This window comes from Octopus sinensis, unplaced genomic scaffold (genome assembly GCF_006345805.1).
Source record: "Octopus sinensis unplaced genomic scaffold, ASM634580v1 Contig18913, whole genome shotgun sequence".
Taxonomy (NCBI): Eukaryota; Metazoa; Mollusca; class Cephalopoda; order Octopoda; family Octopodidae; genus Octopus; species Octopus sinensis.
This window is the reverse complement of record NW_021836130.1, coordinates 189,112-251,728: the sequence shown is the minus strand read 5'-3', so window position 1 is coordinate 251,728 and position 62,617 is coordinate 189,112. Positions and strand designations below refer to the sequence as shown.

The 62,617-nt window shown below is 34.6% G+C and overlaps 4 protein-coding genes and 2 pseudogenes across 4 annotated transcripts; 3 read left to right on the top strand and 3 right to left on the bottom strand.

The window, feature by feature from the left end:
- The first annotated feature begins 11,803 nt into the window (after positions 1-11,803).
- Positions 11,804-12,761, top strand: LOC115231864 (annotated as a pseudogene).
- A 5,498-nt stretch (positions 12,762-18,259) lies between these two features.
- LOC115231877 lies at positions 18,260-20,524 on the top strand. Its single transcript, XM_029801790.1, has one exon. It carries the CDS (start codon positions 18,260-18,262, stop codon positions 20,522-20,524), a length of 2,265 nt encoding a protein of 754 aa, XP_029657650.1.
- Positions 20,525-20,739: 215 nt separating this feature from the next.
- LOC115231876 lies at positions 20,740-21,774 on the top strand. The gene has a single exon (XM_029801789.1). It carries the CDS (start codon positions 20,740-20,742, stop codon positions 21,772-21,774), a length of 1,035 nt encoding a protein of 344 aa, XP_029657649.1.
- Positions 21,775-28,491: 6,717 nt separating this feature from the next.
- Positions 28,492-29,301, bottom strand: LOC115231875 (annotated as a pseudogene).
- Positions 29,302-34,833: 5,532 nt separating this feature from the next.
- Positions 34,834-35,870, bottom strand: LOC115231874 (transcription factor SOX-14-like). The gene is made up of 2 exons (XM_029801788.1): positions 35,801-35,870; positions 34,834-35,768 (listed from the first exon to the last, which is right to left on the bottom strand). The coding sequence occupies exon 2, from the start codon at positions 35,761-35,763 to the stop codon at positions 34,834-34,836; it is 930 nt and encodes a 309-aa protein (XP_029657648.1). The 5' UTR covers positions 35,764-35,768; positions 35,801-35,870.
- Positions 35,871-57,388: 21,518 nt separating this feature from the next.
- LOC115231873 lies at positions 57,389-58,050 on the bottom strand. Its single transcript, XM_029801787.1, has 5 exons — positions 57,925-58,050; positions 57,638-57,890; positions 57,540-57,606; positions 57,463-57,507; positions 57,389-57,413 (listed from the first exon to the last, which is right to left on the bottom strand). Exons 1-5 carry the CDS (start codon positions 57,976-57,978, stop codon positions 57,389-57,391), a joined length of 444 nt encoding a protein of 147 aa, XP_029657647.1. The 5' UTR covers positions 57,979-58,050.
- Between the last annotated feature and the right edge of the window lie 4,567 nt (positions 58,051-62,617).

The following is a 62,617-nucleotide window of genomic DNA, read 5'->3' as shown; positions in this document are numbered from 1 at the left end:
TTTTTCTCAGGATTTTGCAATATTTGAGATGAATTCATTATTCTATCTATTACATATAGTTGATGAAAAAGCCACATAAAATGCTACTTTCTCCCCCGTCTTTTATGGTAGGTATGCTTGCATTTTTGGAATATGCGTTCTGGAATTTACGCCGAATTGATGGTTTGTAATTTTGATTTTTCCCGGCTATAAAATTGTTTATGTATTCATTTTCTTTATTAAAGGAATAATTGACATATTAATTTGTCCAGAAATGTATTTTTCTAATAACGGAACACGACTGGATCTTCGTTTATTAGTACGTAGTGAAAGGGACACTGGAATAATCCCATCATTTTTTCCACATCAATTTACATTTTTTATAAGTAAAGTACAGTTTCAAATTTTTCAAAGGCAAAATTCCTCATCTCTTAAAAATTTTCAAAATTTTATTTGAATTCATTTTTGGCTCGAAATATTCGTTTATTCTACAAGTATTTTCGTTTACCCAGGAAATGAAAGCTTCTGGATACAAAAGTTAGTGAACTCAATATCACTAAGAAAATTGACAAGTGGAGAATATTGATTCCATATATTTCCCTTAAATCAATAAGAAAGATGCTGGGAGAATTTTGACGAAGAAAGTAATTCTGGGGAAATCAGAGAAGTGCTAATGAAGAACATGCAAGAAACGATGCCTATCAATCACTTGATAGATTCAAAAAATATCAATCCAACGAATGACTTCGAGAAATTACACATAAAAGACCTTTATTTTAGCCCTTTTAGTTGGAAGGGACATAAACCGGACGACACCATAATATCACATTATTTTTTTGGTTTCTGTTTTCCAGTGTTATTATTTTATTAATTCAAAAATTTTAATAAAACTTGCCAAAACGGCTCGATTTGTAGATGTTCGAAAACAAAACTCTCAATTCACAATTTCAAAAAACGATAAAGGCTTTTAGCACTATCTGATGACTACATGCTTATAAAAGTCTAAAGTACAATTAAAATGAGGAAAGTCATTTTTCTTTAACTTCCAGTTGAATGGAGCTGAATGAACTGTGAAGTACTTCCTAGTCTTTTCACTTTTAATCGTCCATCCAAAGTCTGGAATACAACTGATGCATTTGGCAACAATTTTAATGCATGTAATAAGATTGTTGATTTGAAATCCGTTATTTTTCAATGAGAATATTTAAAAATTTTATTTAAAGGGTCAGTTTCATCTACAATAAGAAAATCTTTTCATTAACTAACCAATTCTATTTTATCAATAATACGTTTCTCGGCCAAAATTTTGACATTTTTTCGACATTTTGAATCTGATTCAAATCCAAATTATTTAAAAAAATACTTAGAAAGGATTCCGTAGGTTATAAAATAGAATATTTGCTGAAATAAATTCGCCAATCTGTTTTTTCTACAGACCATTATTACGGAATGCTACGCGAATGTTGGATATATTGCAATGTAAAATTAACCAGGAATAATTGAAACATTCATGGATGATTCTCAAGACTTATAATGAGAGGATTTTGTAAATTTAAGCATGAAAATAATAATTGAACAATTAAATTGACAAAATTGTCCTAAAAACATAAATAAAGCTTTTTAAAACACCAAATGTATTTCTAATATTTTATAGCATAATAGTTTTGTTGACGTAATTACTAATAAATTATTAAAAATTTTTTTACACATGATTTGAATCACTTTTCTGTACCATTATTTAAATTTCTCCCTTGAATGTGCTTTAATACACAGTAGTGAAGTTATAATTAGTGTGTGCTTTATATTTATGAATTCTTAATAAATTAGAATTTAAAAAATTAAAATGCATTCAGCATTCAGGGTAGTAATTTCGATTTAAATTTGAATGAATGAATCTTTAATGAATTCAATATAGGATAATTGTTGAAATCAATGTTTTTCACTATTTATAAATATGAAATCAACTACTATATATTCTAAATGCAGCAAGAATTCCAAGTAAATATTATTATATTATTAAAAAATTGTAAATTAGAAGTGTACTCTTAAAAGAAACAAAACCATTTTTCATCAGGTTGCAGGAATAAGCTCTAAAGGGAAAAAGGGTAGTATCACAAATTTTGTTTAAATATTAGAATTCCTTAGTTACGGAGAAGGAAAGCTATTAAAAAAGTTAAAAAATGATAATCGAGGAGTTATGGAAACAAATTACTACAAAAACGTTTCACAAGCTCCGATTGGTAGTATACAAATCTTTTGTATACGTTCACTGCAGATTATTTTTATACTGTATATTGTAAAGAATCTGAGAATTGTAATTTAACAATAATAAATAATTAATTTTAGATTATGTTTGTCTCAAAGATCTATCAGCAAAATTTCAGAATCCTCATTAATTGATATCAAAATCGGTCAAGTCACATGGGAATCTGAGCTTCAAAGGAAAAAAAGATGAAAAAATTTCCATTTGCAGATATCATCAAATTTCGAATATGCGGAATGAGGGTTTTTTGTGTCAATACTTAAATTCTAAAGAGATGGTGCCGGTTTGATTATTACGACGTTTACGATAAGGAATATGGCCTTCAGCTTACACCCGAAACAACTCGTAATGGTGAAAAATATTTATTTATTAATAATTACAGCATTGAGTCTTTTTTTTCGCAAATGGGAGAGAATATTTAAAAATTGTAATACAAAAACTGAAAGAGCTCCTAAAAATTTTCGAAATTCAAAAAACGTGGAGATTTATCGCAACATCAATTTAATATAATTTATGAAACTGATTTCAAAGAATGCAAGGAAGATCAGATTGAAATAAAAATGATTGACTTTGCTCATGCATTGCCTTCTAATGAGTTAGACATGAACTATATAAATGGCCTCACATCCCTTATAACCTATCTCGAAGATATTGCTGAATGATCAATTTTGTTCTTTGGTTTCATTAAAAAATTCCTCAGTTTATTTAATAAATTTAAAAATCCACAATTTCTTTTTATTTAACGAAAAATATTTTTTGAGTCGTGGCCTTGCCGAAGATTCCTGAGGTTTGGAAGGCAAAAGGAGGCAAAAATACATAGAGTGAGACTCGCAGATGTTCAAACCCAAACATAAACAGATCCCGATCCGTAAGGGTTCATCGTCCAGTAGTAGACAAGACAAGACAAGTTTTATTTCCCAACAAACCCATAAATTAATGTTAGGGAAAAAGCCAAGAGCAGAACAAGAGGCTAATTAAAGTGGGTTTGATTTCATTGTATAGGGTCATTTTATGAGACACCACATGTCTCTTCTTTGCATATACCCAAAAGAAAAAAAATTACATCATAATTTTCACAAGTGATGTAACAAATCTTATATCCTTCTGACTTTAACGTCATAAGCATCTTCGATTTTTGAATTTAAGTCCAATCCAAAAGCCAATTTAATAGCAAATCTTCTGGTCTTTTCCAATTTTTTCTCAAAAATGAAACATTCATGGATGATTGTCAAGTCCAGTAGTAATCCCGTGCTGGGGATAGAAGTGCTTTGGTCCAATGAAAAAAAAAGAATAAAAATCTTTAAACTATAAAGCAAAGAATCACAACTTATTTTATTATCGAAGTAAAAGAGTTTTTTGTTCGCGAAGTAAATAATAATGTAAATCAAGTATTAACTTATACTTAAACTACAAGTTAATACTTTACGCCAACAAAAGGTAAATACGTGCTACCTGTGCTGACCTGGAAAAAACTATGTTGAAAATCCCCTTGGGAAACGAAAAAAAGATCGGATCTAATACACTATTTTATCTCCACGAGGTCAATCCGGAGACTATCACCGAACCAAATACTCCAAGAACCTCCCCCAGAAATCGATGAATCAGAATCACTATTGCCAAGAAAAAAACATGTGACTTTCGCTAGACTTTGCTGCGGACATCACCCCTGCCTTGCACGCGATTTCATGGAAAAAAACTAAAAAGAAAGCCCTACCAGGCATGTTACCTTTACTCGATCTACGTCCATCACTTGTTTTCCTGTCCTGGGCAACCGGTAATTTCGCTACCACGCACAGCGCTTCGGTATCTCTAGGAGCGACCGGTCCAGGGTGTGCGCGGCTTAATAACCGCCGGCTTCCTGCATGTCGGGCAGTTCGGGGCTACTAACTAAATTAATACTTTGAACCAAACCCCGGTTTGAGGGCACACCCGCTTTTTGGGTACTTGATGCCTCATCCCGGAGTTCGACTGTATTAGTTATTTAAAATTTATGATGATAAATAAAAATTAAACAATCTTCATATTTCTTAGAAATCTAGAACCCAATCAAAGGCTGAAATAATTTGCCTGCAATTTCGAAGAGGATGCCTGTCGAGCCGAGAGGAGACTACCGAATTCCTCCGCAATCAGCTCGCAGTGGTTTTGGAAGCAGATCCATCTGCCAGCCTCCAAAGAGGATTTCCAAAGTTCCAAATCATAAAAAAAAAAGTGTATATGGAAAACTTTCCAAAACATGTGTGCATCTTAACAAATGTGTTTATTTATGCTGATGACGTTATTATTACGTTCGAGACAGCCTTTCAAGCGATTTCGGGAATGAAACTAAAAATCTACTTAAATAAAACAGTGGATGACAGTGAATTACTTGACTCGGTACTGTTGCATTTCATCCTGCACGAAAATAGCCTCTAAATGAATTAATGAAAATTTTTCTTTAACTCTTCGGCCTGATCACTGGCAAAGCCCGGGTTGCTGCAAGTTTTGAGTAACATGGTCACCAAGAAGGAGTCGAGGCAGGTGTCGTTCCAAACTAGGGACTTGCGTCCCCTGAAAGGAAAGGTCGTCATCCCGTCGGGACGCTTATCGTCGCTCCCGGAAAGGCCGACAGACCTTAGAATGGAAGGGAAACTAGCCGACTTTAAAGGTGTGGCGAGAAATTCTACCGGCACTCTTTGTACACGACAAGGCGTGGAGCTGTTCTACGAAATTGTGGACCCGCACCGGCAATGGTGGGGCTGGCAGATGTTCAACACAAGCGTAAACAGATCCCGATCCGTAAGGATTCATTGTCCAGTGGTAATCCCGTGCTGGGGATAGGAAGTGATTTGAGCCAATGAAAAACAGAATAGAAATCTATAAACTATAGACCAAAGAATCACAAGTTATTTTATTATCCCAATATAAACACTTCGGGAGAGGTAAATGAGTTCTTTGTTTGCAAGGTAAGCAAAAATGTAAGTTAAATAAACTATAAAAATACTTTGAACCAAACCCTAGTTTTTGAAGGCACTTCCGTTTTAAATTTATGATAATGAATACAAATTAAACAATTTTCATATTTCTTAGAAAGTACTAAGCTGTACAGCAACATGTAGGACAAAGGATTATTTAATTAAAAACATGGAAAATATTCAGGGGTACATGTACTTATGTAAAGAACAGTGAAAGTTTATTTCTTTTTTCTTTGATAAATGTTGAATTATAAATAAGACGTTTTAAAGTCGTTTGAAAAAGAATGAGTTATCAAATAAGCCATCTTATAGTAAGGTTCTTGCTGCTTGATGAATCAAAATTAGTTTCTTGCTTGGTCCACTCTTAAAGATATGCATAGTATTTGAGTTTGTTACTAAGACGTGAATTATTTTATGGAAAGCAGACTTTTTTGAGTTGGAAAAAAACAATCCAGTCGCCTTTTACATAAAACAATGAATTTTTGACTAGCTAAAGTAGTCATTTAAATTAATGTTTACTTTTGAAGCGGGCCGAAGTTAAGAATAAAAATACTTCAGCCCAAAATGCTGCTTTGTCACGTTGCGATCCATTTCAGTGTATATTTGTATAGAATTGGCCGAGATGAAAAAACTAAAGACTACTTAGACTGTTGGAAATGGATATACAAAATTCACAGCGATCTCAAAGCGTATTTCTTGGCTTGAAACTCAAGACGTGAACAAGAGACAACTTAATACTACAAAAAATCCCTCTTAGTTTAATCTGTCAAAACTCCTTGCCTACCCTGAGTTAGAAAATAAGACTAGCACCTGCAAAAAACAAATAGAAAGATTTTAAATACAGTCAAAGAGAACCGAATTTCAATATCTACATCCTGTTCTTCCATGCAGAAATGAAACTAAAATATTAAATAAAACTCAAACTCCAATCCGATAAAAAAGAGCATCATATTTACAGCAAAACAATTAATCCCTTGTCACTAATTTTAAACGAGTCATTGCACTCCATCGACTCCGAATTCCAAACTTTGACCACACTATTCCGACACCCACTAACAAAACGCATTCTCCAAAACGGAATATCGTGGACACACTGAATACTCCTTCCAGAATGTTCCAGAACATTCCTCTAAAAATATAACCATAGACATCACATTGACTATTCTTAACGAATCCCTCACATCCCATTTACACACACACCCGTCATGACTTACTGAGAATAGAAAACTCCCAATCACATATAGATGGACAATTCTATCATTGTGGGGAGTGCGAACAACACATCTGGGGTGAACATCCCAAAAGTGTCCCCTTTCACATTAAACACCTTATCAAGTTATTCTCCCAAAATATACACAAAGAGTTCGATCTTTCAAAGCAGCAATGAGATAAAGAACATCCTCAATGACCACCTCAAGCAAAAATACAATCAAAGAGTCGCACATAAATGTATTGGGACGTGCTTCCATTCTAAAATAATGACCCAATGTGCAAACCTGGACAAATCCCAGACATTCACAACATTGGAATGAGAAGAATACAGACTTAGTCTATCCACAGATAAGCACACAACCAACGGCGTCGAACAAGCGTTGGGCATTTCATTAAAACTTTGTGCATTCCTGAATACACTTCCATCAGAACTGACACTCAAAATGTAAAAATAACCAAAAAATAGAAAATTTCTTTTTAGCAGGCTCTCGAATGTCCCACACCATTGAGCAGTACGAAGCCGTCATGACCACCATCCTCAGTTCGGGGAAAGGTTGATATTCCTCGTGACGTGGGGTGGGGTATCCACTGTAAGTCTGCACTTCACAAAACGCCTCCAAATCCCACAAATTATTCGAACAGTCTGGAATCAGTTATTGAGAGTAACCCTTGCTAGAACTCACAAGTCTATCCTGACTGGCACTCATTGACACAATTCCCCCACGTGGCCCTCTTATTTCGAACACATTCTCCAGGAATAAGGACTTGGGTCCGCTCTTTCCTTCAGAAAAGTGGGAAAACCGAGAACTAAATTTGAGGTATGGACACTACCTCTCCATCGCGTCCTTTATTTTCTGTACATCTGAGATAGAGAAAGTGTGACTGGCCGACTTGATGAACATGTGATGAGGCACAGGCACAACACTTCCACTCGACGACGTAGCAATAGTACTAAACATGCAACAACAGATCAACCACCTGGACAAAGTGTCAATCATCGAGGGCATGGCAGTCAGTCTGTGTTTTCTTGGAATAACTTCCTAAAACTAAACCAAAATACCAACATCTTGGACGACACCAACTTGAACTGTCCTGCAGTGTGAATCATAAGGTAATACAGTTCATTAGGATTGGTTGTGGAAGGAATGTCTCCGTCAAATTCATCCTCGGTCTCTGGGAGGAATATTAGTCACTCAACCTTCTTCATCGTCGAAATCTGGATCAGACACGTCATCTCCGAGGAAACTCAAGTCAATATTCAACTTGTCTTCGTCGTTGGGCACCAAGTCCATCAGATTGCCATACAATTCCGCCCTGAAACTACTCCGTGCGTCCAATTTGGAAATTCTCGCACGAAGTGCCTTATTATCCACAATTGTCTTCTCCAACTGCACAATCTGTCTATTAGTCTACAACAATCAGCCTTCTCGATCATGTTCTCGAGGATATTGACCAGAATCGGCTTGATATCCTCAGAATTCTGTAAGTAATCACATAGACTGGAGGACAACTCGTCGGCAGACCCAAATTCATTCTATACTCATAATTCACTCACTCCACCTTTTTGGACATGAAATGTGTTATCTTTGACTGACAATCCTTCACGTGACTGCTTATAAACTCAATCGTAGACTCCACCGAGGATATCTTTGTATCCAGCAAATCAGCCTTATCCTTCTCGTCATAATTCATAACCAACTGTTTTATGAGCAGGGAGACGTGATCTCTTCTCCCTTAATGATACAAGCCGTTTTTATATGAATTTTGTTTCTAGAAGGACTAGAATGTTCTCAAACTACCTTAACCCAACTGAACATGTCCTTTTCTATATTGTTGATTGTCACTTGATGTCCACTCATGTTGGAAATCCAATCCTCCACTGTTTTTATGTTCTTGTCGACCAATTCCTTCAATATCTTTCTCCTATCTAAGCATAAATAACACAGTCATACTCGATTTAGTCGCCTCCACACTGATTAGCCTATTCTTCCTTCTCAGACTCTCAATCTAATTAGTTAATCCACCACACTCCAACATCGGCCTGCTTCCTCTTTAGCAACGAGTCTTTCTGCTCCAACCCAATTTTTAGACTTCTGTTATCAGACAATGTTCGCTGAAACTTCCTTTCGAGTTGATTGACTTCTTTGGTATGACCCACATCCCTCTGTCGACTCCGAGTGGCTTCCTCTCTCATTTTCTTCATCATATTGACCTTAAATATATTTCACAATACACCTTTAATTTCTTCATCTCCGCCAATTCTTTCTTCAGCATTTGAAGGTCCCGCTCAGAAGTGGCAGTGATTTTGAGTTGCTGTGTCTTCTCTCGCAGTAATGACTTGTATTTCTGAACACAACTATTTAATTCTGCGATCTTCTTCTCACATTCCTCCACCCTCTCGTTAGAACGGACATCCTTCTTGTCTATTGAGTATTAAAGAGGTTGATTTACTGCTGTTTCGTCTTGATATCAAATCACGTTCTTGCTCCAAGGACTTTATTTTGCTGAGCATTGCTCCTATTTTAGTCTCGTAACAAGTCTCCATCTCTTTGCAGCGAATACGGGAGGTTTCAATCACTCGAATCAGCCTTTCTTTCGACTCAATCTCCTGTGCCAGACTGACCATTTGACTGGAATCAGAAATGCCGTCCACAGTCCCATCTCTCTCAATCAACGTGTTATCTTCCTCTCTGCTCTCCATATCCTCACTTTGTCTAATAAATTAACTAATTGGCTTATTATTTACGTATCAGAACACATTCTTGTAGATTCCTCTCTTTGTCTGCGCACTGTTTTGGATGAGTTGATTAATCTATTATTCATTTAGACCACTCACATCAGTGTCGGGTGTTTTGTCATCATGTTTGAGTGACTCCAAATCAATATTTTATTCCTTCACATTACTCAAATGAGATTACTTGAGTGACGAGTTCTCTTCTATTAGTTCTTTTATAATATCCGAACAACCATGTCCTCCCCACCACACACTACACTCAAATCACACAACTCACCTGCCAAATATTCTTCCAGCCTATTTTTATCTGAATTGATCTGAATCTCTTCAAAACGGGAATATGACGACTAATTTCTAGCTTCTGTTCACTTATTTGCTGGTGCAACTGCGAATTCTCCATTTCTAGGTCAATCAGTCTCAGTCTCATCCCATCCGAATTCTACCAGTCCACCACAAGTCCAAATACCCACAACTGGCCAACTCCTTCTGCAATTTCAATATTTGTGTCCGAAGAGTCATAATTTCCCGACTATTGAGATCTTGGTTGACTGTTGCCTTATTTTCTATATTCTTTGCTCTATTTGCATATTCGACTGTCCCAGTTGTCTCAATACAGTCACGGACAGAGGGGGAAACACACGCCAACATGACAGTCCGACTATTCCCCCCAAGCGAATCCTGCAATATTCGAGTCAGCTTTGATGTCCTATAAGGCACAAATGTCCCTGTCTTCATTTTATCAGCCAAAGCTGAGATTACGTTACCCAATGCGAACTATAGTCTTCCAAACACACCAAACCAGTCCACAATTTATAGAAATCCCCTCCTTTGCCCTCTCTCCGGTCGCACCAGTCCTTTTTAGTCGTTCTGACCCAGCAAGATCCACAAAATTAAATTTAGATGTTAGAATCTCCTTGTGTGACTCACCCTGATCCAATCAAACTAATTAATCAACTTTTTCCAACTCAATGACTTTCTCTTGGTTAATTAAAATAGAAAATATTGCATGAGAACGAGAAGATTGGTTGTTCATGTTAGTACTTCCTGTCGTTCTCTGATCACAACCCATTCTGAGTTGGTTTGTCACTTGTTCCAAGTCAGTCACCACCTTCATGGTTGCCCCCACCAAATATATTCCTCCCTGGGAATCCTCGTGGATTTTTATTTGACTTTTATTCTACGATATGACCATTTTGGACTACTTTTGTGCCAATGTCCAACAAATCTCTGATTTCCTCGTTGTAAATCTGCCAATTTGAACTGACCTGACAAACCTCGACAAATTGGATGGACAGTTTGAATTCTGACTCAGAACGTGCTTTAATCCCCGAAAATAAATGAGAAGAGCACGAGGAATTATCCCCACTTGGTCTTCCTTCAAATCCACGTTGAATGACGAGCCCATCGAGAAAGTCTTCCCAGAACCGGTCTAAAGTAGAAAGGAGTTAAAACCTGTCCATATGCGAGGATTGTGGCATTGTAGCCTTCGAAGGACCTACAATTAGATAGGGAAATACCCTTCCACTAAATTGTGGGCGATTGAGGAATAGATTTGAGATTGGTTGGATTTGACCCCAAAAACGTGGTCGAAAGTGAAATATTTATTGCCACCCAACAATATTTGGGAGGTCTCAGGTAGGACTTTAGTGTAGTAGGGATATTCCTCACATAACTCACTCCCGGTGAGAGGACGGACACTGGTGGTGATTGAAATTTATTTACCGAATGGCCACCTTAACTTTTGAATTCTCGTTCAATTTATTCATTTATTCTACTAATAATAAATATATATAAATGTATAAGATATGGAAAACACAACCACAACTTAAAACGACCGCTTGTTCATAATTTATTTATTATTTTATATAATTTATGAATATATATTTATTAATAAGTAAATAATATTTATTTAACCGATAAATTGGTTTTAATTAAACAGACATTTTTGAATATTAAAGTAGTTCTTCTAACTAATTCATCATTGCTTGGTTACTATAATTAATCAATATTTAACATTTATTTTTATAAAATGTAATTAAGATGTAGACGATTAGAATATTATAAATAATTTTAAATTAATACAAGTAATATATCACATTGTTACACAAATGGATGTGGTGTCATCAAATGTTGCGAATCCTGACAAACAACAACCGACCAAAGCTCATAAAGGTTATTTAAAAAGTTATAAAAAAACATTAGGACTTGACGAAGAAGACATCCGACTTTTAAAACTTTACGTATTTCACTAAAATATAACAAAACAGGAGATAAACACATACGACCAGCCAATAAAAGACTGCGACGATCAAATTCAGGAAAGCATCCAAAGAATCAACGAAATCTCCGGTTTTCCACCAAAAAATAACTCAAGGTGTCCGAGAAGCAGAAACCGGGTTGGCTCCTCCCCCTCTGTGGGATCTTTCTGGGGACAAACAAGTCCTTCGACGTACATTTCAGGACTAATTCTCCTTAGAAGAACAGCCATTGCAGGTGGCTCGTTGTTCCAAGATAATCGAGGGACCGAAGGACACTAAATATATAATTAATGTCAAACAATTTGCCAAATTTGTTGTCAGTTTGAGTCCACATGTTTCCCCTACGGACATTGAAGAAGGAATGAGAGTTGGGTGGGTTGTTTTAAATATAAATAAATAGGGTTGACCGCACTAAATACCAAATCCAGATCCCTCTGCCCCCCAAAATCGACCCGACTGTGACGATGATGGAGGTGGACGAAAAGCCGGACGTGACTTACAACGATGTGGGAGGTTGTAAAGAACAAATTGAAAGACTGAAGGAAGTGGTCGAAATGCCCTTATTGAATGTATGAATCACGTTTTGATGTGTAGCCTGATAAGTTTGTGACTCTTGGATTTGATCCTCCACGGGGGGTGTTGTTGTATGGTCCCCCAGGCACAGGGAAAACGTTGTGTGCCCGAGCTGTGGCCAACAGAACGGACGCCTGTTTTATAAGAGTGATTGGCTCGGAGTTGGTGCAGAAGTACGTGGGTGAGGGTGCGAGGATGATTCGGGAGATATTTGAGTTGGCCAGGACAAAAAGGCCAGTATTGTGTTTTTTGATGAGATTGATGCTGTGGGAGGTTATTTTTTGTGAGGAGGTCAGGGGCGAGATTTGATGACGGTGTGGGTGGGGACAATGAAGTGCAGAGGACAATGTTGGAGCTTATTACTCAGCTGGATGGGTTTTCTCCACGTGGAAATGTGAAAGTGCTTATGGCAACCAATCGGCCGGATACTCTTGATCCGGCACTCGTCCGTCCAGGAAGACTCGACAGGAAAATTGAGTTTGGTTTGCCTGATTTGGAGGTGTTGGTTGAATTGAATTATTTGTAGGGAAGAAAGTTTATTTTTGAGATTCATTCCCGCACGATGAGTGTAGATCGGTCGATTCGTTTTGGACTGTTGGCGAGACTGTGTCCCAACAGCACAGGTGCGGAGATTAGGAGTGTTTGTACTGAGGCCGGGATGTACGCCATTCGGGCTCGTAGGAAGATGGCTACGGAAAAGGATTTTATCGAGGCCATTAATAAAGTTATCAAGTGCAATGCAAAGTTCAGTGCGACGCCTCAATATTTATCTTACAATTAGTTTACATTAATTACTTTTTTTGGTCATTTCATTTTTGTTGTTTATTTTTTTCTAATCTGAAGATTATAGTGATTTGACTTATAATTTGCTTCGAACAAGATAATTTGAAAATAAAAAACACAAATTGAAAAATCAATCGAGTTTTATTTATAATTTGTCAGAAACCTGGAATGAAGTTAATGTTTCTATTTCTAGATCTTGTGGTTAAACTTAGTTGAGAATCTGACTCATTATTATTTTTATCATTCCACATAACTTCTTCGGACCCTCCTCAGAGAAGTCGGGATCACCTGATTAATTAGTTCTATGATTTTTGACGGTAATCTTGGTTATAATAATAACATAACTTCTTCCGGGGTCCCCAGTTTTTGAAAATTATTTTTAGAGAGTCGAAATTTTCATCACTTGACTGCAAAACGAAATATACAACTGAATCTATTAGTGAGATCCTAATAGTCCGATAGATTTTCTGAATAGGTCATTAAAATAAGAATCTTAAAAAAGATTTTTGAGGATTTTGGCAGCGGTCTTAAATATAAAAGAAAGCTCCGGACACAAAAAACGCTTTTCACAAAAGTGATGATAATTGTGTGTTTTAAAATGTTCTGTATTGAACGAAATATTACTCTTCTTAGGCAATAGTTTGCTTTATGTTTCAAATCAGCATAAAATTGAAGATTATCCTCTTCAAAATTCCGAAAAAACTATATTTATTTATCTTCTCCCTTGTAAGAAGCTTAATAAACACACGGCGAATCTTTAAAAAGACGGCCTGCACACAGAAACTAATAATTACAAGAAAAAAACAACCTTTCTAAATATTCTACAATCTTAAAATTGATGAAGCAGGATGGGTTGGACATATTTGGGATGAGGACTTAAAGAAGTTTGAGCAGCTTTTCCAATACCTGCAATAAAATAATTTATTTTCATTAGAAAATAAAAATTGGTTTTATTTTTTATTATATGTCACAGTCCGAATAAAATACGCTAGAAATTTAAAAAATTAGTCTGACATAATAAATATCTATTTTGAAGATGGAAAAACATATTTTTGAAAGAATGGGCTTAATTTGCGTTTTTTCTGTGAAGATGAAATCGAATTAAAGTGCGTTGAGGTGCAAAAATAAAAGTTAGGCGGAACATTACCACTTTGGGAGAGACCGGCTTTTTTCGAAATTAAGAAATCTCAATTATGGATTGAATAGAGAAGAAATCTCTAAGGTGATTTCGCTTTGTGCTTTCTGTCAAGTAATAACTCTTTTCAATAAATATTTTTGGTCTAAAAAATTATTGTATACGAAGCCTCCAATTACGCCAATCATTGCAAGGAGATGTAGAGACAGATACATTGCGGATTTAATTGACCTCAGAAGATATTCGACGATGAATGATGGCTGGGTATGATATGTTACTAAAATAGATTTTGGTAATTGTAAATTCTTTTTCCAAATATGTAATGCTTGAAATGTCGGTGACCAAATCTTCTGCTGAAATCGCAGATTTATTCCAAATAATTTTTTATTATGTCGGGCCTCCGCTACATAGTGATAATGGAAAGAAATTATTTTTAATAATAATTAAACATTTTGTATTTTATTCGGACTGTGATATTATATAATCGTAATAATTAATTAAATTCAACATAAAAATGCAATTTGTTGCATTTTCAAAAGCAAATCCCCTAAAAATTAAAAAATCAGAGTTTGGGGACCTTGATGGAGTGATTGAAAAAAAGGAAAAAGCATTACAATGACAACGGTCAAGTAGTGAACAAGGCGGATGGCGAAGTTTTTTTATAAGCCAGATAACTTAGTAACAAGAACAATTTATTAATCAATCATTTCATACACGTTTACGACTTATATGTAACGCAAATATATTTATTTAACAAAGTGCAAGACATTTTTTTTCTAATTTCATTCCAGAAGTGCAGGTTGATAATAAATTAAAGAAAATGTTTTCCAGATCGTGTCGACACGAGATTTAAATTATGTCTGGAGTATTTCAAACTACTTAAATCTTATTTCTTTGTTGAAATCCGGTTTGATTTACTATTTAAATATTTTAAAAATTAATCAATCATGTAATGTTATTATATAATAATTGACTATATAATGAATGTAACTTGGTTTATAATATACTAATACAAAAATATCTGATAATATTTCTCTCACAAGTAACATATTAATCAAAAAATAGTCAGCAAAAATAATAATACATTTACTTTTTTATTAGAAAAAGTGAGTAATAATCATTATTTTAATATAATCAAATTTCGAATTTTTATGAACAACTTTGTATTTACAGAAAATTATACCTTCCACTTTATCAACATCATTACTATTTTTTACTGCTTATTATGTCAGTTTTTCCAAAACAGCATCTTTTAAACAACAGAAACATTTCCAAACAAATCAACAATATGTCACAAGTAATATTACATTTGCTTCAAACACATCTAAAATAAACATTATTACATATATGATTCTTATTTACCATCGTTTATCTATCTCAGAATTTATCCTCTTGCTCAATGGCACGTGCTAAAAATTCATATGTCAAAAATAAAAAAATTGTCCTAATTTTTTGGTATATTGTCTACAATGATACAAAAAAAGAACACAAAAATAAGGTTTCATCTTTCCCTGTATATATTCCCTGTCCAAAAATCACCAAGTCCTCTCAAAAAAAAAAAAAACAAATAAGAGCATAATAATCAAACAAATTAGACATTTTTATCACGATTTGTTTGCCAAATAAAGATCCTGCTCATATTGACTTCCAGAATAGTCTTCTGGTCCTGAATATAGTTGAGTCGATCATCTAACTTGCAAATCTGTCTGAGTGCTTCCTTATAATTTTTGTCTAAAAATGCTTCTGCCTCATCCAACTCATATTCCATCAATATATTCGCCTGCATCCTTTATAACACATTTATACTCCCAGCAGTAAATACACACTCGATACTGATTCTATTCGAGCCTTTGAATATTTTTAACGACAGAAACATTTCCAAATTTTATAATGATTAAACAACAAACAAATCAACAATATGTCACAAATAATTACTTATCTATCATCGTTTATCTATATTACAGAATTTATCTTCTTGCTCTCCAAAAATTCCGAAATCGGAATCGCCCTCTTATAGAGTCATTGACTCTTTCCACTTCTCTATGAAGTCATACGCCATTCCGTCGGCGATACTCTGATCCACAACAGCAACACACTCACCAAAATAACAAAACAGTACACACCAATTAAAGGCAAGAACAAGAACGGAAACACAGCTTTTGTCGTCAATGACAATATCTTTTAGTGACGACTCCTCTTTGAAAGGCTGAACCACCTAACTGGATAATCTAACGAAGATGAGTACAGCCATTTTGAAGTCCGCCTGCCCCTTTTTTCCAGATGTCAATTTCGTCGTGAGCAACGACAATGCAGTCAAAGTTGACCTCTCTCCCGACAGAATCTTCAATTGTTTCCAGAAGTCTGGGAAGCGCCTCTCAACTCGTCTGCAGGCCCGCTCTTACCGTGAACTTTCGATTTCACGGATTTCTCTCCTGATCTCCATCTGAAGCCGGCTAATCCAGCTCTTCATAGACGTATTTTCCATAGTCTGGACAGCCGGGCTTGAACTTAATTTTATTTAACACCCGGTACGGAATCGTGGGATGTGACTGACCCTGCACTGAGTTCTGTTTGAAAAAACAACATCGTAACAGGCACGAGACAACCCCATCAATTTACATGCTTTTGTCAAAATGCGTCTTCTTTTGATCCTAATCTTATTCGAACAGTCCAATCCAGCCACTCTCATCACAGCAGGAATTTACTCAATCAGACAACACAATACCATTCTATGAATTGAACAAACCACCACTCCAAAATTGAAGTAAATCAATGTGGAATGAAGCAAACCGAGACTTTCGAGTACAACAGGCGACTGAGGATGTCCCAACATTCCAAACGTTTTTTTAACAGACTGTATATCATTGAACCCTATAAAGCAGTTTAGCTGTTTTTGGTAATAAAAAAGTATTAGATTTTGGTTTTTCTATTTTTTCTTCAATCTTACAACACAAAAATAGTGATTTACAGCTTGTATTATACAGTGCTGGTGGAAAAAAACCGGTTTTGCAGTTACTAAGTTTTTTTGGCAGATAGCATTCAATTTTCCAACTGAATTGAACTCTTTGGAGTTTATTAGATTTATAATTTTTTTGTTTATAAAAAATTTCATTAATCGTTTAAAATTTTGAAGATTTAAATTTTTGCGTGTGAATAAAAAACCGGTTTGATTTATTGAATGATATTTTATTTGTTGAATTTTAAGTTTTATAAGCAAATGTTAAATGCAATAATTAAAGGAAAGATCCTTGCTCTTTTTGAGTTAAATTGGACGATAAAAGATATCGCAAAACATCTAAATACATTAAAATCGACAATCAGAGATTTTTTCGAAAATTCAAAAAATATGGAACTGCTGATAGGATTTCTGATTCCGGACGTCATAAAAAGCTTCAGAAAACAGACATTAAAATCCTATTACATCTTATTGAGTGCGATCCGTAAAAATTTTTAACACGTTGAGAAATGAAATAAAACATTTAACTGGTAAGAGTGTCTGTAGAAAGACAATTGGAACTTATTTAAATTCAAATTTTCTCTTTGGAAGAGTATGTCAACGTAAACCGTTGCTTTCAAATAAAAACATAATAAAAAGATGTGAATTGTCAAAAATTTTTATTTGACAATGACGCATGGAAAACTATTATTTTCTCTGATGAAGCACCTTTTCAGATTTTTCATACTAAAAAAAGGCAATACTGTTATCGAAAAAAAATTTCATGTTATGAATTGAGCCATATAACACCGACAGTAAAATTTGGTGGAGGTAGTGTTATGGTTTGGGGCTGTATCTTCTATCAAGGAGTGGGCAATTTAGTTTTTGTTAATGGAACACTGAATTCCGCTAAACATATAAATGTAATAACGAATAATTTGTTTGTTTCGGCGCGAAAAATGGCACTAAATCAGTTCACTTTCCAACAAGACTTGGCTCCCTGTCATCAATCTGCGTTGACAACCAAGTTTTTGAAGAAAATAAAATTCCAATTCTTGATTGGGCTCCACAATCTCCAGACATGAACCCAATGGAACATGTTTGAAGCATGATGAAGCAAAAATATTCATTAGATCCTGCAAAAAACAAACTTGATCTCGAAGTCAAATTAATGAAAATTTGGAACGAATTGCCATCTGAAATATTTGGAAATTAATTGATAGTATGCCTAAAAGGTCATACGAGCTATTATTAATCGATGATACCACACAACATACTAACTGTTGATTTGTTAACTCTTTTTGTTAAAACCGGTTTTTATTCACATGATAAAATTCACATTTTTTAAATTTTTGCCGATTATTGAATTTTTTAAAGTAAAAAAAAATTATACATATAATCAACTTCAAGTGAAATAATTTCTTGTGGTGTCGTGTATGTCTGTTTTCACCAGTCTGCAAGCAAATCCTGAGGGCTCTCTTACAAAAGATATTAGAGATAACCAACAACTATTGGTAAGAAGCAAGTCTTCGGGGCTACATGATCCCCATGAAATTTGTGGAAACTCTCCTACCGAACATGTCTCACCCCATCTAATCCCTCTTAAATCGGTGATCGGTGAGGAACACTCTAACGACAAAGTCAAATGGATTTCTGGTGTTGTGGAGTCAGCGAAGAGACGATTTGGCAGAATTCCTCGCGGAGGATGGAGACTTATTGCCGAATGTTTCAACGTCCGCTTTCTCACTCAAAAGAGTGTCTCTGATGTGAAAAACTTACTGAATGTAAAGCCCTGCTCTAATGGCTGTGGCAGTCGAAATAATGTGGATACCTCAGATTACTTATTGCCAAAGACAGAAATCTCCATTTATGGTAAATGCAAGGAAGAGTTTAATCTCCAAATTCAGGAACTTAAATCAATCCCACGAAATGCGAGAATGCCCACAAAGAAGATTCCGTATAAATTGCTAAAGACTGATGTTCTTGTCGCAATTAATGCAGTGATTTCGAACTATATATTATCTTCTCCGCCTGCAAGCATAAATGAAATCACGGATATAATTTATGCCGGGCAATGCTCATATGAAAACATTACGAGGCAACCCCTAACAAAAAGCACATGGCTTGAGGATACGGAAAGAAAGATTTCCAAACTTAGAGAAAATCTAACTTTCGTTAATAAGTTTAATGGCCAGCAATCTAAAGACGAAAAAGAGAAGACACTGAACATTTTATGCTCGTTTGGATACAAAAAATCCAGAAAGGGAGAGCTGGCACGCGTATCTAGTCTTATTGAAGATAGAGTCAAAATTATGGAGAAAAAAATCTCAACCTATCGCTCCAGAAAGTCGTTTAGACAAGATAATTTCTGTTTTGAACTAAACAGGAGAAGATTCTATCGAAGACTGAACTGTGAAAACAAAGATTCTGATTGTCAAGTCCCAGAAGATAAGTGTCTATCTTTCTGGAAGGGCGTATGGAAGAAAGAGGAGAACCGTGCTCCTAAAGCTATTGTTGGTAAGCATATTACTGGAGCTGAACAGCTTCCAAGTGACGTGAAAACTGATTTTATCAAGAATGTTATCCAGTGTGTACCCAATTGGAAAGCCGCGGGTTGTGACGGAGTTTATGGATTTTTTATCAAAAAGTTCGAAGCTCTTCATGGCCATTTGTGCGATGAGATCCTTAAAATTGTGAACGGAGGCTATTCCCCTGCTGAGTGGTTTTACACAGGAGTAACATACCTCATTCCAAAAAATGAAAAGTGCCATTCCCCAAATGACTTAAGGCCGATTACCTGCATGCCTATATTGTACAAACTTGTCACTAAATGTGTGAATACAAAGCTTACAGACTATATCGAAGCGTTTAACCTTATCTCGGATAATCAGCTGGGAGCTAGAAGGCAATGCCAAGGCGCAAAGGAACAAGCACTAATAAACCAGTGTGTCAATAGTGAGTATGGAAATAACTTATTTGCAACGTGGATCGATGTCAGAAAGGCATTTGATTCTGTCAATCATGAATTCTTATGTCAAGTGCTTGATCAGTCTGGAATTCCGAATTGGATCACAAATTTTGTGAAAACTTTAATCAAAAATTGGAATGTCATTTTGACACTTAACAATAAGAGAATTGGAACTGTAAAATTGGAAAGAGGAATCTTACAAGGAGACTCACTCTCTCCACAACTCTTCACTCTGGTAATGGATCCGTTAAGTAGGAGCTTGAATATGAAGTTCCCGAAGGTGCGTATAGGTCAAAATGACCCGTTCACGGTTTCATATTCAACAAACCATTTGTTGTTTATTGACGACCTGAAAATAATTGCTGAGAAAGAAGACACCGTTCTAAAAATGATGGAAGATGTCGATGAATATTTTGATGCCGTTGGCCTCAAGAGGAACTCGGAAAAGTCTGCGACTAACCTGGACTATGTGAAAGATACAAAATGTCTGGATGGGTGTGCTGGGTATCGATACCTGGGAGTCTTGGAGGATAGAGGAAGTGATGTCAAGAAAATCGAGGTAATGAAAACAATTGCTCGAAACGTGAAAGAGAGAATCGAGAGTCTTGCAAAAACAAAGTTAAGTGCAGTAAACCTCTTTAAAGCGATAAACGAATATGCACTCTCTCTCTACAACTACTATATCGGATTGATCGACATTGAACCGAGTGAGTTTGATGCCATTGATTGGTAATTCGTCGCATTCTAACTACTTTACGAATCCATCTGAAGCCCGCTAATAAAGAAAGATTATATCTCGGCAGAAATGGTTTTGGAAGAGGCTTAATCTCAATTTCCAATAAGAGCGAATGCATCCTGCTCCAATTTCTCTCCGACCTTGAAAGAAAAGCCTCGTTGTGCCTCAGAAGAGCAGGAATCTTGCGGGTCTTGAGAGAAAAGAAAACACATATGACCACGATTGCAAGATTTCTCGCTCTCAAGTACAATCTGGAAGACCAATCAAAATTGGATGTAAACCTTATTAAGGAGTGCCAGAAGAAAAGACTAATGGACACCATTAAATCTAAGATGATACATTCAACGCTGTTTAAATGCATTCAGGAACCGAGTGCTGATATCGTGGAGTCCAATGTATGGCTAGCCAATGGGAACAATGGCCCAAAGGCCGAGGCACTATATTGCTTGGCCCAGGATCGCAATTTGTTTTTCGGAGAGGCAAAGCCTAATTGTAACCATTGCGGCTCGGCAAGAAAAACCGTGGATCACCTAGCTACTCGATGTAGCAGAATGCTTCACGGGTCATACATGCGAAGACACAATGAAATTGTCAGATGCATACATCTACACGTCTGTCGTCAGTACGGAATAAAGAAATGCAAGAAATTGAAAGCACACTCAGTCCAGTCGGTCGTGGAAAATAGTCGTGTTGAAATACGAGTAGACATGACGTTGCAGACCGACATTGAAGTTAAAAACAACAAGCCAGACATTTTCGTGCTTGATAAAATGAAAAATGAGATAACGATAATCGAAGTCGGGGTCACATCCCAGGACAGGTTAAAGCAAGTCGAAGTAGAGAAACTCCACAAGTATGATCTACTTGCTGGAGAATTGGCACAGATTCACAAGGCAAAAGTCACGATAGTCCCTGTCGTATTGACATGGGATGGGGTAGTGACCAAGTTCTATAAGTCCTACATGAAAAAGTTGAATATAGAGGTCCCGACTAAGGCGTACATTCAATCAGTGACAATCAAGAAAACCCTGGAGAGCATGGTCGTTGAATACAAACATGGCATGAAGGTCGACAACTACCAAATTGAGAAGGAAACGGATAGTCTTATCGCTAGAGGAGAAGAACTGGGAGTGTCAGTTGACTTGCCAGAGGAGTCTGCTTTCTTACTGCAATACGAAGAGGAGAGGTGTCAAGACATGACCGGTCAACGGAGTAGTTCCCCTAAGAGAAGAGAGAATATCAATTAATTTTTAATTTTCGTTTAATTTTTGTTTTTGTTTAAAAAAAAAAAAAAAATAATAATCAACTTCAAACTCTTTATTTCATTTGGAAAATTAATAGCTATAAGCTAAAAAAACTTAGTAACTGCAAAACCGGTTTTTTTCCACCAGCACTGTATATCATTCTCAGTACTTAAAATAAGCTTTTTTTCACAAGTTGAGTTACATAATAAAAGTAATCCGAAACTAAACTTCATGGACGGGAAGCCGACGCGATCGAGAAATAATTAGAGCGTACTATCGCGAGGGATATCCGCTTGAAAAACCATCTTGATTCGCGGGCGTCGCCTGTGAGAGCAGACATGCGGAAATAAGCTTTAAGTCAATAAAAAGAAAATGCTTAGTCAAAAAAAATAAACCCTTCAGCTATTCTTTTTCCATCGAGCAGAAAGATTCTCCTGATATTAAAATTGTGTCTAATTAAACTCCGGTACCTGAAGATATACCAAAAAGTTATTCATGTCGCTGGATTCTGTGAAAAGAATCCAGTTAAGAAGAATCGGTAACATTTTTCCCAGGAAGAGTATCAAATGAAAGTCTTTACAAGATGTGCAGTTCGCGGCCCATAAGCATTGATGTGGGGAAAAGCGGGGAAGGGCCCTTTAACACATTCTAAAAATGGATGAAAAAACACCGTGTAATATCTACTTCATAATAAAAGAGTTTACTGAATTCAGGGGAAGGCCTAAATATTAATCTAATAATTTGATTGTGTCCGAATCTGATATTTTCCAAGTAAAACAGTTGTCACAAGATCGCCTAGGTCAGGGGTCAGCAAATACTTTTGATGTTTTTATAAATTTAGACAAATTGAAGAGTCACTTTTTACCACTCTTACAATTCGAAATTCTGTTTTACAGTCAAATCTTTCTAATTTATCACCTTTATGATTTGCCACTCTTTTTTTACCAAAAATTTGAAATTCTGTTTTTTTCTTATGTTTTTCTATTTTACCATTTTTTATATTTTTACCACTTTTTTCAACCTTATTTAAAAATTCAAAAAACCCAGAAAATTCCAAAACTTTAATCATTTATTATTTTGTATATTCATATAACCAAACTTTGTGTATGAATTCAAATGAATTCAATTTACTGTTGCTAGATATAGACATAAAGTTAGACAGGAAAATATTATTGATTTTTGACAATTGTTTAAGTCATAAAATTAGTTATCACATTAAATTTATTGGAATATTGTTCTATGTTGTGAACGAAATTGATTCCCAAAGACATTCTGAATTTTTATTTATTCGCAGGTGAGACTTCTGGTTCCTTGAGTGAAAAGGCAATCAGCTTTGTTCAGGAGATTTGGTTCCGGATTTGATAGAGATAATAGAGGCTGATTCTTTTTCTATTCCCCAATACTGAATTCTATTCTATGGGTTGGGTTGGAACACCACAGGGGGACTACCTATCTCCAGTTTTATTCATCATATACCTGGAGTCTACTGAAAGCTCTCAGAACTATTTCTGGAGAATTAATGCCAATTGAAATTATATGACACAGACTTTGTGTCAGAAAAAGATCTTTAACTTGTTTATGAAAAAAATTCATAACGAATTTAAGAACTGGTCCCTGCACGTTAATGAAGAAGTTCGATTTGTCTGTTAATGTGGCAAGTGAGTTGTATTCACCCATAATGCAGAAACAACAACCCATCAATGTCATATTCTACTCATTATTGGCATGCTTATGCTGTACACTGACGGCACAGGTTTGGGGGGTGGAGTGCATCTTCGTGCGATGGATCTGGTCGAGAATGTGTCTCCGGCAGTCGATAGAATTAAATTAGCATTTCGGACTTGTCCTTCAAGCTTAGGCCCATGCTTGGGTTTTTTTATTTGGAAAATATTAGATTAGGGTTTATTTAAATGAAATTGACGATTGAATGTTAAATAATACTGTTCACAATAAAAGCAAAATTGTCGAATTTAGGATTCACAATTATATTACAAATAAAAAATGTATTGTCTTTTTTATTTGTGTTTTTGGATCTTTCTTTGATTTTTAATATGAAAGAATTAAAAATTGATTTATTTTGAAAATCCGGGTTTTAATGTTTAATTTAAATGTATTAGTAATTCATGTCGTTGTTTTGTATTGTTAATGTATTTCAAACAATTTTTCTAATACGTGAATTTTAGGTTGCTGATTAAAATGCACTAAATATTTTAGCGCATGTTTAAACAAGGCGAGTTTAATTTATATTACTTATTATGTCATTTTTGCAATTTATATTAAGTAAAAATTTCATTACTGATCGATCGAATCGAGGTTTTCTTTTGAAATTTCTATAAAATAAAAATAAATTGTTTAACTAAATCTCCAAAGAGGCTAATCCGATATTTGTTTTTATAATCTTTTTTTTATTAAATCGTTTATTCTCGAGAACACAAATGGTCACATCCATCCATAATTGTTCGATTTAATTCTTTTAATAGCCATTTTCTTACACACGTTTACATCCTGATTTTAACTGAGTCAAATTTAGTCAATTTAAATTTGATTAACTTTTTTGAAGTTTATTTACTGTCGGAACAAATTACTTGTTTTCTGACAAACATTTTATTTTTGATATCAAGTGAAAATTCAAATCACCGCCCACATAATTTTGGTTCTTATATTAAAATAAAAAAGCTCAAACATTATCTAGAAGAAATAGTTGATAAGATGCTAGCGCCTTACCAAAAGTAGCGTTAATGCCAGTTGTCAATTTAACACCACAGAAAGGTGGAATCTTCAATTATGATAAACAAATGAAATTCAGTCTCAAAAACCAAAAAAAGTGCAGATCCTGCAATACAGAAAAGTATCCAGGATGTAAATAATAAAAAACCAACTTACTTTTTGACAAACTCGAGAGAGACTCACCCCCAAAACCAGAACTAATCAGGATAATCTTTATAAATACCCTTCTCTCAGACAACGAGCACCAGCTGATTGGTTAACCAGCGTCATTAAGATGAATTTTTGAGTAATAAATAAACTAATCTTTCTGCAATTAGAAAAAACATATTCTGCCTAAATGAGTTCACAGTCTCAAAAATACCAATTTATAGTACAGAATCGAGAAAGTCCTAATAACTGTAACTCGTTAAAAAATAAGCCAATCAGGGATGGACTACTCTTAATAACGCGACCAAAAACAAACCAAAAATACTGATAAAATCTAATTCCGTTAATAACTACTAACTTGTGTATCTTGTTTTTAATATTACTCAACCAATTTGATAATCAAAAGTCATTCGAAAACACTTAGTATAATTTTAATCATTACGAAGTTTTAAAATTCGGGTACATTTTCATCCAGACACGAGTTCACTCAAAACAACAAAAATCTTAAAAATAAATAAAATCGACTAGAAGCAATATGACATTAAAACTGTGAAAGTTTCTTTTTTAAGCCCGGGTTTTTATTTATGAGAACTATCAGGTCAAAAACCACAGAAAAGCAATTTTTACTTCATGGACCAACAGAGTAGGCAATCTTGGAGACTCTTGAAATAATTCAGTTTAGTGTTTGACTAATAAAAGAAAGAGATAAAAAAACAATTTTTTTTCAAAGCAAATAACTAAAATTAAATTTTTGTGAATAATTTTTAATCAAATATTTAAAATAAAATTCCCTTATTCTTGTTGTGGTATGGAAAATTCAACAGAAGATTGCCTAAACAACTGTTTGGAGTCTGACCAGTCAAACAAAACTTCAGACAGCCAGACTAACCTCAAAATCACATCATTCAACTACAAATCACCCCTCAGTCGGGAAGATAGGCAATTAATTAATATCACATTTTAGTACTCGACATATTCTTGTAGACACACAAAACGACGGTTTATTTAATAAGATAATCTTTTAGACACAAATATGATACAAGTATGAGGGCACTAAGCATTTCTGTAGTCCCCAAAGCCCCTCTCCAGCTCAATATTCCGGGAGTTTGACCCTCTCCACATTCCTACTCCAGAAAATGGCGATCCTTTTATAGCTTCCAGCACAAACCTCAATTCGATAGAATTTCCCGCCATTTCTGACTTCCCGGAGCAGTCTCCTGAGGTGAATGTCCCTAAAAGGACTCTGGCAGACCAGCTTTTAGCACTGTATAAATCAACGACCCTTGAAATCATGGGTTTGGAGTTTTTTTGCCAAAAAATAGACAAATATGAGTCGGAGGTTGCGAAATGGCGAGAATCTGAGCTCAATTTGAAGAAAAACGTGGAATTTATGAAGAATGACTACACGGCACTGGAAGCCTCATTTCATAACCTCCACGACCGATTTGAGAAGGCTCGTGGTCTCCTGGTAGAGTCTGAGCAAGTTTGGGAGAGGGGTCTATTCGATAGGCTCGGTCAGAACTGGAGTCGACGAATGGCTTGTTGAACAAAGAAGTAGAAAAACTGACAGAAAAATATAATTTGTTGTTGGAGAAGGCGCAGAATAAGCTTGAGGAGTTAGGATGGGTGTATTATGGTTGTAGGGCTAATTCGGCTATTTGTGAAATGGGTAATCAACATAGCACTGATGTGGCTGCTGTCGAGGAAAATTATCGCAAGATTGAGATGAAGAATGCCTATTTGGTGAGTTGTCTCAATGCCAAGGTTTTCTGATTTTCAAATCTCAGGAAGCCGAGTTGGCCCAAATAAAGACAATTTTTAACCAATATATGACCTAAGTTCATTCTGTTTTAAATGCTTTTCTATAATTTGTTCATGTATCTTTAATGGAGAGTGGATAGCTTTTAAATACCCAAAGATTTAGTATAGAGTCGCGGATTTTATAATGAAATTACACAAAGAACAAAAAACTATATCAGAAGAGGGTTAGAACAAGTTTAATTTTAGTAAAATTAAAGAATGTAATTATTCGGTGTCGATTTTATTCGGACTGTGACATAATACAATGCTATTTTCATTTCCTACCAAAAATTCGAGTAGAACCAGAATAGACGTTTGATGTGAAGGATCTCTGATTTGTCTTATTTGTTTTTTAGATTTCTGCATTTTATGAAATTAAATTAATAATACAGTTTTTTTAACCAGATAAGCGCTTATTTTTTTAATAAAAGTGGCATTTCATGAATTTATCATTAATTGTTAATTAATTATCATATTTAACGGCTGTTTAAAATGATTGAATATCTGAAATAAATTTTTCATTATGAATGAAAAAAGAGAATAATTATTAATCTAACTAATTTTTTTGATTTTTGCTTTGATAAAATAGTTTGACTTGAATAAGACACAATTTCAATGGATAACTCTCAAATGCGTATTTAGTTGACTAAAATAAAACACAATTTCATTTAAGTATCTTGCTACTAATGGGAGAGTGGATAGTTTTTAAATGCCCATTCAGTTCACTTGAATGAGACAAAATTTGTCTATTTTGTTGACCAAAATGATACACAATTTCATTCAACTATCTTACTACTAATGGAAGAGGATAGCTCTCAATAAATGCCCATTTAGTTGACTAGAATAGCACACAAGTTGCCTATTTAGTTGACTTGAATGAGACACGATTTCATTTAAGTATTTTACTACTAATGGGAGAGGAGAGCTCTCAATAAATGCTTATATAGCTGACTTGATTGAGACACAATTTTATTCAACTATCTTGCTTTTCTATAATTCGTTATTCGTTCATGTATCTTTAATGGGAGAGTGGATAGCTCTCAATAAATGCCTATTCAGTTCACGTGAATGAGACAAATTTTGTCTATTCAGTTCACTTCGGACTCTCCTTCCTACTCTCGATTAGTCACAACTAATGGGAGAGGATATCTCTTATGCCTATTTAATTGACTAGAATGAGACACAATTTGTTTATTTTGTTACCGAATATACAAAAACTAATAAGGACGGTCATTGAACTCTCCCAGGTTGCTTTGATGACTGTCATCTACAACATTATAAACAATCCAAACAATAATCCCCACGAAACTGGCCATAGTTCATTCCATCTATCATATAAACACAAATAAATACACGAAGGACCAGAAAAGCGAGAACCAGATGGCCGACTGTAAACAGGAACCGGCCTCCGAGGAACCTCGAGTGGCTCAGTCCCCTCCAAACCAGGTATTTTCCCCACATATTTACAATTTTGCATATCACTGAGAATAGTCAGCACATCTGACTCTCCTTCCTCCTCTCGATTAGTCCCTCCATTGGCCACAAACTCAAGCTGAGATTGATCCCCAGGCTGATAACGCGTCCAGAACTTAATAGAATGGTCATTCGACCCAGAAACAAGCAAATGGCCGAGAGGATGCCACGACAGTGACCACACAGTACTGTCATGGGCGTCCTGCACCACCCCAATCTCCTTCTCAGTCCCCACCGACCAGTAGAAAATAGACCCATCATTCCCCCCACTCGCAAATACATCCCCATAAAGCGGATGCCACTCCAATACTACAACTCCCCCAATAAGGGTACCACTCACTTCCTTCTTGTGCCCCACAAATGACTGAATTGCCACACTCAGCTTCCTCGTATCAAATAATTTGATCGTCCTGTCCTCCGATCCCGACAGTAGTCGATTCCCGTCCACACTCCACCGGACATGAGTCACCCCTGCCTTATGCACGTGACTAAACCCTCCTATATATATTTCTACAGTGTCCTCAGACTAGTCTCAGTCCGGGGGTCCCAAAACTTGATTGGACGTTGGGAATCCCTACTTCCGGAGACGAGGAGCCCCATTTGAGGGTGCCAATCCACGGAGGACACATCCGCTCCGTGTTCTACACTCCCCTACTGAGAATACCACGGAATATCCTCTCTTCTCGACAGGATATGAAATCCCAGACCCTCACTGTCCCATCGTTGGAGGAGGAGGCGAATTTGACGTCGTTGGGGGAGAAGGACAGTGATCTGACTGACTCCTTGTGGGCCTGGAACATTTTTACGTTGTTCATGTTGGGCTGCCAGTATTTAAGGAAGCCCAGACTGTCCCCCGAGACCAGCCAGTTGTCGTTGTGACTCCACGCCATTGCCTGAATTGCCTCATCGTGGGCCTACTGCTTTAAAATATCACCAACTTGCAAAATTGTCTCGAAATTGAAAACCAGGCCATTCCAGAGGGTGAATTCTCCACTGGCCGAGCCTGTGGTCAATCTCCGGCCATCGGGAGTCCACTAGTCATATTTAGCCCACTGACCATGACAGTGTAGATTGGACACCTCTTCTTGTTGGTGGCTTGTTTGACAAATCGAGTGCACGTGACTGAGACTGCACTGGATAGAGAAGGGCAGGGCTTTCTTGTCTGGTTGTTTTATTTGTTTTTATTACTTGGAAGGCGTATAATTCGTTTGGTTGAATGCACTGCTTTCTTCGGCCAGGGAATTTTGAGATGTGTCTGTTTTGTACATAGTAGAGGGCAGAGGAGTTATAGTCGATTGTTTTACGGTATAATGACTTTCTTAAACGTTTTCCGTCGAAGGTCAGTTTTACGTTTGGCCGGGAAATGGAATCTTCTGTTATCATATTTTTGTTGTACCACTACGATTAATAAAATTGTTTTATTTATTTTTAATATATTTTATTACTTTTTAATATAATATTTACTTTTTACTAATACTTATAAAATTAAATTAACACTTTATTAAAATTTAAAATAAACAATTTTTCTTTATTTTAATGTAGTTATTTTTTACAATAAATAATATAAAGTTAAAAAATTTATATAAAAATTAAACAACTAAAATAAAATAAATATATCAATATTCATCAGATGATTCTTGTGGTGCCATCTATTATAGTCACAAAACAAGCTCACTCGAATACTACTGGGACGAACCTGAGACCTGATATACAAACTATCAACATGTGATGACTGTCCCCACCCAGTCCCATCAATATCTCTGTGTCCTGCATGATACACAGTCCCCGGAACAATCCTCCCAACTTCAACAAAGTCAACAGATTGACTGACTTAACCATTCTCACAAGCTTGGAGGGAAAATTCCCGACTTGCAAAGTTCTGAGATTCTGTCCCCTCCACTCATAGTCATCCCTCCAATCAATCACAGCAATACAGTCACGTGCTGTCACCTTCAGCCCCCTCTCCCACCTGTCCTTTGCCTCAACCACTGGAATACACATCTACACTCAATACACCACTCATTACATCATTTAGTTGTAGAATTAATGATATAAATGAAGGTCTCTTCCTTGAGACCCAAATCCGCTTAAGGATGCCTTCTAAGGGGAAAGGACAGGTGTCATTCTTAGGGAGTGTCTTCTCTTTGTGTGCCACCAACAATTCTTGGGGACTAAAGCCTTCCCAGGGGGGTGTTTTATGTGCAAATATTTCCCAAACAGTCACTCCAAATGACCACACGTCACCATCTTTGGTTATTCTAGAACATTCTAGAAGTTCTGGGGCTCGCCAGGCTGGGTTGTTGAGAGAGAAGTCACATGGGAGGTAATAATCGGTTATTTTGACCACATTTGCTGGGGAAAGAAGGACCTGGCTGGCACAGAGAGAGCCATGGATAATATTATTGATATGTAGAAAGGCCATTCCACTGGCTATTTGTCTTGAAAAGTGTAGGAGTCTGTTTATTGGGGGGAGAATGGGTTGATCATTCAGAAATTCTCTAAGGGTCCCCCCTTGGATAAATGTGGTGATTATGAGGAGTGGGGATTCGACTGTTAGGCCTATTAACTGGACTAAATTGGCATGTTCCAGACTAATGAACATATTTCTGTCCAGTTTGGAGGGTTTTGTGTCAATAGATTTGACTGCCACTCTCATTCCGGCCATAAATCCTTCATGGACAGTCGTGCTCTGTCCACTGCCGATGAGGCGTGTGTATGTTATGTCCTCATGTGGCACACAAATGACGGAATCAGCAGATGTGGATTGGTTTATTGCTTTTATTAATATTCGTGCAGAATTCTTGTTTATTCCCACTGATTTGATGAGTTTAATACTCAGTTGAGAATGTCTATTGGTATAAGAGGGTGGGTGTACTCGGAGATTTTACTTTTGAGGGGATAGTAGTGGTGGAGGAGGCCTAATTTGGCCATTGTGTATTTTAGATTAGATTTGTCAACTGATGACATCAAGTCACTGATTAGATACCACAAAATAGTGTATTTTTTTCGGATTAAGTTTTATTTTATTCTAAATTTTTTTTTTATAAATTTTTTTTTTTATTCTAAATGTTCAACAATTTTTTAATTTATTTTTATTTTTTAAATAATTTGTCCATTATTTTTTTAATAATTTTTTTGTGGTTACACTTTGTCAATAAATTATAATTTATAATTCACATGCTGGCTATTTTCATTAAGTCACATGAAAAACCATTTTTTAATTTACAGTTGAAACTTTCTTAATTTTATTCTGAGAATATTTTTTAGTTTATAAAAAAAATATTTATGATGTTTATGAAAACCCAGAAAATTGATATTAGTATATTTTAATAGTTAATAGGGTGTTCTGTTATTATAGTTGTCGGGAATGGAAAAGTGACAAAGTCCTGGTCCTCTGCGGCATTTGTCCTTGTACGACATTCTGTGTTGTTGTACTTTCTATTTAATTCAAAAAATAGCAAAACCTCATAAAATTCGTTCATTTCGGCCATTTTTTTCGGGGACGAATTTAAAAAGTCGAAATAATTTTTAGGAAAATTAGCTTTTCGAGTGTTTTGTCGTGCTTCCCAAACAAGGTTGGGTCTGTTTGTGAAATACGTGGGAATCGACCCTCCTTTAATACTCCCAGACTCCTCCACGCATTTGAGACGATTATAAATAAAATAATCCGCACTTATATTCCCAAATGTGTCCCCAAAACGATACTTTGCTGTCGGCACGTGTCCTAGGTAGCTGCCATGGCTTAGTTAGTTCACATTTACCCCGGCATTTGACTTGGAATGCAGTAAGTGGATTTATAAGTCGTTTCAGCGTTCTTCTTTGCCTCGCACATTATTTACTTGTGTTTCCATGGGTATTCCGATTTATGAAAATAGTCCATTTTTATTAATTTGATAAAAAATAAGCTTTTTTATTAAACAGGTTTGGAAAAAATTGTGTGAAATATCACAAAACTGGAAAGCCTAAACTTTCAATATGGCCGGAATATTTTAACTTCTTGTCTCAAGGAACTGGAAACCTTCAAAAATAATGCACGAATGTGTCTGGCTGTTTAGAGAAAGAAAAGAAGCTCCAAATTTCAGCTCTCAACCAACAAAGGAACTGTAATATCGTACTCGGGGGAACAGGCGAGGCTTATAGCGGATTTATTTTAACAACACTGAGCCAATTTTGTTTTTCTCTGGCTCACTGCGATTCCTGAGGAATATAATCACTTGCCGGAGTTTACAAAGGCAGTTAGCAGGCTTAAAAACAATCGACGACATCAATGCGAAGCTTCTGAAATACGGACAATCAATTCATTTTAGACCTAATTTTCATAAAATCTTATTCCTTGTCCGAAAATAGAAATTTGGAACATTAAGAATATACTCAACAATATGTTTGCCACGAACGACTTACTCCTGCTTGGCTCTGGGGTCCTAATTCCTATTCAAAAGTCGGACAAGTCCGTTGGCGCAGTAGAAAACCTCTGCCCAGTCATTCTGCTGAACTGCCTCAGGAAGATTCTCTCATTGATTGTGCTGGATTGAATCAAGGACAGATTTCTGTCTCCAAATCACAATGGTTTAATGAAGGACGTTCAACTGCAGACGTCCTGTGGAGTCACCGATTGCGGTTCACAACCCACCAAAGATATAAAAAGACATCGATATGTCAAAAGCGTCGAGATTTACTCATGAAGAGTTTAAACAAAGATGACATCAAAATGATAAGAGTATTACTGACAAAGACGAAACTTGCTGTTCGTCTTGGAACAACATCGTCCAGACCTTTCCTGGGAACCTCTCAAGGCGACTTTCTCTTGCCTCTGCTGTTTGTGATCTACTTCAAGGCTGCCTTGCGAGAGTTGAGAAGCTTATATGAGGGGCCAATCACCAAACTAATTTACGCTGATGACTTTGTGTCGACTATTGGAAATTCCACCTGGAAAACTCGGAGAATGGTTCCTAATTATGAACAAGACCGATGTCATCTTCGAATATTCAGCTTATGGAGACTGTCAAAGAAGTTTGGCTCACTGCTTGGAGACCGGGAGAACATAATGCGCAGAAAAACTCTGGCCGCTGCTGCTATAAAAACCGTCATGAAAAACTGGCTAAGAAATTGACCTCTCACTACGCTCAGAATCTACAATGCCTTTGTAAAACCCGTCTTAATGTATAATTCATCTACATGGGGCATTTCTGATACCGAACTAAGGAACAAACTGACGGCTGTTCTGCAACATGAAAAACCCTAAACAATTGCGATATCTGGACGAACTCTGCAGACAGGCCCAAATCCGCAGAAAGTGGAAAACGGTGGTTAAGCAGGTCGTATCATATGTGGCACGTGAATATGACTTATTCTGTTCTTGTTCCTATGGGAAGTGCTATAACAACAATGGCACGTGCTAAAAATTCATGTCAAAAATAAAAAAATTGTCCTAATTTTTTGGTATATGGTCTACAATGATACAAAAAAAGAACAAAACACAAAAATAAGATTCTATCTCTCCCCCCTTATATCCCCTGTCCAAAAATCACCAAGTCCTCTCAAAAAATAAAAAAACAAATAAGAGCATAATAATCAAACAAATTAGACATTTTTATCACGATTTGTTTGCCAAATAAAGATCCTGCTCATATTGACTTCCAGAATAGTCTTCTGGTCCTGAATATAGTTGAGCCGCTCATCCAACTTGGCAATCTGTCCGAGTGCTTCCTTATAGTTCTTGTCTAAAAATGCTTCTGCCTCATCCAACTCATATTCCATCATTATATTCGCCTGCATCCTTTATAACACATTTATACTCCCAGCAGTAAATACACACTCGATACTGAGCTTATTCGAGCCTTCGAATAGACCTGACTACAAAGCAGATAACTGCACGTGAGATCCTCGTCTCCACTCAGCGTCTTTAGGTGTCTTACTGAGTCCAAGGAAGCCGTAAAGTCGGGGATTTGTTTCAGGTAACTTGATGTTGAGGATCAATGATTTAAACCGAGATTTGCTTAGAGAAAAGTTTGATTCGATGTATCTGAATTTCCTGTGTAGATCTTGGAATCGTTCGAGTGCTCCTTGTGCGTCCCCTTTATTGAGTTCCATGAAGGAATCTACGTCTTCCTGGAATAAATTTGGAAATTTATTTTTTATACCACAAATTCGGCTTTTATAAAATGATCAAAATTGTCTGGATTTTTGCTGATAGTTCCATTACCGTTTTCTGACATTATTTCGAACAACTACGCACAACAACTGAAACTCAGGTTTTTAATTATGTATTTAAAAATATTAAAGATAATAAAAAACTTCAAATATTAACCATAGAAAAAAAAATAGAAAAATTATTCTGATTCTTATTGTTTTTAATATCTACTTCACCCCCCACAGTAAGCCATCACTACAAACTTGCTACAAAGCCTCTGGGAATCAGTTCTATTAGAATTTAGTATTAATCGGGCTCATAATGACAGAGTTGTTAACTTTTCTTATTAGCAGTGCTTACTGACTTTGTCCCATATATAATACTTGATATGTGGTTTAGAAATTTGATCAAATAATTTTTGTGTCTTTTTGGAAATATTCAAATATTTCTTTTTTGGGGGAATTCGAGAATTTCCCTAAGAAATTTGTATTTTTATTTAAAAAATGACGGATTCGAGAGAGTTTATTGCATTCAAATATTTCATTTTTTGTTTTAGTTAATAAAAAACGCCCAAGAATTATTTAACCCTCATAATTTCTATTTATGGACAATGAATAAGATTTTTATGGAAATTTGGTCTAAAAATGAATTGTACATAGAAAAATAAAACAAAATTGTAGTAAAACCGTTAGTAAAATCGTATAAAATAAAATAGTTTTGCTAAGCCTAGTATTGCATAGCACATTAGTGGTGAGTGTGATCCATTTGAAACTACAGAAATATTATTAAAAAAAAACTTTTCCAGAGTTATGTCGACGTTGTGGGTCATATCTTGATTGGTAAATTGAATAATCGGTTGTTTCTTGATTATTTTGTAAGGAATTTCGATAGTAGTCAAAACTGGATGCCAGCTGTATTCCATTCTCAGGGTTGATTTGAGGAATAAAATTCGACATTTGCTGATATTGGACAAATGCGTTTGGATTGTGAGGGAATTGTCCGTTTTGGAAACTAGTTCCAAAGTTGGAATATGCTTGATAGTTAAATGGATTTTGTTGAGAGTACAAATCAGTCAATGGGGGTCTCGTAAAGTTGCCATTTTCAGGGAAATAATTTTCACTGATATTCATGCTATGACTGGATATAGGATGTGACACAACTTGATGTGTCATGTCCATAGGAATAAAATGATGGTCCTTTTTTGCCAGATTTTTGTTTTTTCTACGTGGTCTGTATTTATAGTCCGGGTAGTCTCGCATGTGGATAGTTCGAAGTCTTCTGGACTCTTCGACGAAAGGTTTTTTGTCTTCCTCGGATAACATCTTCCAATTATTTCCCAATCTTTTTGAAATTTCAGAATTATGCATTTTTGGATTTTCCGAAGACATTTTTTTACGTTGAACTCTCGACCAGACCATAAACGAATTCATTGGTCTCTTGATTCTATTTTTTCCATTCGAAATTGGAGCACTTTCAACGTTCTGTTCTTGCTGGTAGTTAACAATCGAAGTTGATTGAGGATTGTTTTCAAATTTATCGGAGATTGAATTGTATTCCATTTGTGGAGCGGAGTACACTTTTTCCAAGTTATTAGAAACATTGAATTTGTAATGAGAATTATAATTTTCGTGGTATTTCTTTGATAATAAATTACCCGTTGAATCATTCTGATTGTATTCCAATTGTTGAATAGACATCAATTTATGCTGTTCCATTTACTCTATAAATTATTATGAAAATAATAAGAGCAACAAAATCTCCACACTCAAACTTTGTTTGCGAAACAATGACCATTTGTTCTCTTGAATAGTCGAAATAACGCGTTTATACGCCGCCCTGACGACGCGTATTTTATTTTTCAACAAAATATGTCTTTAAACATTCAACCGTAAAATTAAAGCTCATCCCCTTTTTTAAAATATCTCAACATCAAATATTCGGGGAATTTTTAATGTTTTTCTACACGTAAAATAATTTTTTGGGTTAAATTGGTTTTAAGTGCGGTATTGAAATATGCACTTGTGGGAACAAAAGGGAGCCATAAATATTGGATTTTAGGCAATAAATCACAGCTGAATAGAAAAACTCTTTGTTATTGAGGTTTTATTAATGGGATGACGGAAAGTGGAAACAATAGGCTGACCCAATTCAAAATCTGAATTACTTTCGTATCCAAGGCATTAAAGAATTGAAGTAAATATGCCAACAATGCAAGTATTAAGCCACAAATCGACATTCGCTTATTGACGATTAAAGATGGTAGATGATAGGAAACGCTATATAATTATTAAAATATTGAACAAGGAATGAAGACAATATCATTTATCAATTGCTGGAACATCAATCAAACCGCTTTGATTTGTGCACGTGCAAATACCCATTTTATATCCTAAAAAATATTTATTTTACCAAAAATACATTCATTTTTGATTATATAAAAATTGAGTCAATCATATTATATCACTAATAATATTAACTCATATGGTCTTAATTAAAACTTTTAATTCTTTCTTCAATAAGTAGATGTATTATATCTTTAAAAATGATTGGTCTTTCTCACTTTGAATTAAACTAGTACTTTATAGTAACTGGCAGTGGAGTGTATTTTGTCGGGGAATTGTTTTTTATAGTTGAAACACAATGGACTTCCAATTAAAATTGGCCAATTGTAAAAATATAATAAGGTAATTCATTTATTTCTCAATAGACGTGAATATTGCTGTCATAAAATCATTTTATGAAAAACAATAATTACAAGAATAAGAGAATATTGGTTTTTTCTATTATTTTACGTACATTAATTACGAAATTTTCTTTTTGATTTCCCAAAAATAATTTGAGTCTCACTTTCAATATTTAAAATCATAAATTATATTTTTTCAGTTATTTTGCCTTTTTCAAACTAGTTCCAATTATCAGGATTATTTTCTAGATTATAAAATTTATGTCAATATCCAAAGCTTTCATCAATCATAATCCGATTTATAAAAGTCGTCAACATAAACCAATAATGAATGAAAATGTAGAAAAACAAATTCCATTTAATAATTGTGGATTCTTATGTCATTATGACGATCAAGATTTTCTACCAAAGCCATCATATTGCACGTGGCATCTCTTTTGGAAGCCGATCTTATTTCTGATGTCATTTATAAAGTCAGAAGTTAGTAGTTGTCAAGTCCTGTTTTTGCCTTTACAGCAGATTACTTCTGAGTTTCCAATGGCAGGATAAATGACAAATGAGAAAACATGTCCGTGCACGTTGAATTTAACTTTTTACTGAAATTTTGATTGTCGTTCGCATTTTCTTATTTTTAGGATAAAGAATTTGAAATTGACACGAAAGAGTTAAAATATAAAAACCAACCTCATTGTTGTAAAATTTAAGAATCCCATACTTTCCTGAAACATTTGTTTATTTAAAAATATCCCAAAAGATATGACTGATTTTACCATTGGTGTATACTGTTTGCGGTATCTAAAATACATTGTTTGTGGTATCTAAAAATAGAAGTGATTGATCGCTGCATTTTTAGGGTTAGGGTCTCCTCGGTGTATCGGGAAAAGTTCTTTTAAAATACCCTGAAAAGATGTGGGATACATCCATATTTATGGTAAGGAATTTGTTACAAAATAAAAAAAGTTATCCAAATGTACAATTTGGTTAGCTGGCTTTTTCAGAAAATATCGGTCACTGTGCTTTGCGGAAACTGCTACTCAATACGGCGGCACTAAGCTGACTTTTAGGCTCAGATGTATTAACAACACAAAAATATAAGACCACCGGTGACATTAATTAGGGAAATGAATTATTCGATTGACTAAATTTTATTTATCAGCATATAACATGATCTAAAATTTCCGTTTCTAACTATCAGTGTCATATAGATGATCACATCTTCTAACAGTAAAATGAGGTGTTCGGATAGGACAGTAAAATGAGCAAAGTTGTTGAGTTCAAAAATCAAAAAAAAGACACTCCGAAGCAGTAGCAAAAGCTTTTTGTTTGAATTTCAATTGGTCATAAAAATATAAATGTCTTTTTAGAAGTATCTCACAGAACATAACATCCAACGTGATTTCCAACGTTTTATTTCTTATTTCCTTTTTCTTTTTATAGGCTAGTCCTTATGGTGGAAACCTTAAATGTCTATTTATTTAAAAAATGAAATTCTTTGATGTTAGAATATTAAACTAAATTATTTTTTGAATAATTAAATTTTTTAATTAATTTTATTATTCTATTTTGTGATGGGGATCCTGTATCACCAAAAAATAGAAAGGCAAAAGACATTTCTGCTGACACTAATTCTGATCTCAATATGTGTCTTATCGTTCATAACAAGACTCCACTCCGTCATAAAATTCGAAAGCATAATCCACGAATTCGACCCCTGGTTTAACTATCGTGCCACAAAAATGATGGTCGAGAACTCATTTTATGACTTTATAAACTGGTTTGACGAGTCAGCCTGGTATCCCCTGGGAAGAGACGTCGGCGGAACAGTTTACCCAGGCATAATGAGCACATCCGGCCTCCTCCATTGGGCACTCCACTCCCTCAGCCTCCCAGTCCACATCCGTGAAGTCTGTGTATTCCTTCCTGCCTTCTACAGTGGTCTAATGGCCATCACAGCCTATTTATTTGCCTCAGAAGTGTGGAATAAATCAGCCGGGTTGATCTCCGCCTTCATAATGAGCATAAGTAGTCCCCTTCCACTCATTTCCAGTCCCCGGATATGTCTCCCGATCAGTTGCAGGGAGTTATGACTATGAATGTATTTCAATATTTATAATCATGTTTACTCTGTATCTGTGGGCCAGGACTGTCAAGTCTGGGAGTCTTCTCTGGGCAGTTTTTACTGCTTTTTTCTACTTATATGCAGTTGGTGGAGGTTTATTGACTTGTAGGTGGCTTCCTGGGGAGGATATATTTATGTAATCAACGTCATCCCTCTCCATGTATTCATACTTGTTATATCTGGTCGATATACTAGTAAATTGTTTTGTGGTTTGGTTTATACATGTTTTATTATCAGCTTATACTACTTTTTATATTCTTGGCCTACTTATGTCTATGCAGATACCTTTTGTGGGATTCCTTCCGCTCACAACCAGCGAACATATGTCTTCTCTCAGTAATATTCGTATAATATGTCAGTGGTGTTTCTACTGCTCTGTTTGGTCGGACTTTTTAAGCATTTGGGATCACTCAGTGACTCTCGTTGGGCAGCCAAGGTGGTTTTGTTGTGTTTGGGTGTGTTTGGCCTCGTTAGTGTGTTGATGGTGGGCGTCCTTACTTATTTGGGTAGTCTTTTGGGGGTTATTAGTGAAGGGGTTATTTCCCCTTGGACTGGCCGTCTTTATTCGTTGTTTGACACTTCCTATGCGGCCATCAACATTCCAATCATTTCTTCTGTCGCTGAACATCAGATTTCTATTTGGACGAGATATTTTATTGACTTGCATTTTATTCCGACTGTTTTTCCGATTGGAATTTGGCTGGCTTTTTCTCGTTTGAGTGATCAAATGATTCTGGTTCTCACTCTGGCTGTCACTTCTGCTTATTTTTCTGGGATGATGGTCAGACTGGTGATTATTCTGACCCCAATTTCCGCGATTGTGTCATCCTTTGCCTTGGAGTCCGTTTTCCGTAGAATTTCTCGATCCCACCGAACTGAGAAAAATTCATTTTTTTCATTCTCGATGGCCACAACTTCACTTTTTGCCGCGATTGCGTTATTTGTTGTGCACAGCACGTGGATTACTGCCGTGATGTATTCGGGGACTTCGATCGTGCTGGAAGGAAGCGGACAGGACGGGTACTGGTCAGTCAACTATTGGCAGAGCCCACCACATTATCGACGACTACAGAGAGGCCTACTACTGGCTGGGAAGGAACACCCCAAAGGACTCCAAGATCATGTCCTGGTGGGATTACGGATACCAAATAACGGGGTTTTCTAACAGAACCACCATAGTGGATAATAATACGTGGAATAATACTCATATTGCCACTGTACTGCTCCCTAATCAAATTAGGTGGGCAAAGCTATGGCCTCCAATGAGTCACGGGCTGCGGAAATTGCTCGGGAATTGGACGTGGATTATGTTCTGGTGGTGTTTGGGGGATATTTGGGGTATGACTCGGACGATATCGCCAAGTTTCTGTGGATGGTCCGAATATCCGAAGGGGAGTACCCTAACGAGATCCACGTGCCCAATTGCCCGATATTTTAGGAAAATGAGTATTTTGACTCGGAGGGGAACTATAACATTGGAAAGGGCGTTTCTGAGAGGATGAAGTCTTCTTTGATGTTCCGACTTTGTTACTACCGTTTTCATAACAAGCTGGTAGTATTATACATATATTAAAGACTAATGGATATGACAAGTCGAGGAGACAGATGGTTGGGCATGTAGTCAATGAGTTGACTCACATGGAGGAGGCATTTACGAGCGAGAATTGGATTGTGAGGATATATAAAGTTAAGGATCTGCCTTCTCGTGCCAGACTTACATATAAGCCGACATTTCCAATAAGTCTACCAATGTCTAGAAAAGTAGATTTGTGTGGTTGTATTGTGTAGAATTCGAGGACCACTAAGGGGTCCATTTATGGGAGGGGGTGATTGTCTGGTTTTTTGACTTTATTTTGGGTTTAAACTAAAGTTTATTGGGATAGTTTTATTGTTATTTTTGTGCTGGTTTTGGGCGTTTTGTAGTTGCTGATTTTTGAATTAGGTGGTCTGATTAGACACAAAATATATTTAAAATTGTAGTATCTTGCTGGGAGATTTCCTAACTGAATTTAGAAAATATATTGTCACCGTCCAGATAGGTCGGGGCGCCAGATCGGTTATGTATAAAATTTTTAATAAAAACTACCTTTCGGAAGTTATTTTCTTTTTCTGTTCATTCTTTTGTTGATTTTAATATTATTTTTGCCAAAATATTGGAGTTACTGAGTTCATAAAAAACCAACATCCAGTCATTTCCGGATAATTACCGTATTGACATTGCATTTTATTTAAAAACGCTTTAACCAAGGTTAGCCAAACAATTCTCAACAATAAAGTTTATTAGAAAAATCCATTTTTAATTTTTAAAAATGTTGTAAATTTCTATTTTTATCATTAAAACTCTAAAATACAATCCGGCCTACGGCCGGATGATTCAATGTGAATATTTTTCCCTATGCGGCCTTCGGCCACGTCGAATTTGTAACAATGGCACAATTATTTCACAATTAAGTAAATATGACACGAGAAAAAACACAGAACGAACCCCATGAATATTTGGAGTTAAATTTTTTTTACTCTGCTAATATGTATCCTTTGGTCTTTGTCATCCTCTTCATTAATTATCGTTACGAGTTCTCGATCCCTATTTTTCACAATATATTTTTGTGCAGATATCTCGTCGTATAATGGGTATTTTCTATAACCCGGGTTTGCATCCCCATCATGGCGTATTAAAATTTCATCGCCACTTTCAACTTCGTCATATTTCCATTTTCTCCGCCTTTTCATTTTTTCTCCCGATTTTACAATATTTTCAAGGGCTTTGTTCCTTTTTCACGACCTCAGAATTGTTAGTTTTTTATTTGGTTTCTCCAAATCAGTTCCGAACAAGAGGTCAAAAGGCCTTTGTTTTGTTGTTTCGTGGACGGATTTATTGTAGTCTCTTGCTATTTTCTTCACGCATGTTTTATAGCATTCAAAATTTCCATTTGATGCACTCGTGGAGCCTAATTTAAATAAACAAATACACTCCTTCAATGAATTTTAACTTAAGTTCAGTGTCTTCGATACAAAAAAACGCAACTTTGAGCCATTTTTAGAAATGTAGGTGTTGTTCTCCTTGAAACTAAATTTTTTGGCATATCTCCGTATTCGTGCCCTTTCTTCCGAACTCAAGGAATCATCAAGGTGGCCTGATTCCAAATACTCCCTAATTTTTCGAGGGTGTCTCGAGTTAATTCAACTAAAACCATTGATTAATGCTAATCTTTTCAACTTTTTAGAACTTTTTTATTAATAAGATTTTATTTTTTTATTATCAATATTTTTTTGCAATGAAATGTTTTGTAGGAAAAATATTTGTTTTGTATTTAGATAATTGACCTAACCGATATGGCGCCTCGGCCGGTCTGGACGGTGACATATATTAATTAGAACTGTAATCTATTTTAGACTAAATTATCCAGGAATAGTTCTCATTTAGAAAATAATAACGACGTAAATCAGCAAAATCTACAAAGCATCTATATTTTCAGTTCAAGTTTGACAATTTTTATGTCAATTTTGATAATGCGATATTCAATTTTGACATTTTTTAGATTAATTTTGACAAATATTTTTATAAAGGACACACATAAGGACTTTTTCTAATCGGCTAAATCAAGATGAGAGTTAATAAAGAAAATTTTATTAATCAGGTTAATGGAATCCTAATCATACAATTTGCGATGATTTTTTCTGCATTTCTGTAAAAATTTCAAAATGACGTTAAAATTCACTCCTTTTCTTGCCCTTACTGGAACCATCACACGTGATTCTATATAGGATCGGTAGAATTTTTTTAATGTAAAGAGATTGAAATTTGTTTGGTACAAATGTATTTTTCTATTTGTATTACGTTGATAATTCAACAAAAATATTTTTTTCTATATTTCCGGAGAATTCCTGGAAATTGGTTCTCTTCGCAACCTCTTGTAGGTAATTAATCGCCCATCAAGTCGGTTATATAGTTGATCTGTAGGAAGCATGTAACTAGCGTCTTTAACAATCGATTGCATAAAATTCGTAGCGGATTTATTATGTCCATTCACTTGGATATATCTTTCCTTGAGAACCAAATTTGCAGAGGAGCATCAAGAAATTATTATTTCCTACCTTAATAAAGTTCTCTCAAAAATGCACGTCTATTTTTCTTGAATAAAATTGTCTATCTCTCCGCCTTCAATTGTGTACTTTCATCTTTCTTCCACTTTTAATACCATAGATTCGACACAAATTTAGATGGATACACCTTACAACTTTTACGGGCCTGTGTTATAAATAGAGCGGACTAGGTACCAAAGTTAAAATTTAATAATAGTTAGTAAATACTGTTATCATCCCAGAAACTGGAAATTTGATTGGGTAACCTTTCGACCTGAGATTACGAAAAATCTTGTAAACTTGGGCATTCAATTCGTGTCCAATTGTCGCTTTGGATGTTGAGAAGCCTTGAGCTAGGATTCCTTTCCTTGCTGGCAGGTATAGCATTCCTTTAGAGATGTTAAATCTTTCACAAATCATTTTATCCTTATATATCCTTGCTTAGTTTTCTAGGCATTGGCTTTATAAAATTTATAAAATAATTTTAAAAATTGATAATTTCAATTTTTTAACAGGTTAATTAGTTAACTAACTAAATTATCAGGTTAAATAAATTTTAAAATTATTGATTACAATTTGGAAAAACAGGCGAAAATATTTCTCCAAAAGCAAAGTTTTCCCCAAAAAGAAGGTTTCCCTGCTATTTGGTTTTCCCCAATTCGAGGACGCATTGTAATAATATATTTTTCCTCTAAAATTTTTGTTTGGCATGCCTAAGTTAGCAAAATCGTATCAAATAAAAGCTAAGGCTGTTGTAAAAGATTATCCTAAAGAATTAATGATTCTTGAGAATGGTACGCTATATTGTCGACTCTTTTGTGTAAGATAGAATGCGGGAAAAGACATTTTGTAAATTTTCATCGAGCCTCGCGAAAACATATAAATTTATTGAGCTAAGCGAAATAATAATTTTTTGTAGATAATCTGACCGAATTCCATTAAAAAACCATTTTTAACTGAGACTGTTAGAAATTTTTTTACTACATATTTATTTTAATACGATAACAATGCTTAAAAAAATAAAAACAGAAAATATTTAGGTCAGTTTTATCAAAGACGACTAGAATATTACAACCCTAGTCGATGTAAATATACAAATTTTCTGTAATTTCATCAATTCGTTAAATAATAACTTAATTTAAATGTAACAAGGTTGAAGTATTGCTGTCGTATTTTCAGAAAGATATTTAAACGATTTATATTTGAATAATTCTCAGTTTTATGGCACCCAGCATTATCCAAAATTACAAAATTTCTTCTTCGATATATTATCCCGTGTTGAAAATTTTATTTGTCATTCACGAATTTTTTGAATGAATACATAGGATCCCTATCCAACATATCAAAATCTCTCAGCAACGATGAAATCTGAATTTTTTAATAACCAAAAGTTACATTTTTCAAAATTAAATTTAGACATTAAAGAACTCTGGCTCTTTCTTTATTGTGTTCAATTCCATCGTTTAATTTATAATGTTAACTAAACTTTTTAATTTTTTTTGGTCTTGTAAGTGAACTGACTATTGCTAATTTATAAACAAAAAATCAATTATAATCAAATAACGAATAAATTTACCCTACAAATATAAACACATCAAATTAATGTACAGAAATTTCAAAAATGTTATCTCTACGGACTATCCTCCATCCTGAATAGCTTAAAATATACGTTCACGACTTTAGTTCAAAAATGCCTTTTATTTCTGACAATAACTCGTCTCAAACGCGATTAATTTAGCATTGTTCAAGGTCGACTTTAATTCCTTTCAAGAGGCATTTTAAAAAAGGTATTGAAGCACACAACATCCCAGATGAAAAGTCTGCCTCCATGGAAAGATATAGCCATTTAGAAATTATTTTTTAATTCAATAAAACTACATCATTCTATAGCGTCACTATAAATAACACATTAATTTTAATAACTGCTATGAAACTTATTAGATACTCCTTTCCTTCGCCGTTGCCAACACTCACTTTTGTAATTTACATAGAAGCTCGATTGCTGTTTCCAGCGAGAACTTTCAATTCATTCCAAACTGATCCAAAATTGATTCATTCATAAAAATGAATCCTTGAAATATATTTGCAGCTTGTGTTGAGAAGATTGTTGTGTTGAGAATTTTGTTGAATTCCCGGCATTTTCAATTCAGAGCAAACAGCCATTTTATTTTTGCTGCCAGAAAATGTTTTTCAACAGTTTAACTTAATTGACACTAAATTTAAAACTTGGTTTTTTAAGGAAATAGGACGTAAAGTAAAGACTTTAAAAAACTAGCAACTTTATCCTAAAATCGTCTAAATTTCTTTAAACTGAAAGTCTCTTTATAAAAGTCTGAAGAAGAGATTATGGAGAGATTTATTAATTGTCTAATGAATACAAATGTGAAGCTTACTGAGTCTTTCCGGTGGCTTATATATGTGAAGGAATGCTACGTTTGTTCGAGATCGGAACTTATTTTTCGAAAAACCGAATCAAAGTGCACTCATTCCAACATTGTAAAAAACATTGATTATTTGGCTACAAAATGTGACCGAATGCTCATCAGTGATTATTTTTAGAATTCTACAAAAGACCGGTTTAATAAAAAAGATCCCAGAAAGTATTCGAGTTGAGTGCAGCTATGGGTGGATTGACAAAGATTACTGTCAGCAGATTGAGGTCAATGATTTGTTCGACATTACAAGATTGAGGTCAATGATTTGATAAAGAATTCAAAGAACGACGCTTTAACGAATGACATGACGAGGACAATAAAAGAAGATTAAAAAGTGAACAGAAAGACTCTCAACTCCAAAAATCTTAGGATAAAGAAGTGTTTGCAGAAATAATAAGAATAGTTCAAAAAATGACGTATAAGTTGAGAATTCCATCTTTTATTAATTTGATATGAATTAGTTATTTTTATTTAACTTTATCATAATTTTTATTACATTAAATTATAAGAATTAAATTTATACTGTTCTCATTTAATGACCTCAAATACAGCTGTGTTATTCTCTCGCATTCGCGAATTCATAAAAGATGATAAAAATTTAGAAAAAGTACCAAATCATATTTCCACTTGTCTTCAAAATATTTTTTTTGATACGGAACTTGAAAAAAAACTTTTTGACCTTTACGAAAAGGCTCCTCAATTTGACTGTCATCCATCAATTCCTTTCAATGGCCTTCGAAGTTATTTCTCTATTTTGGATAAGTCAATCAAACCAATCTATGACATAACCGTCGAAATATCCACAGAAAAATACAACAGCAAAGCCCAAACAAATAATCTACGTCAGCACGTTGATATTCTAGAACAGATGCTAAAACTGGCTGATGTGATGGACCTACTCGTGTCTCCAAATACAAGCAGCTCCAATCCTCGGCAAATGGAGCAAGTAATCAAAAGATAAACCAAGTTGACCAAACTGTATTTTTTCGCTCAAAAATGGCATTTTTTGTAATATTGATTGATAATTTTCGAGTTTCCAAGTGCCTTCCACAAACCTTTAAATCTCTTGGCTTCATTTTTTGTGGCCTGTCGAGTCAAAAATACGGCGACGAAAGGTAATTTTTTATCAAGTATGTTCGACATTGCAAGATTGACCAACTCCGACTATTTTCTCAGATCGAAATTTGTTTTTATTCATTTATTCACATAGATTGCTTTTTTTAATAATTTGTGAACTTGCAGGCAGTTACTGATGTTTGGAATTTAACTGAAAAACCACTGTTTACTGTATTTCTAGTTCTTATTCAAGTTTTTCTTAACAATTTGAATCGCCTTTCATTTAATAAATTGTTCGATGGTTTTCATTCCCCAAAAATCAATGACCTATTTTTGATACACCCTCCTGAGGGGGATCCCGTGTCTGTCCGACTTATATCTTACAATGTTCTCTATTTGTTGTGATTTTATTAGTTTTTTGATAAAGAAAGTGTGTCGGAGAATATTTCTGACGATTTAATAATTCACTTCCATGGGGGAGGGTTCATCGCCCATACATCTGCCAGTCACTTGGTGGTCTCTTATTTCGTATTTATAGACATATTTGACTGCGTTAAGTCGAGCTACCAATTTGCCCATTCTTTCTGTTGACTACTCGCTTGCTCCAACGGCTCCATTCCCAAAGGCGATTGATCAATGTTTCTATTCTTACAAATGGGCCCTTGAAAATCTTAAATTTCTTGGTATGTTAAATTATATTAATAAATATAGGCACTAGAGGTCGAAAAATTATTATGTTCGGTGATAGTGCGGGTGCGAATTTGGTGTTGACAGTTGCGGCTAAAACTATAATGGAAGGTCTACGTAAGCCAGATGTGCTTTTTTGGGCATATCCTTACTTTTCACTGTCATTGAATGCAACTCCTTCTCGTTTTCTCTCAGTTGTTGATTTTGTTGTCTCATTTTCGTCAAGTTATGCTGCTATTTCTGGTTCTTTTTATTGAAAATTTGGCAGCATATTTGAAGGTTGATATTCGTTCCGAAAACCAGCGAGTTCCTCAATTTTCTGGTTTTGATTCGGACACTATCGATTCCATGTTGTCCAAATACAATCTGGGGTATTGGATAGGCGACGTTACATCCAAAATTCTGGACGAGGACATTAGAAACGACCCTTGGGTCTCTCCAGCTAATTTCAGTGATGAAATACTGAGGACATTGCCTCCTGTTAGAATATTTGTATTAAGCCCTAATAACCGAGAATAGGTGGGGAGTTATGACTCATTGTTGGATGATTCGATTTTATGGCAAAGCGTCTTTATGATATTGGTCACAATGTTCAGCTTCGCGTCATTGACGGATTTCCTCATGGGTTTTTACACTTGTACGGAATTGCTGAAGAAATTGACACAGAAATCAATTTCGCGTTTGACAGTTTTTCGGAATTTACTAATTAACTATTTAAAGTTTAATGTCTTCTAATAATTGCCTCAATTAATATTCATACCGATTATTTTTTTAGTTGTTTGCCTGTTAAGCGATGAATTTCCGATTATACATTTTTCCATTCGGTAAAAATATTGTTTTCTTGCTGGATTAATATGAAAACCATTCAAATAAAAAATATTTATTGTAACGATTAGCGTTGTTTCTGGTTTTATTCCACGAGGACAGACAGCAAGTTATGTAGTAAATGATTATTCTTATTTAATGCTGTCAAAATCAGAACTAATTTTCGGTTGGCTTAGCTGTCTCACTAGCAGGTATATTGAATCGATTTTTGTCTATATAACGGTAGCTAATTTTGTCTATATTAACGGTAGCTAATTTTTGTTATAGATGAAGCTATTATGACATGGGCTGCGCATTTTGACAAAAAAAATATATTTGTAGGAATTTAATTATCAGAAATTAATTTTTTGGTGGAAAACCTAAATTTCTTGAGTATTTCTAGCGTACAAGTATTTTGCAGCAATGTCCTCGTACAAAGGTTATGTAAAGAATAGTTTGGAACATCAAATTTTAAAGATGCTTTACAGGATAAATTTCCTGAACATCTTACAAAGCAAAAAAATATAGACTAGTTAAAGAAAATTGAAATTTACTGTAATTAATGAAAGGTATCATACAAATTGTAAATGTATAGATTGGTATCTTAAATGTGCGAATTCAGATCACAAACTAGTGATTTGTCTAGACAATGAACCCGAAATGGAGATCGTTGCTAAAAGTTTGCATGACTTCTCGCATGGAGGAGTTAACAAAATTGAATATGAATGTCGACAACGATATTTCACAGTTAAAAATGAGATTATTCGAAAAGTCATTCGAAACTGTGAAATTTGAAATTGCGCGACCCTTAAAAGTTTTAACTTTTTTAAATCCTAGATTGGAGATATAAATAACCATGTTTGCATCTTGCCAAATAAAAGATTTCAGATAGATCTTATAGATCTGAAAAATTTTAAATGGATTTTAACGGTCATTGACGTATATAGCAGGTTAGTTTTTTAACAATTTTTATAGATTTGCATTTGCGAGGCCGCTCTACACTAAGTCCTCAAATGAAGTTTGTGAAAACCTCAGATCATATTTTTCTTAAATGGTCCGCGTCAATTTCTTCAGTCGATAATGGGACTGAATTCAAGAATCGTGAAATGACCAATCTATGTGAGGAATTCAATATCAAACGAATTCACGGAAGGCCAAACAATCCCGCTCACATGGGATTGTCGAACGCTTCAACCAGTCAATACAAGAAAAATGGCAAAAAATGATCGACAATGATAATAAAAAGTGGCTGGAAAAATTAGAAAATGCAGTGTACAGTTATAACATTCTGTCCACTCATCTTCTAAGAAAGCCCTTTGAAAGATACGGGAATAAGTGGAATAAACAAGGTCACGTCAGGTATCACGCGGCCCATAGGTATCACGCAAACCAGTCACATATTACGATTAACACAATTTTTTTAATAATGAAAATCTTGTCAACGTGAATCAATTTTTTTATATTTTGCATTTGTAAAATATTATTCCTAGCATATTTGTATAGAAAGTCGATAATCTACGACAAACTTTTCAGGAAAATTTGGCAGTTTTACTGTTGTTGAATTGCATAAAATGACATTTTCTATTAATTTAATAAAATTACATCATTCTATAACGTCAATACAAATAATACACCAATTTTAATAACTGCTACGAAAGTTATCAGACACTCCTTTCTTCCGCCGTTGCCAACACTCACTTTGTAATTTACATAGAAGCTGGATTGCTGTTTCAGCAAGAACTGTCAATTCATTCCATACACACGTGACATCTAATATCTTGCCGTGTTAATCAACATGAGCGACAATATACGCACTAATCCTATCCGAGACTCTGTGGTATGTTGGACATGTTTGAAATTAGGCACTGGGAGCATATGAAAAATCAATCGTATTAACACTCTAAAAATTGATCAAAAATGCATGAAAAATTGTACGGAGACTACAATCACAAAATTCACTGTTCTGGCCAACCTCGTCACAAATATATTCATTTAATTTAAAAGAAAATCGGATTCTATAAATATTCAAAAGAAAGTGAAGATAAGGCGGACGAAGATACGATAAAGGAAAACTATGAGGAGATTGTCGATAGTGATTCAGTTATTAATTTGTTTTGTTGATCTCAATTTATGCATACTGATGGTGCTAATACTCCTATTAATACCGATTGTTGTTTATTTGTTGCAGATTTAATATTTACCTTCAAATTTATACTACACAATTATTGACTCATATAAAAATAATTTATTCAATTGAAATTAATGATGGAATACAAGTTGGATTATGTCGTTTTTTATGAGAACATTATATCAAATAAATTATATTGTTTGAATGGTTTGTTTGTTTCTTTGAATTTGTCACATTTGATTAATAAGTACGTTTTTTGATTTTAATATGATAAATTAAAAATTGATTCATTTATGAAAATGAATCCTTGAATTGTATTTGCAGCTTATGTTCTTTCAATGTATATTTAGAATGTTATTATGTTACGAATGATTTTTTAATAAAAGAATTTTAAATCTCTAAACTGGTTACTCCTCTGGCCGGTTGCTGTCGAAACCCTGGGATTGATTGGAAAGGAGTCGTTGTGCTTCCTCAAGTGTATTGGACGTCTCAAGACCTGAGAACACACAATCCTCTGGAGACGAGATGGCTCCTGCAGAATTTTAAATTAACTTGTGTTGATAAAACTATATTCAAATTTAACAGGATGTATTTAACTACCGATACTTGAATTTATATTAATTGTTATGTAACTATTCGATTATTATATAATAAATTTCATAACTTTCAGATTTTAAAGTCTTTCTGTTCAAATTTTATAAAATGGAACGAAATAGGTAATTTTAGAATAAAAAAGACAATTGACAAAAACTAGACAATAAAATATTTACAGAAAAAGTATTAGTTGCAAGTTCTAACTAAAAAATTGTTTAGTTACTAAGTTAAATTTTTCGGTTAATTTTTTTAGCTTTTAGGTTAATAAAGTTATTTTTTGGTTAAAATTTTTATTTTTTAGCTTAATAGAATCGCCCTAGTTATTATAATTGATTTGAAGTTTGAATTTTTAGTGTTAAAAAAGAGGCTTTACCATTTTATGCCCCGCAACCACTGAAGGCCGCTTTCAACTCGACTGGTCGCATTTAAATGCTTTTACTGTTATATGTTTATGGAACACTATCCATATGGCCATGCGGCCACTTATTCTTTACTATTAAATTACAAGAAAAAAGCTAATCGATGTCAGTTTTAGTCTGCTAGAACATTTTAATTAATGTCAGTTTTAGTCTGTACCCACGATCCTCGGGAGCTAGACTGGCTATTGCAACGGTTCTCGATCGCCGTTATCCGGGGGAACAGTTTGGCAATCCGCCAGGCTGTAGTTGTTTAAACCAAACAGTTAATGAATAAAGTATTCCTTGTACCCTTTTGGATGGGTTTTCATAAAATCTGTTTTTAGCAACAATGACAATATCTTCAGCATAGAAAAAGAGTTCACTCTAGCATAAAGCTCTAAATAAATTAATAGAATTAAAACTAAAAAAAGAACAATACCGATTTTGTAAATATTATTATAAATTTGTTTAATAAATACGAAAAATCTGAATTGGAAATAAAACAGCTCATTTGCAAGAATTAACTAAAGATTGACGAATAAATTAAAATATTGTAGCAGACTAAAACTGTCAGTGATTAGCACTTTACTTGTAATTTAATAGTAAATAATAAGTGGCCGTATGGCCATATGGATAGAAATTCATAAACTCAAACGTACGTATCACAACAAAAACAACAAAAAGCATATAAATGCGACTACTCGATAACAAAGCGAGCTTCAGTGGTTGCGGGGCATTAAAAGGAAAAGCCTCATTTTTACACCAAAAAATTAAATTGACATGGAAAGTGTGCTGAAACAATTGAATCCTATGTTTATTTTTCAAACTTCAAATCAATAATATTTAGTTTTTAAAATTTTTGACCGTTTGAGATTTTGAATTTCAGGTCAGTGAGAACGTAAACAATCTGACAAATCTCTGATCTTTCGTTTTGAAAAAAGAAGGCTTGGGGAAACAGAACTTTTCCGACAAAACAGGACTGTCACTTTGTTCCTTTCAAAGACTATCCTGTGTTTCTTACAAACAAGGAGATGGCCCTTACAAAAAATCGAGTAATAGCTCTTTGAATGACTTGGTTGAAAAAAATGCTATCTTCGGCACTAAGACTTATCGCCTTACCTGCCACCCAGACATTATCTTTTCTAAGACCCTAGGGAAGCCTTTGAGGGACAATTCCTGGGTGTCCGAGAGCTCTACTCGCCATCCTAAGCCATGGGCTAGCCGGATGGCTCGTCTTCTGACTTTCTTGAGCGCGTCAACGTACTTCTCCCGGTCCTCGCAGAAGAACGTAAACAATCAGAAGTGCCAGGCATGTACGCCATAGGTCAACACGGGTAACACTATGGCGTTAAACACACGTAGCTAAGCACCTCTCCGCAGCCGGAAAGCACGCAACGCGCCTAATCGCTGCATTGCACGCATTTTCGTACGTGCAATGTGATCATCAAACTTACCGGACGGCTTAAAGAGCACGCCCAAATAAGTCATCCGATCAACTGAGCAATTGCTGACCCGTTCAGCAATAACCTAGGGGCGTAATTAGTGTAACCCCTCGTCCTTTTACAGACTTTGAGAACACTGCACTTGTCCGCACGCATCTTTAGACCCCTACTCCCACACCAGTTTACAAGTCCATCCACAGCAACCTGTAGCCTACGACACGCACACTCAGGTTTCATGCTCAGTCACAATTTTATAAAATTTGAAATAAATCAGGGTTTAATTGAACGCTTTAATCAAACATTGACACGAGCTATGCCAAAACTATTGGATAAAAAAAGAACTAAAAATTGGCAACAATTTTTAGACAAAGTTACTTTTTCCTATAATACGACACATTACTCGGCGATCAATGAGACCCTTTTCAAAAAGTTTGGGATTATTTCTGGAATTAACAGTGTGATTCATGAAATACAAGTTATAAGCTCATTTATAATTTAGATTAAAATATGAGGTCTCGTTTGTAGAAGATGAACTTGAAAGTAAAATGATGTATTTATTTTTAGAAACGAATAATAAAATTTCTGATTTTACTCCCCTAGGCATGAATTCTAGGTCGTCCCAGTTTTTGAAACTTTTGCCATGAAGTTTGAGATCCCTTTCCAGAATTGCCGGAAGAGTGGATCTAGGTCTTCCACGATATTTGTCTCCATGTTCGGAGAAATAATCGTCCATTGCCCGATTGGCCGGAGCTCTGGGGTCCATTCGCAAAATATGGCCAAATAATTTCCACCGGCCTCCAACAATTTCTTGAGACAACGGGGTAGCATCGTAATGTTTATACAGAGATAGATTGTTAATTTTTGATGGCCAGTATATTCCGTGTAAGAGACGTAGTTGTTTACGGTGAAAAGAGCCTATAGTCTTCAGTTCAGTCTCCGAGATCCCCCATGTTGACGAGTTGTATAGTAGAACAGGCTTTACGAATGCATTATAAAGCTTTGATCTGAGGGCCATTTTTTACGTATTCTGCTCAGAGCCGCGGTAGCAAGCATCTTTCTGCAAGAAATGTCTTCACTATCTCCAACTAGGGAGCCGAGTTTGGGACGACCTAGAATCTTTGCAGGATCTCGCCCGCAACAGAAAGGCATGGACGAGGATGGTCCAAAAGATTGTTTCGCTTGTGACACGTGTGGGATTATAACTTTGTTTATGTTCCTACGGAATGTGTTATAATAATAGGCATGAATTCATCTTATTTTAAAAGAATAAATAAAAAAATGAGAGTACACAAAAATATGATTGTGAAATAAGGAATGAGGTATAATTGAATAATAACAGTTTGAGTTTGATTCGAGTCAATGCGATTTAACATTTTATCAAATAGTACATTTACAAACACATGTTTATCTGAATATAATGAGAAATTATGTAAAGACAATGCATCTGATTCAAATCCGGGTCACGTAAATTATTTTGTTTCAAATGGAAAAAAAATTATTGGAGGGAATCTGGAATTTTAACTCAACGATGTACCAGAAAGATCACCAATATCACGCGTCTTATTTAATTTATTATATTTATTAAATATCTGTCTAAATAAAATATAAATTCTGAATTCAATATTATTACAAAATTTTTGTATTAGCCAAACAAACTGAAATTAAATTAGTAAATTCTCTTAAAAACTGATCAGTAAACATAAAAAAGACATACCTCGTAGAATAAGCAAAGTTGCTTCCAGTTTTTTGTTTTCCCGCCACATTTGATTTAGGTTTACCACCATCATTTAAGCTAGCCATGATAATTGGCTTATCCAAAGAGATATTTAATTTTTTATTTAAACTGCCCTAAAATTATATATGATAAATTAAAACTTCATTAAGTGAAATTCCAATACTTCCTGCCAATGATTCCTAAAAAATCAAATCCCTGCCCAAACCCTTTTACTTCCCTTCAAAAATTCTGTCGACTGATTCAGAATCTTGTCGATTATGGACTGATCGTCTCCCTTCATGCTAATCATTTCACTCGATTCTGTTTCTTTTTGACGTTTCGATAATAATTCGACCTCCTTTTCTTTATTTTTCACAATATTTTGTAGATCTTGCACTTGATTATTCAAATTATCAACATTTTTCTACAAAAAATCAACAAAACTAGATGCCTTATGTTGATTAGTCGCATTTTCAATATCAAATCTCAATTTCTACAACAAGCAACTTAAAACAAACCTCGTTGTCCCCTTCCAACTTAGATATAACATCCAAATACTTGATTACAGCACTGCTCTCGTCCTTTAGCCACATTGCTTGGAAGGGCGGTTTTGAAGCTGACCAATTATTTTCTAACATAAGATAAACAAAAAACTACCCAAATTTTGATCAAATGTCAAATCCGTGTTTATTTCTTCTGGAATTTCTTTATTTCCACGGAATCGGCTAAGTTCAATTTCCTGTCTGACTTTAACCAGTTCGTCCTTGAGGAGATCCTTTGAGGTGGTCAACTTGTCGGATTCGTCATTCAAAAGTCCTGACATTTGGCATAAATTCTAAAACATTTTTATAGCGTTTTGTACATATATTTCCTCGTTTTTTGTGTTGAGTTCATTTTTTAAGCTAATCAACTCTAATTTCATTGTTTTGTGGGAAGATATGAGTCCATCCAGTTGACTGCTAAAGTTATCGCAAGCTTAATAAAATAAATTTTTATTTTTACTGGTTTGAAGGCGACACTTTTCTTCCTCCAACATGTAATTAGAGGCTTTGAGGGTGTCAAACTCCTTTAAATAAAAATAACTAAAATTACTTTCATTTTCTTGTTTTTCTCTTCCAATTCTGATTCCAAATTTTTGATCTCATAATTTTTAGATTCCAAAGACATTTTTAGGTTATCAGAATCTTTCATGAGTACTTTCAAGTATTTTTGCAAATCCTTAAATAATAAAAATAAAAACTTCTACTTCATTTTGATTACTTTTACGATTTAATTTTTCCGATTCCAGTACTTTGAGTTTTGTCTCGGCTTTTAGTTTTTCGCCCATACGAGATATTTCATTTCCAAAGCCTTTAAAACTATTATTAAATAAAAAACGATTATTTTTGCTTCTTTTTCTTTCAAAATAATCTCATATTTGCCACATTTTAATTCTTGTGAATCAACCTCTCCCTTCAATATTTTCAATTCGTTTTTAGCCAAGTTCAGCTCATTTGAGACGTTCTAACATCTCAACCTCACAAAAAACTCACCAAATAGTCCTGATTGCGAATCGCTTCTTTACAGGGTGTTTCGTTTACAAAATTTGCTTGGAGAGATGGTTCGTTTTCAAAGTTGTATTTGTTTCTCCTGCGCTTGTAAAATCTTTTCTGGTTATTTCAAATCGAGTTTGGCTGTTTTCGATTTCATTTTGAACTTTGATTATTTCTTCCTGAAGAAGGCTCCTTGATTTGGCAAGTTTTTCAGATTCGCTGTCTAAAAATCCTGACATTTGACATAAATCCTAAAATTCAGTTTCTATACAAAAAATACATATATTTCTTCATTTTTGAACTTTAATTTGTTTTTTAAGTCAACTAACTCGTTCTTCATTTCCCTCTGAGACACGATTAGCCCGTCCAACTGTCCGTTAAATTCCTGGCAGTCTAAAATCCAATAAACCTACGAATACCCAAATTCAACTCCTCTTTATTTGTTCTCATATAAGAATTTTCCAATTTTTGTAATTCCTTGAAAAATAGTAAAAATGAAGTACTTCAAGTTTCTCAGTCCTGTTGTTGAGTTCTTGTTTCAAGTTCATTACTTCACAACTAAGAGATTCGTTTAGAATTTTGACGTTGTTGTAATCTGTCATGATTGCGTCAATATGATACTTTAGTTTCTAATAAAATAAGCTTTGTTATTTTACTTGATTTTCATCTTTTCTATTTCCAATTTTTCTGTGATTTCTTTTGCGCTGGAAAAAGCGGTTTGCAATTCCTAAATTTGATTCAATTGTCTACTCTAATCTGGGAGTCCTTTTCATTCGCAATCTCCTCGTTCTCAAATTTGTTTCTTTCTATCAATTCGTTTAATTCTCTTTTAAGGATTGAACATTGTTCAAGAATATTCTTAATAATCACACAAAGTATAATTTTACTTGATTTCTTGTTCTTTTTCGTTAATTTTGTCATTATATATATCATTATTTTTTTGAATACAATCCTTCAGATTCTAAAAATATTAGTTTTTATTTTACATTAATCTCCTGTTCATAAAAAAGCATATTTTCCTTCAAATCTGTCATTCTTGCCTGCCAATTAGACTCTGAGATTTCAGTTTGAGCATTCAAATCAGAAATCATATACAAAGCGTCGGCATAGTCGTCTTTCAAATTCTACCAATTATATATCTAGACATACTTGGAGTTCCATTTGAGTTAAATACAGTCGATTAGACAGGTCATCTACCAATTCTTGATGTTCTTCAGAAGAAATAATTTCTTGGTTGTTGGCTTGAAGAATGAATTCTTCATTGATTTCATTTTCAACGTTGAAATAGTCTTTTTCTGGTTTATTTGCGGTTTGTATTTCTTCAGTCATAACTTGGTCCGAAAAATTGTCGAAATTCTTTTTTTTAATACAACAATATTACATTTTGTATTTCTGTTTGTCTTTCGGGATTTTGATAATTTTTTTTCCAATTCTCGAATTTGTGTTTTTAAAGCGTCATTGACCATATCCTTGCCCCGGATGACCGCCTCGAGTCGGACAGTCTCGTCGTCCGTAGATTCTGAATCAAATGTCACTTTTTTAGCCTTTCTGATTCCAGAATTCTGAAAATCATAACATTTGACGATTCAAACTTCTGGTTTCAAGTTTTCGAAAGTCTCTCCTATATTTTCAGGACCAAGTTCACCCAAACTGTCCAACTCACATTCAATAACAATTCCAGGAACACCTTCTGCAGTGCACTAAAGATTTTAAGAGCTATGTAAAATACAGGTTCGGACTGATAGGACATCTCATGTTCAGGTTGTTCAAATTTCTCGAAATCTCTAAAATCGATTTTTTAAGTCCATGTTTAAACTTGATTGGAAAATCGATTTCTTCTATTTTTTGATTTTCCAAGTTCTCATCCTCAGATAAACTCGTGTCTAAATAAAGTTGTTTTATAATCAATCAAACGGTTATCAATGTTTATTTTTACGTCCGAATCAGATTTTTGTTGTCTAACCAAGTTTTCGGAGGTCTCCAGACGATTGTCGTCTGCAGTTGCAAACAGTGGAGAGAGCGTAGTGTAAAGAGCAATTTTTGAGTCCTGCAAGTTCTCGAGAGCGTTGGAATAGTTTTTAGATGTGGAATACATAAATTCGTAATCGTGGATATATTTCTGATTTAAAGCTTCTAATTCTTTGATTTTTTGTTCGTTTTTAGCAATCTATCATGTTTGTTGATTAAAAAACAGTCTCAACTTGTATGCGAAGTGAATTTATTTCTCGGTCCTTGTTTTCGAGTTGTGATTTCATGTTTGTTTGTTCTTGAAGTAAAATTGTGTTTTCTTCCTGTAGAAAGGCAACCGTATCTTCATTTCCAATTGTAAAATTCTTGTATTTTTTATTAAAATACTTTTTGTAGACTCAAAAATTTTCTCGTTGGTCTCTAAACGCGAAATCTCTTTGGGACAATTCTTGTTTTGTTTTTTCTAGTGATTCTTCCAGCATATTCAAACAAGTACATTTCAGTTCTAATTCATTAAGTTCTTGCCTAAAATAAACACTGATTTAATTTTTACTGTTTTCTAGAACTTTCGTCAGATAATTTTGAAAGTTCTTGCATCCACGTGTCTCGTTCTGCTGCATGAGATTTGCACAATTTTGAATATTCTTCGATAAGACTGTCGAGATGAAGGTTCGTTTTGTTTTGGGGATTTTCATTTTTGGTTTCCATTTTGGTTATTAATTATTTCTAAAGTACAATGGGAGCCCCAGTAAATTCAAATATTTGTGGTTTAAGAGAAACAATAATTATATCAAAATAATTGATTTCTGTTCATCATTTTCAAAGGGTGAAAAATGATGCTCAAAATATATGCCATTTAAAATTGGAATAACTAATTACTTTATTAACGATGTCGATAGTAACAATAGTACAAAATATAATATTATAACATATTTGGTTTGCCATTATATTTACAGTTATTTAAATAGATTATGATATAACTAAATTTAAATAATTTCTGTTTTAACATTTCTAATAATAATTTAAAGTAAAATTATAATTTATAATTTATTTTCTTCAGAAAGTAATAATTTAAGTCTTTTTCGGATGATATTTTTACCTTTTTTACTAGATCCCTCTGAAATTGGGTTCGCCGGTCTCCCGTTCTTTCTGTGTGCTTACCGCCAACCCAAAGTTGTTCTCGGAATCCCCAACTCTTGAAGTTTTTTTCTATACTTTGCCTTTCGATCAAATTCTAAAATCACCTAAGATTATCGTGGCTAACTCTATGTCTCATTTGATTATTTTCTGAATGAGAAACTGATTGGTGCGTTTGTCCCTGTTTTCTAATGGATAGTCTGGAATTTTCAATTAGCCCAATAAATCATATCAATGTTGTTTACGCTTCTCTCTTTATATTCTATCTCCCACTTTGCCTACTCACACTCAACTGCCTTTTATCTAAATAAGATAGTGAGATATATTCACTTTGTTTGTGTTTGCCAAGAAATCAAATATCCTTGATTGACTACCTACACTCGGAAAGAAAAAGACGTCATGACTGTTCCTGAGGATCAGTGGTGATTCTGTGGGAACTATTAGCTATCCTTCACTTCTCGAATTATACAATAAACATAAAATGCGCTCGCAGATCGAGCTTGGCCGCTTACTTCCTGACGTTGTTATTTGATTATGAATTTATCAATTGTGGAATAAAACCGAAAAAAACATAAAGTATTATTTTAAATAGACATGACCATGTTGTATTTGTTCTATCCGATATGATTATTATTATTTTAGCACATTCCGTAGGACAAACAGAAAAGAGTTATATTCCTACACGTGCCAACACACGAAACGACCTTCTGTACCAACGTTGATTTTTAGTCATGAATTCTCAAATATTCTTTCTGTTATTCAAATTGTTATTTCTTTGTCTAATAAAGAAGTTTAAAAGATGATTTTTATGCATGAAGTATACAATCTCATCACCTGTAATTGACTTTTTTGCCTATACCGGTTGTCGACGTTTTTTTAAAAATTTATTGTTTGTTATTGCTATATGTTGTTTTTTGATAATATTTGTAATATTTGTTTTAAATGGATCGCTGGTTTTTACTTATTAATGTGGCAAACCTATGTATTCAAAATTAAATATATTCTTGTGGATCTTCACTTATGTTTAAAATGACAAATAAGACTTCATATTATTTATGGCTCAAAATAAATTCTAATTTATCTCTAAGCCAACAGTCTGGTGGAATCCACCCATGGCCGTCATAATTTTAAAATTTAAAATATTTCATGTTTCAATATTTCTTAATAATTTTAAATTATTATTTTTAACAAATATATATTATTAAATAAATAATTTAAAAATAATGTTCTTGTGTACCATCAAATGAGGAACCTATTGATGCTCTTTATAGTACTTATTTCTTTAATATTATACAAACTATGGACCAATATCCCCTACAAACGTCGAATTCGTATAAAACTAGCCATGGTTTCTGACAGAGACATCCAAATCCTTCCAGGCCAGTCTGCATGCAGCGAATTCCTCGAAGGAATATTAATCTGGGATACAAAATCCCAACTTTTTTCAATCAACTTTAAAAATTCCCCACAAAAACTATGTTCAAAAATCCTCCACAGAAACCGTGGAATGGAACTTTCCGACCTGATCACCTTCCACGGAAAACTCCTGGCCATCGACGACAAGACAGGAATTATCTACCAAATCTTCCCCGAAAATAGCACTGTGGCTGTCTGGGTCAAACTGACTGACGGAGACGGGTCTTCCCCTGCCCGTAAGTCCCCTATGGCTTATCCACAGCCTTCAAGGGGGAGTGGTCCACTGTCAAAAACGGGCTCCTCTACGTCGGTGGGTACGGAAAGGTCTTCACTGACTCGACAGGGACATTTTAAATTCGTTCCCAATGTGGATTAAAATTGTTAATAAAAATGGACAAGTGCACCACGTCGATTGGCGGGAAAAATATTTGGCTTTGAGTTCCGCCTTTTGATTGAACATCCTGGGTTTGTGATTCACGAGGCAGTTGTGTGGAGTAAAGTGCACAATCACTGGTTTTTTCTGCCACGTGCTGTGAGTATGGAGGGGTATTTGCAGGGGGGAGAAGCATCGAATGGCGGGAATTATTTGTTGATTGCGGATGAGGACTTTGAGAGGGTTGATGTGGTGATTGTGGGGGATTTGTGTCGCACGAGGGGCTTCTCTGCTTTCCGTTTTCTGCCGGATTCTGAGGACAGGGTTATTATGGCTGTCAAGACTGAGGAAATGGCGGGAGTTTTGGCTTCGTATTTTCTTATTTTTGACTTGGTGGGAAATATTTTGCACCAAGAGACTAAATTTGCTGATTCGAAGTATGAGGGATTGGAATTTATAAATTAATCCTTTTATTATTTTTTAATAAACAAATAATTGTTTGGTTAGGCTCGTCAGGGGAGGTTTAGACATGTTCGAATATTTATTATAAAAATAACATGAAAATTATCAAAATAGTTCAGTGAGATTTCTGATCTTGTTTGTTGTGAATAATTTTACTTATGTCAGGCTCTATGTCGACAACTATCTCGCATATCATTTTAGAAAAGTCAGACAGGACACTTCACAGTGATAAGTAGTTGGGAATGCAAGTATTAATTCCAATGCAGTTTTACTCAAAATGGGGACTTCTTCGCCATCTGACACCTAAAAATTAAGAAGTAATTAGCCGCCGGTTTAATTAACTTTCCCCAAAATTATGTGCAAGCTTTTTGCAATAATTATTGAGACTAATTGATACAAATTATAAATTACAGATGCTTCTAATCTCGATTTATCTTGGATTAAACCATTAAAGCTTTGGATGTGAATTTCGTTATTTTAATTTAAAATATTCATCTGAGCAACAATTTTCTAAGCATACAGACTCTTTGTGGTGCATAAGTAGAGAAAGAATTGTTTCCCAAAATTATATGACAAATTGGCCTTTATTTCATTATTTGAGCCAATTAATTTAGTAAACGAAGATTCTTGAAACCATAAATAGATCATAAACCACGCTAAAAAAATCAGGTTAATTTCAATGTTTTTGTTTATATTAACCACAAAATTACTTTTAACTTTAATAAATTTTTCAACATTCACTGGTGGTTCTAGAACATTCCAGTGACGTCATTAAACCTGGGTTCCCATTGGACTAAGTATTTTTATGGTTTTACTTATTCATTATTTAATAAACAAATAATTGTTTGGTTAACCACTTATGAAAAGTTCTAGAACATTCTAGTGACGTCATTCAGCTTGGGTTGTCAATAAGTGTCTTGTATGACTTTAAAAGCGTTCTTCTCTCATGACTACGCTCTTTCTTAAGTCTTTTTAAATTCAATTTTTTCAAAATATTCGATATTTTTGAGACTTTGAGGGCCATTTTTTAAATTATCCAACTTTTCAGCCAACAAATATTTGGCCTGTTTTAAATTCAAAGAAGCACTTCTCGATATTTGACACTATAACGAGTTTTTTGGTATAAATATAAACCTTGGTTGTGATTCCGGTGTCCTTGTGCTTGATAAAACAGCAGGTGTTCCGTCGGTTTACGTTCTGTCCTCCAGGACCAGAACTTTTTATTTTTTTAATTTCAATTTCATTATCTTTGATTAATGGATATTTAATTTTTGATTTTTGTGCTATTTTATTGAGGGAAATTATAAAATTGTTAGATAATAAATGCCGTGCACACAACATAACAAATTTAAATATTTTATTACATTTTCAAAATTTAAATTTTCAAGTTCTTGTGGTGCATGGCTGGTTCCAAATATGAATATGTTAAAAAATTCGAAGAAGATCCCAAATGTCTATACAACACCTACATAGTAGCCCGAATAGACGGCAAGTCCTTCCACAGGTCCTCAAAAACATATAAAAAACAGATTTTCCGA

Coding starts and splice junctions, on each gene's coding strand:
- LOC115231874 (XM_029801788.1), bottom strand. CDS start 35,763: ATGGAACAGCATAAATTGATGTCTATTCAACAATTGGAATACAATCAG.
- LOC115231873 (XM_029801787.1), bottom strand. CDS start 57,978: ATGAAATCACAACTCGAAAACAAGGACCGAGAAATAAATTCACTTCGC. Junction 57,607..57,637: donor AAAAATAAACATTGATAACC/GTTTGATTGATT, acceptor AACTTTATTTAG/ACACGAGTTTATCTGAGGAT. Junction 57,508..57,539: donor GAAATCGATTTTCCAATCAA/GTTTAAACATGG, acceptor AATCGATTTTAG/AGATTTCGAGAAATTTGAAC.
- LOC115231877 (XM_029801790.1), top strand. CDS start 18,260: ATGTCTGTTTTCACCAGTCTGCAAGCAAATCCTGAGGGCTCTCTTACA.
- LOC115231876 (XM_029801789.1), top strand. CDS start 20,740: ATGACCACGATTGCAAGATTTCTCGCTCTCAAGTACAATCTGGAAGAC.